The sequence below is a fragment of the Suncus etruscus genome, chromosome 5 (genome assembly GCF_024139225.1).
Source record: "Suncus etruscus isolate mSunEtr1 chromosome 5, mSunEtr1.pri.cur, whole genome shotgun sequence".
Lineage (NCBI taxonomy): Eukaryota > Metazoa > Chordata > Mammalia > Eulipotyphla > Soricidae > Suncus > Suncus etruscus.
In genome coordinates this window covers 142,898,647-142,970,735 of record NC_064852.1, presented here as the reverse complement: position 1 = coordinate 142,970,735, position 72,089 = coordinate 142,898,647, and the positions used below count along the sequence as shown (strand labels likewise).

The following is a 72,089-nucleotide window of genomic DNA, read 5'->3' as shown; positions in this document are numbered from 1 at the left end:
TAGCAATTACGAATTCTAAGAACAATTGAAAATTCACAACTATGTAGAAATAAACATCTAATTGGTGAAATAAGTCAAAATGAAGAACTTAGAAATGATCAGAATAAACACACACACACAAATGGGAATGCAGCACACCAAAATTTATGGGATCCAACAAAATAGTTTAAAGACCTTATTGTGCAAAAGCCTAAAAAATGCTCAGATAAATAAACTTCATACCTCAAGAAACTAGGAAAATAAAATATCAGAAATAAATAAAATAAAAAAATAGGAAAGATCAGGGCTGGAGCAATAGTACAGTGGTAGGGTGTTTGCCTTGCACATGGCCAATCTAGAACAGACCTTGGTTCAATTCCCCCACATCCCATGGCATCCCATATGGTGCCCTGAGTCAGAAGCGATTTCTGAGTGCATAGCTAGGAGTAACCCCTGAGTGTCACAGGGTTTGGCCCCCCCCCCAAAAAAAAGAGAAAATATTAAATAAAACATTTTTGGAAATGAACCAAGTAAAAGAGAGAAAGAACTTAAATGAATAAATTAAAAATTCCACGATAATAAAAATGATTCTAAATACAATTGGTCATAAAAGATAAAGTGAACTATTGTATGGCAACATATTACATAACCTAGATGATGTGGAAAGATTTCAAAATACCTACCAAAACTGAATCAGGAAGAAAAAAATCTGAACATATCAATAATGAGTCAAAGGAGAAAGAATCACCCATCAGTACAGAAAAGTCCTAGATCAGATTGTTACACTGAGGAAGTCTACCAAATCACTTAAATTAGAATTAATGATAATTCTTTCCAAGTTTCTTTGTTTTTTTCAATGTTAGGGTTCTAACCACATATGTTAAGCAAGTATGCTACTATTGACGTATAACAGTGGTGGGCAACCTTTTGTTTCAACTGAGCCAAATCTCGCCAAAACCACAATTGAAATTTATTCTGAGAGCCACATTTTTAAAACCGAAAATACATAGGATGGTACGCTGTTTTTAGTTTCAATAAGTTTTTATTGAGAATATTCTGCATGCAAGTATCCACATAGGTTGGGAGGATACAAATAACACAATAAAACAAAAACTTTAGAACTATATTATTTATTGATAACGTTAAATTTTGTAAAATTTGCCTTACAATGTAGAGAAAATTGCATCCTGACAATGACTGACAAAGTCACAAACACTAATGTGAACATTGGCCTTGGTTCTGATCAAAGCTGTGTGGGGGCGCGCACTGACAGAGGCTAGGAGCAGAGTCCTGACTCCTGGAGCGGCCTCCCAGCACACAGAAGAGCCGCATTAAAAAGTGTAAAGAGCCACATGTGGCTCTCGAGCCATGGCTTGCCGACCACTGACCTATAATAATACCCTCCTGTTATATCCAAAAATGGAAATGATGAAGTGCTACAAACTCTTCCTTTAAGATGAGAAAGTTGTCTTCTTGGAATAATATACTATGGTTTAAATGTTTAGGGAGACAGGTCAGAGAAAGTGATAGTACATGTGTACACTGCATGCACCATGCAATCCAGCACCCCATATGATCCCCTGAACTCCTAGTAATGGTCCTTGAACGCAGAACCCGAAGTAAGCCTTGAATAAGATGGGTATGGCTCGAAAACAAAACAAAACAAAAAGGTTTAAAGAGAGTAAAAAGCCAAAGCAAGATGGAAATATGAATCCTAATCTTCCATTCGTTCTCATTCATGTTGATGGCAAAGAGTTTAATGACAAAAATAGGACAAAGCACAAAAGATGGATGAAGGACGTTTCCTTTGCTGGGATTTCCAAGTTCATTCTCGTTTTCTGCTGAGCACTGCATTTTTCTGTTGCCTCATTTCTTATGGCAAAGTCTCAAAGGATGTGAAGGAGAGAGGAAACAAAAATCTTCCACCTGGAAGATGTCCCTCTGTTCAGGAGACAAAGAAAAGAGCAGTGATTTGGGGGAAGAGAAAATGGAGTCCAGAGGTTAAAGCAAAACTTTCTCTGTGGAAGGACAGAGTTGTTTGTAGTCACGGGAAGTCACACAGGAGAAAGAATGAGCTTGGCTCAGCGATCTGAGTCTACTTAGAGAAGTCTAGAGATGAGCAGTTTGGGCATGCTGAGTGCCTACTGCTACATGTAGTACTGCCTATGTAAAGCACTGTCTGCATGTAGTACCATGTGTGTGTCTAAATATAGGACCATGTGTATGTCTACATGTAGCACTATGTGTAAATCTACATATGTTTACACTATGTGTAAACCTACTATGTGATATGTGTATGTCTACATGTATTGTTACATGTAATTCTGCAAATACTAGTATGTATATGCCTACTTGTAGGACTGTGCATATGTCTACATATAATACGATGTGCAAATCTACATGTTGTGATATGTGTATGATCACATGTAGAACTATTTGTAAACCTACATGTACTACTATATGATATGTGATATGTCTACTTGTAATACTATGTGAAAGTCAACTTGTAGTAGTATGTATATATATTATATATACATATATTACATATAGAACTATGCAAATGTCTATATGTAGTACTTTCTACTTGTCTTACACCTGTTCTCTCATTCTCTCCTGTTGCACAGTAAGCTGTGCACTCTGAGGATCCCATTTGTACAGATGAAGAGAAGACATTGAAGACCAGAGAGGATTAGGAAGTTAACTTTCTAAACCACAGTACTGGTAATTGACGGAGGCATTTAACCCCATTCTCATTCAAATCTCAAGTTCATCCCTATAGCTCTTTATGGCAGGAAGAGAAACTGCCTTAGGATGATGGGTTGGGGGGGGAGTGAAGGATGTTCCTATATCAGCACAGGAAGGACCCTTGCCCATCTCCAAGGCCACAGTCCATTCTGGCAAGTCTGCAGAGGGACACACTGGAATAATCCACTCCCCTTAGTGAAGAGGAGGCTAAGAAAAGGTTGTCTTGAGTGTAAGGACAACGAATTGACCAATCAGTATTTGGATTTTGGTAATTCCCAGAGCCTATGATTTAGTTTTGTTACCTACACTGAAAAATTTATCTTTAGCTCAACAAAGTGCTTTTGTTCTCTGAAGAAACCGCTGAATATAACGATGGAACACAGCATGAGAATAATAAAGTGAGAAGGTTCATTTGCCTGTTGTTTTATTCCATTGCTGTTCAACTTACATGGAAAGGGAGGGATTTTGGATTATTTGCAATAAAGCACATTGCATAATGCAAGCCAGCGGGACGTTTCTCCTGGGGAAACACTTGTAAAAGTAGATTTAAATAATGTCTTCAAGGATTTTACTTCTAGGTTTTTAAATAGCTCATTGAAATAATGTTTTTTTGAGGGGGGGGACGGTTTGTGAAAATTATTATTAATATTGTTCAATAATACCCACATAAATTGCTTTCACTGATGGCTTAGCATTAGCTACATAAATGGTGTTCACAGATGTATAACCTACCATCTGCACTAAAATCTGAGCCTAGCACAGGAAATCTGGTGCATGATGTTTGGCTACTTTGAAGATGGTACTTTAATTATGATTGAGAGGATGGCCCACTGCCACTGATTTCATTCCAGGAATTGTGTGTAATGGATTTCTTTTTTCTTTTATATTTTTATTATAATTCTTTCCAGGTTTCATTAGAGCTACCAAGAGGTAGGAAGGAAAGGAAAATTTATCTCTAAATGCTAATCACTCTTAACTCCTGCATATGCATTCCTTCTTATAGTAAATGACCATTCTGCTTAATGGAATGATTAATTTAATAATAATTAATAATATAATTAATATAATATAATATAAACATTACATTATATTAATAATAAATTAATAATACATTAAATTAATAAATGAATAACATCCTTTTTTCTTTGTTTGTTTCATGTCTTTGCCTCTGCTAGTTCAGAATTTCACTTTGTAAAGATGGATGTTTGAGATGAAAATGCCCCATTCTATCACCATTTCATAGGGATTTCTGACACTTAAACTGTTTAGATGCATTTTGGGGGTTGGGTTATTTTTTTTTCTCCTCCTATTCCCAAGACCATATTTAGGTTGTGGGAAAGAGAACAATTGTTTTATGTAGCACTTTGACTATTTAGGTATCTTCACTCTGGAGTCTTTCTGACTTTTTCTTTGCTTCTTTTCTTTCTACATTGTCTATTTAATTTAATTTAATTTTACAGTCTGAGTTAAAGACTCTCACAGCCCTACATTTCTGCTGGATAGACAGAGAGATGGTCAACAATTCTTCAAACTCTGCATCAGGTTAGATTTGTATTTCTCAAACTTTATTTCTGACTGTGCCCCCTAGCAACCCTGTTTCTTTTTTTTCGACATCCCCTCCTCAACCAGTTGGTCCTCTTGTCTCTTGCTGTGGTTCCTTCCCCCTGTTTAAAAGATCTTTACCTGTGGACCCTTGACATAGCCTTGGCTGGAGTAATCTTTCCTCCAGCTCTGTCAGTCTCCCCTTTCCCTTCTTTAAAGGAAAGTCCCTTCCTATAAGTTTAATTTCTCTTCAAAGTTTTCATTTCCTGGGTTTGGATACTTGTTGAGTCAACTGTAAGATCTTGGTCAGAACACTTTCTTGTCTGAGTTTTCCTCATGCTACTTGGAGACCACATCTTGAATGAGGCCATCTCTGTGAGCTATGTCAGTGATGAAGTCTCCTGGCTATTATGTTCATAAATTAGAAGCCACATAAGACTCTTACTTCTTCTCATGTTGGCTTCTTCCACTAGGAATCGCCATTAGTGATTCTGTATCTCCACTAGGTGTTCATGATTTAGGGAGAGGCATGGGGGTCACTTGTGACAGTGCTCAGAAGCCACTCCTGATTATGGATCATATATAGTGCCAGGTTTCAAACCAGGGTCACAACCACAACCTCATGCTAGGAAAGTACTTTAACTTAATACCAGGTACTGTAGGTACTATAAGTATAGATAGGGCCTATAGATAACTTTGGTATTAGCCTCTTAATTGGGACTAAGGAAATAGTACAGAGATTAAGGGTCTTGTCTTGCCTCCAGATGACCCAAGTTCTAACCCAGCACTGCATATGGTCATCCAAACACTGCCAAGAGTAACCCCTGAGCACAGAGCGACGTGTAATTCCTGAGCACTGCTAGATATGATACAATAACCTTCAAAAGAGCAAAAAAATTAGTTGAAAATCAAGTTTATCACATTTAGCAAATTTCTGACTATTGCACTATGTAGTTTGATATTTGTATATATATATATATATATATATATATATATATATATATATTATGCTCACCATCCAAAATCAAGTTTTTGTTATGTCCTTCTAATTGACCCCCTTTTACTTATACTACACCCCTTCCTTCTCTTGTAGTCACCAATCTATTCTCAGAATCTCAGAGTTTATTTTGTTTTATTTATTTATTCTTGGTTCATTTATCTTCCACCTAGGAGTAAAATTCTAAGGTGCTTGTCTTGCTTTCAGTCTTTTCTCAGTTAAAATATCCTCTATATAAATAATATATCAGTGAATATCTATGCCGTATCTTCCTAACCCATTTAGTCATATAGTATCTTACCTAGATTGCTTCCATATATTGGCTTGTAATTTTGGGAACAAAGGGTGACAATATCATCTTAAATTAGAGCTTTTATATTTTTGAATAAACACTCAGAAGTGTAATAGTTGGGTCTTATGACCTTTGTTGGGGGTGTGGGTTCTGGCTGTATCTGGGGATTGACTCATGACTTAATCCTGGCTCAATGCTCAGGAATCTTGTGGTGTTGGGAATTGAACCAGGATTGGCTTTACTCCCTGTTCTATCTCTCCAACCCCAATGGAATTTTAATTTTTAGTATTTTAAGAACTCACCATATATTATTTATAACTGCATTTATTAGCCAGAATTATTTTCTCTTTTTCCTTCCTTCCTTCCTTCCTTCCTTCCTTCCTTCCTTCCTTCCTTCCTTCCTTCCTTCCTTCCTTCCTTCCTTCCTTCCTTCCTTCCTTCCTTCTTTCCTTCCTTCTTTCTTTCTTTCCTTCCTTCCTTCCTTCCTTCCCTCCCTCCCTCCCTCCCTCCCTCCCTCCCTCCCTCCCTCCTTCCTTCCTTCCTTCCTTCCTTTCTTCCTTCCTTCCTTCCTTCCTTCCTTCCTTCCTTCCTTCCTTCCTCCTTCCTTCCTTCCTTCCTTCCTTCCTTCCTTCCTTCCTTCCTTCCTTCCTCCTTCTTCCTTCCTTCCTTCCTTCTTTCTTTCTTTCTTTCTTTTCTTCTTTCTTTCTTTCTTTCTTTCTTTCTTTCTTTCTTTCTTTCTTTTCTTTCTTTCTTTTCTTCTTTCTTTCTTTCTTTCTTCTTTTCTTTCTTTCTTTCTTTCTTTCTTTCTTTTTTTCTTTCTTCTTTCTTTCTTTCTTTCTTTCTTTCTCTTTCTCTCTCTCTCTCTCTCTTTCTTTCTTTCTTTTCTTTCTTTCTTTCTTTCTTTCTTTCTCTTTCTTTCTTTTTCTTTCTTTCTTCTTTCTTTCTTTCTTTCTTTCTTTCTTTCTTTCTTTCTTTCTTTCTTTCTTTCTTTCTTTCTTTCTTTCTTTTCTTTCTTTCTTTCTTTCTTTCTTTCTTTCTTTCTTTCCTTTCTTTCTTTCTTCTTCTTTCTTCTTTCTTTCTTTCTTTCTTTCTTCTTTCTTTCTTTCTTTCTTTCTTTCTTTCTTTCTTCTCTTTCTTTCTTTCTTTCTTCTCTTTCTTTCTTTTTTCTTTCTTCTCTTTCTTTCTTTTTTCTTTCTTTCTTTTTCTTTCTTTCTCTTTCCTTCTTTGACTTTTGGGCCATACCTGTTGACTCTCAGGGATTACTCCGGACTCAGAAGTCATCCCTGACTTGGAGGAATCATATGGGAAGCCAGGGAACTGAACCGTGGTCCATCCTAGGTGCAGAAGCTTCTCAGCTTAATATATTCCTGTCTGTTTATCTCTGCTTCCACTTATTTGGAGAGTGCTGTTTCCTCCTTAAAGATGACTTTAGTCTCAATGTCATGGAGTGTTTTACCTACATGTTTTTCTATATACCCTATGGTTTTAGGTCTGATATCAAGGCCTTTAATCCATTTGGATTTGAACCTTATACATGTTGTTAGATGGAGGTCTGAGTTTGATTTTTTGCAAGTGGCTGACCAGTTGAGCCAACACCACTTGTTAAAGAGGCTTTTTGTGCTTCATTTTGGATTTCTTTTCCCTTTATTAAATATTAGTTCATTGTATGGGGAAGAATCTCTGAATACTCATATCTATTCCACTGACCTGAGGGTCTGTCTTTTTTCCGATACCATGCTGTTTTAATACCTATAGCTTTGTAATATGATTTACAGTTGGGGAAAGTGATGCCTCTGATATTCCTTTTCCCAATGGTTGCTCTAGCTATTACTGAGTGTTTGACATATATAAGTAAATCAACATAATACACCATATCAACAAAAAGAAAAATAAAAACCATATGATCTTATCAATAGATGCAGAGAAAACATTTGATAAGGTCAACACCTATTCCATATAAAAAAAAAACCTCTCATCAAGATGAGATTGGAAAGAACTTTTCTCAATATAGTCAAGGCCGTCTACCACAGCTAAAAACAAATATTATTCTCAATGGAGATAAACTAAAGCCTTTACTCTAAAATCTGGCACAAGACAAGGCTGCTCTCTCTCACCACTCCTATTCAACATAATATTGGAAGTATTTGTCCTAGTGATTATGCAAGAAAAAGATATCAAGGGCATCCAGTTGTGAAAGGAAGAATCAAGCTCTCACTGTTTGCCATGACATGATACTATATTTAGAAAACTCTAAAAACTCTATCAGAAAGCTTCTAGAAACAATAGATTCATATATCAAAGTGGCAAGCTACAAAATTAATATTCAAAAATCAATAGCCTTCTTGTATACCAATAATAAGAGAGAAAAAATGGACATTAAAAAACAATCTCATTCACATTTTTATCACATAAACTCAAATATCTTGGTGTCAACTTAACTAAAGGCGTAAAGGACCTATACAAAGAAAACTACAAAATCCTGCTTCAAGAAATAAAAGAGGACACACAGAAATGAGACTTACACCCTGCTCATGAATTGGTAGGATTAGCATAATTAAAATGGTAATATTCCCCAAAGCATTATACAGATTGCAGGCAATCCTTCTAAAGATACCCATGACATTCTTTAAAGAAGTAGATCAAACACTCCTGAAATTACTATGGAACAATAAACACCTTCAAAAAGCTAGAGCACATAGTTTTTAGATGGTCTCTTCCGCTGCACTCAGGCTTCAGCTCTTGGCGGCATTCACTCTATAAAACACATTTTTGTGGGGAAAAAGTATGTCTTATGGTATGAAAAATATGGTACTTTCCTGATGTCCTCTCAGATCTATCAATGTCAATGCTCTTCAGATCTCTCAGTGATGTTGCACTTCAGATATATCAATGATGAAGCACTTGATGTCTAGTCATGAGACTGGTATAGTCCAGTGTCACTGATGCCTGAGTGTTGCACTGACTGTATGCTCAAAAACATGGTAAATAGTTCCTTGATAAATGCCTTCAGTTTCCTGTTAATCCTGGAACAGACTGAAACAACGATTCTTATAATTCTGTTCTTATTTCAGAAGAATAGGAGATGAGAGTGGGGTATAGTGGGCAAAGACAGTTAACTAAGAACAAATCAAAAAGTCATAGCAGAAGAGAAAGTGATAGTGTTTGTGAAACAAGAATTGATAGAAAGAAATCAGGAGGTAGAGGAGGTTCAGTACTAGATAAAGTCTCAGGGAAAACATTTTAGAGTACACAATAGATTTTCCACTTTTCCATCTGTCATTGTTGTTGTCTGGGGTTTGCACAAAAGCCTGTTTGAGGTGCACACTTAACATGGGTCACACAACAGCTTGTCATGCTCAAAGAGTCAACTGGAAGTTGGGCTTACTTTTAGTCATGTGCTTATACACGTTCTTGCAGTTGTGATGCTCCTTAGCTCTGGTGTGCATGCACCAGTTGTATAAAGCACTCACGAGGGCTCAATTCCTCCCTGTTGCACTGGCATATCTTTGAGTGCTACTTCTGGGGGTTGCGCATCAGTTGCTCTGCTCACACACACTTGGCAGTAGTTTAGCTGGCCATCGTGGCACCGGTAATTGTGACACATTGTTTGTGGTACCAGTAATCATGTGGTACTGCTAAGTAGGAACTTAGGATCCACCACCCAAAAGACCACCAAGGAGAGAGCAGTAATGGAAATGTAAGGGAATTTAGTCCAGCATGCTGGGGTCTAAAATCTCCTAAGAAAGGAAGTCTCTGAGAATGGCTCATAGGAAAAATGGAAAGGATACCTAAGGCTCAGTCCAGGGGATTTCTGCCTCTGTATATTGATCTTTTAAAATTATTGGTCCTTAGTAAAAGGTTCAGCTAGGATTGGTTGTAGTTCAGATGTAGCATCAGACAAATGATTATGGCAGGCTTCAAGCCCAGTGAAGGGTGATCAGGCACTTCTCCAGATTCAGGATGTGGTGTCACCTGGCTGTCAGCTGCTGTTTAGCCTTATATGGATGTATTTCCTGACATTTATCCCTAGGGTCTGGTTCCAGGAATTGGATGTTCTCTTGATCTAGTCTTTGTATCTTAAAACTAGAACCTGTTATGGCTGCATTCAGACTCACAGCAAAGCCAGGTTTATAGCAGTTAACTTCCTCAAGCAAACAGTACAGAAGCCAAAGCAATGTTATTTCTAAAGGCACACCATATTCTACCCTCAACATTTAGGTTGCAGTTAATGCTAAATCTTAGATTCTAACAGTACTAGTAATGGCAGCAGAGCTCTTAAAAGCTATTAAGCATGACATTGTGTGTCATGTCATTGGGAATCAAACTCTCAACCTTACTCTTGCAAGGTGGAAACACTTAGTTCAACCTTAGGATGCTTAGCTGTCCTAAGTCACTGAGCAATCCCTTGTATCTTGGGGTGATGTCATTTCTTCTTTTAATCACATTGCACTCATTTACAATAGGATATCATTTTAGGAACACAGCATTGCCCTTTATAAACAGTATATACTTCAGCCACCTTTCACTAAGTGTCATCATACTGTGAAATTGAGCCTTAGGGAAAGTGATTTATCCCTCTCTATTTATATCTCTATGTAACATATATTTAAATTATTGAGTTAATGTGGTTATAATAGTGTTAACGTTTATGCTTTTCATATACACAAAGTTACTGCAAAGAAGTACATTTAAATAATTTGGGGGGGTAAGAGGTTTGGTCCACACATGGTAGTGATCATGAGTGACTCTTGGGACTATGTGATATAAGGCATCAAAACATGGTTGAACTCATGCCAGACAAATGCCTTAGCCCCTGTTCTATATCTCTGGTACCTGGAGGTGATATTTTAGTGTTCTTATGTATAAAGTTACTACAGGGATTTCCAAGCAGTACTCAAGGGACCAGCAGCCCATTCTTGATGATTGATACTCAACCAACCTAGCTGGACCAGTGAATTTTAGTGCTTCAGCCCAGTAGTTCAAGCACCCACCCAGCCAAACTTGGGAATCAGGTAGGCTATAAAACAGATGGAGCTCTGGAGGCTATGGGGTAACAGCAAGTAAGCCCTTCACAAACTTAAGCACTTGAAAATGCAAGGCATGCTCTCCTGATTACTTTAAGGTCACCTCAGGAAGGTGCTATTTAATTTGATGTCTGATTAAGAAAGCAATTGAGGGAGAATATGGTACAAGGGAAGGAAACTCAGGTACAAAGGTTCTAAGGCAGCAATGAGGGAAAGAACAAAAATAATACAGAGAAGGGCATGTACTGGACACAGGGTATTCAGAGTGGAGAGGTGGGAAGGAAGGAAGGCCAAAGCAGAATGGTCATGTCTCCCAGATTCACACTGTTAAAAACCTGGTCTTCTAGAAGATTCGATTAGTACTGTACATGCACTAAGATGTTTCCATTACCTTTTTTTTTTTTTTTTTTTGTGGTTTTTGGGTCACACCCGGCAGTGCTCAGGGGTTACTCCTGGCTCCATGCTCAGAAATTGCTCCTGGCAGGCACGGGGGACCATATGGGACGCCGGGATTCGAACCGATGACCTTCTGCATGAAAGGCAAACGCCTTACCTCCATGCTATCTCTCCGGCCCCAGATGTTTCCATTACCAAGAGACTTTTCTGCCTAGCTGCCCTCAGAGTTCAGAAATACAAGAGATTAAAAAGAATTCCCACCAGAAAAATATAAAACCTCATGGTACTCTGAGCTCTATCTTAGAGTTCTCCATCAAATATACCCCAGGTTCTCACCAAATCCCTAAAATCTCTTTTTAAAAAAGCATGTTCTGACCTCCTCTATTACAGCCAGTCACTTTCCTTCTCTGTCTGTGTCATCCATCTATCTAGACCCAGCAATATTTTGTGTCAAATTTCCCTTTGATAGTTTGAACTAGTCAGAATTAGGCATGGGTGTAGCTTATTTCTCAGATTCATTTTCCCTTGGGGTTTATCTCCTGAAAAAAGAAAAAAAAGTTCAACCAATGCCTCGATCCTATGCCTAGATGATACTATGCAGGTGTGGGATTTGTACCAATTTCTTAGTTGCCTTCGCAATGCACTAGTCTTCAGGGAGTCTGAAGCGCTGTGTTTGAGCCAACCTGTGTATTTGTAACAAGACCAGCGTACAGGGATGATCATAGTTATGGAGAAAGTCAATCTTAAAAGGAAAAGTTTTGAGGTCGATTTCAGGAATAAGAAGCTTAAAACACTTAAAATTAGAGATGATTGTGTAATCATGCGATTTGTTTTTTTCTCCTGCCTGCGTAAAAAACTGACAAGAGATGTTTTTGGTCATTGATTCAATTGAATTAATTCGTTCATTCCATCTTTTAAAATCTGGATCGAAGAGATCTTTCAAGAAACAATGTTACATGGTATAATTCACTATAATTTTAGAACTTTATAGTTATACGAATGCAGACGAGGCAGGGATTTGTAACAATACAGTTTTCTTTAGGAAAAGAAACTTGCCAAAAAGGCAAGAATTTTAGAATGCCTCAGTTTTCTGGGACTTTGAGACCAATGTGAGACACTGGGTAAGTGGACATTCTGGAAAATTCTGAAAATGTATTCAGTCATTGGTGTCGTGACTCTAAAATGTTGCAGACCTCGGTAGGTATAAAACACTTTGATGGTCTACCTTAGAGAAAATGGCTAGAACTCATTATAAAGGCTAAGAGCTGATGTATCTTTTATTTCCTTATGGTACTTGACATCAAGCCCTGGGCCTCCCCCACACAGGGCATGCTTTTGACTACTGAGCTACATTCCCGGCCATTGAATTTTTGTTTTTGTTTTTGTTTTTCGGCCACACCCGGTGACGCTCAGGGGTTACTCCTGGCTATGTGCTCAGAACTCGCTCCTGGCTTGGGGGACCATATGGGACGCTGGGGGATCGAACAGCCATCCGTCTTAGGCCAGCGCGCATAAGGCGGACGCCTTAAGGTTACCCCACTGCTCTTTGTTATAGAAAGTTTTCTTGTGATTTCAGACAAATCTAATTTACGCATTACCACATGACAACACTAGATGGCAGAAGTGAATAACAATAAAGAAATCCCCTATCAGGGCTAAAATCCACATTTTAAAATGAATTTCTCCTGCTTCCTCTCTTCACTTTTTTTCTTCTCTCATTCTTCTTCTTTTCCTTTTTTGCTCCCTCTCACAGTCCTCGAGTTTCGACTTACAATTTAAATAACCGATTCTCAGGAATCACACAAGCATCCTAAAGCACCAGATCTGAAAACCAGTCAGTCACAAGTACTTGTAATTCAAATGCTAAAGCACAAATTATCTTCTCTTAATGCAAAAGGTCTTTTCTAGCTGCTTTCATCTAGAGCTGGGGATAAAGCTTTCACAGGCTTTCAAAGCTCCTAAAGCCTCGGGTTACACAGCTCATCTCACTGTGGCAGCTGGGGTGGGGCTACAGGAGGCTCAAGCCTAACAGGACTAAATTGACAGAAGAAAAAGCATAAAGCCCTTTGGTACTAGTGGAAACCAATAAACCCTTTTACTTCTTTGTACCACTATTGCAGCCCATCTGATTATTTCCAGGTTTTTGTGGACAGCAAGTAATAACATGCCAAGCACCAGATGTCTTCTTGTTTACACTTACATTACTGCTGAACTCATCCTTAATGGGTTCAGCAGGAGTCCAACAATTGCTACCTTTGTAAACTGGACAGTAACCTCAACGCATACTATGAGCTGATTTGTTGCTTTGCCCCGCCTCTGAGCTATTTCTATCTCTGATTGGTTATCTACCTTCCTAGGCAGTATTTTTTTTTTTTTAGATTGGTATTTAGAGACAGTAAATAGTAAATGATCTATGTAAATGAGGGCTTGTGTAATGACTACTCAGATCACATACTCAAATGAGGAACCAATCAGAGTCTGTCTAGCCCCTTTCTTGCTCCTTCATCATCATCATCATCATCATCATCATCATCATCATCATCATCAAAGAAGTGACTTGGTAAAGAAAAAGGTCCAATGCTGAAGTTATAACAACAAGTAAACAAATTAATCTTCCTCACCCCCCCAAAAAAAACCAACTACACCCACCTTGACAAACACAATTAGCTCTACTTGCACTTAAGAATTCTCAGTTGAACGGGTTAATTTAGGCCTGCTGATCTTTTTCTTGGAGTCATTATTCTCTGCTCTGTAAATTTCCTTTCAAGAATTTATTATTCTATCCCCAAAGGCTTCTCAATTTGAGAACTCTTTTGGGTGCAGTGTCAGGAGCACTCCCCTCAATATTCGACCTGGTAGTGTAGGTCAGATGGTTTCATGCTCCTGTCTTGTGATGTGGTGCTTCAGGGGCCAGCAGTACTCAGGGGTCCATCCAGTACTTTTGGGACCATTCAGTACTCACTACATCATGCTGTGTTCTGGATTGAGTGCAGTGAACTTAGGGACTTGTTCATTCTCTAGAGGCTTTGAACTCTCTCTCTCTCTCTCTCTCTCTCTCTCTCTCTCTCTCTCTCCCACTCTCTCTCTCTCTCTCTCTCTCCCACTCTCTCTCTCTCTCTCTCTCTCTCTCTCTCTCTCCCCTAAGGCTTCTAGTTTGAAAACAAGGTTCTGGTTTCTTATGCACAAAATATGATTTTATTGTTACTGATCTTCATTCTTTCCATCACTGAGAGATAGGTTTCAGAATTTCTCAGTGATTAACAGTACTTCTTGGGGGCTCTGGAGGTTGCTCTTCAAGTGTAGGTAGGCTGGAGGCTCTGCAATATCTGTCATATTTTTCCAGAAATTAATTAGAAAAGAGTTGACTCATCGTTCCCTTCTCTCTTCCTCTTCTTTTCATGTGTTTCTCTCCCTCAGTCTCTAACACACACACACACACACACACACACACACACACACACACACACACACACACACACACACACACATTGTTGCATACACGCATAAAAAATGAGAAAAGGTATCACACTGAATTATGTTTTAAAATTAAACTTGGTCCAAATAAATGAAACACTAACAATCTCCTTTGTGTGTCATCATCTTAATTCAGTTTTCCCTGTCACAGAAGTTAACTCCTTGTTCTTATCTTATAGGTAGCTAAAAGCAGAATGGTCTGCAATGGATGGCAATTTTTGGGTTTTGGGAAAGAATGATATGGAAAAGAATGACATTAGTTTCAAAAATACTTAGAGGTTTCAGGATATAATTGTTAATTTCATCTCTTCTATATATAAATTACAAATTGGAACATTGTGCAAGAATGTGATTGCTTTAGCTGACTTGATTGCTAAATAATCTAACACTATCACTTAAGCAGTATTGGTTCTTAAAGCTCTGGGTAATGGATTACTCATTTGTAAGACCTAGGAAATTCATAATATTTACCTTACAATGTAGTTCTGATGGCGGAACAGAGATAACTGTTGTGTTAATTGTGCGTGCCTCATGGCAGTTGCTTAATGAATACAGATGTTAAATTTGGGGATAGTAATGACTGTATGGAATTTGGACAGTGAAGTTAACTAGAACTTGTTTTAAATTCTGTAAGTTGTTTCTTACAGGCTGCAAGATAATGGGTAAACGATTTCATTCGCATCTGGAAATAGGCAAATCTATTATTACATTGATTATTGGCTTACTCTACCAGCCACATGAAAATAATTCTGTAAGTGGAAGATTTTATTATTCATCTTGCTTTTCCGGTCTTTAAAATATTTACTTAAAAGAAATCATGATATGTTCTTTGCACCTTGTTGAGTACCAAGAGAATATTTTGAAGATCACTTTCTTTCAAGTGGTATGGGACTCTGTTGTGTGAGAGGGTTTGTAAGCAGGTGAATATATGATTATAAATGTGACTTAAGTCACTCACATATGTGAAGTAAACATAAATAAAAATAATCCCACTACCAATATCGACTTTCCACCACCAATATTCCCCTGGTACATTTCATACCATCCCACATTACCCCCCAACCTACCAGTACAATAGGTCCATTTTAAGTTTAGATTGTTAAAAGTTTGTTTCTTGATTAAATTGTTGTTGTCACTGTCTTGGTTATTTAGTTCTGTCCTTTTTTTTTAACACTACCAATACATCTGAGACTACTTGGTCCAGGGTCCCTATATTTTCATATTTGTGTTTCTCCTTTTCCACTTAGTTTCTTTCCTTCTCACTATATTCTGGAACCAACAGTGTTCAAGACAACTCCCATTTAGACCATTGGGTTTCTTCATACAGTTATTCTAAATACCACATATAAGTGATATCATTTTGAATATATCCTTATTCTTCTGGCATACTTTATTTAACATAATTACTTCCAGTTTCATCCATGTTACTGCAAATTGCATGACTGCATCATTCCTTATAGCTATTCCATTCTATATATGTACCGCATCTTCACTAGGTTGAATCCAAGTTTTAACTATTATACTGAGTGCTGCAATGAATAGCGGTGAGCATACATTATTTTTCTGTCCTGGAGTTAGATAACCAAAAGGGAGAATAATGATTCAATTTTGAATCAAAACTCAATTTTGAATTTACTGAGAAATCTCCATACTATTTTTCAGAGAAGTTGGACCAGGTAGCATTTCCACCAACAGAGGATGAAAATTCTTTTCTCCACATCCCTGCCAACAGAGATTGTTCCTAGTATTTTTGATATGTACCATCTTCACTGGTATAAGAGGATATCTTATTATTGTCTTGATTTGGATTTCTCTAATGATAAGTGATGATGGGCATTTTTTTCATGTGTCTGTTCACCATCTGTTGGTCTTTCTCAGAGAAATGTCTGTTCATTTCATCTCCCTATTTTTTGATGGGCTTTTTAGGTTTTGTGGAGTTAACCTTTGTGAATACTTTGCATATTCTAGATATCAAAACTTTATCTGATGTGTTGAGTGCAAAAAAATTCTCCCATTCATTTAGCTGTCTTCTAATTTTAGCCATGTTTCTTTTGCCATATAGAAACTTTTTAGTTTGAGGTTGTCCCATTTATTCAGGGTTGGTTCTATAGCCCTTGTCATTGGCATCTTATTATCAAAGCCTTTATTAAGGTCTAAGTCTTGGAGTTTTCTTCAAGAACATTCCTTCTCAATGTAAGAAGAACATTCATTCTGAATGAATGTTATGGATTTGGGTCTAATCTCAAGGTCTTTAATTCACTTTGAATTGACTTTTGTGTTAAAAGCTGTCTTTGTTCCATTTCAAATTCTGGGATCTTTTGCCAAAGAATAATTGTCCATATACTTGGGAGTTTGTCACTGGATATTCTATTTTGACCCATTGGTCTGAAAGTTTGTCTTTGTTCCAATACCATGCTGCTTTGATCACTATGACTTTGTAGTAAAGCTTAAAATTAGGTAATGAGATACCGCCCAGTTTTTTGTATGCCATTTTATTTTATTTTATATCTGAATGAATGGAAACATTTCCTCCATGCCTTTTAAAACTCAGCTGATGTTCTCATGGAAGTCTTTTCTGAAGTTATTTTTCATAGCTTGCTTTTCTGTTTCTACCAAAGAAATACTTGTTATATATAAATATGTAAACTAAAAATCTATCATGCACTAAGATTTCACATATAAATTAAGCAAGCTTATATGCACACTGTGCTAGAGAATATCCTAGACTGATGATTGCGGAGATATACATTGACAGAGACATAGTTCTTTCCTCAAGATAATTATGGCTTAGTGGGAAAGATGATAAAATTAGCCTGGTCATGCATTAAATATCTCTACACCATAGTGTCATAAAATCAAATATAACTTTTTTTGGTTTGATTTTTATTTATTTTTATTTTGTAAATGTAATTGTTATAGTTTGGATAATACAATAGTCTTAATGTTTGTGGTTTTAATGTACAGCTACCAACCCTCACCACCACCACCAAAGTACCTACGATTCTCCATCAATATTAGGTTCCATCCATCTAGCCATTCCTCCCAACCCCATTCCATTTACTTGGTATTCCAACTTTGTGTTTCAAGGCAAAAGGTTTGTCATCATTCAAAACTGTCCATTCCTTTTCTTTTATTTCTTGTATACCAAAGATGAATGAAATTATTCAGTAGTTGTCCTTCTCCCTCTGACTTACTTGCTTAAAATGATACCTTCCAGTTTCATCCAAATTAAACTACAAGAATCCATCTTTTCTAATAGTTGAGTAACACTCCATTGCATATGTATCCTTCGGCTTCTTTATCCATTCCTCTGTTGAACGTTTGGATTATTCCCATTATTTCCATATCTGGCTTCTTTACTAAGTGATAAAATGAAGATAGGTGAGGAGGCACAGCTTTCTTTTATCATGTGTTGTGTTATCATAGTGTTGGGAGTAGTACATGAAGAGCTCTTAACCTTGGTGAGAGAACCAGAGATTCTCAGAATTGGGCAACTTTATCATTAGAGCTCTTTTCTAGTGCCCTCATCCATAAGTCCTAAAGTATTTTTTATCCATGAGCAAGAAGGAAAGACCTCTGTACGGGATAACACTGATAAAACTTCAGAGGGCCATGTTAAATGAAATCTGGCAAAGACAGTTGTCACATGATCTCACTCTTATGTGACATCTAAAAAGCCAAAGACAAAGTTGCAAAAAGTAGAATGGTGGCTCAAAGGGGTTAAGGACAGTAGTGAATGAGCTATTGATCAAAGGTGATCACAAGATTGCAAGATGAACTAGTTCTGGAGATCTAATGCATAGTTACTTTGACTCTATTTTATACTTGCAAATTTCTTTGAGATTAGATTCTAAATGTTCTCATCACAATAGAGAACTAGAAATCACTTTTTAAGATAATGAATATATTAGCTAATACTGTTGTATAATTATTTTGCAGTATATGAGTATATCAAAGTTAAGGCCTATATGCATATTTCTCAGTTAAGCTAGCTGTAAATAGAAAAAAGTTAACAGTCTCTAAGGATACAGCATATTCATTTTGATTTCTATATTTTCCACAACATTGACACAAAATATAAGTTTTGTTTCAAAATTAAATATATTAGCACAATCTGTTTTATTTGAATGATATTTGTTCAAATGAGAATGTTCTGATTGTCTACAATCAATGTCTACAAAGCTCCATCATCCAAACAGAAGTGATTTTATTTTCATTTTTCACCTCCTGTCAACATAATGGCATTTCTAAAAAACAAAGACATAATTAGACAGAAACAGATTTTAATTATTTTTAAAGGAAAACAGTCTCACATTCACTAAGAAGCTTATAGATTCCCATCAATGTAAGTAATAAATTTATGTTCTGTATGTGTGTTTAGAGAGATATTTTTATTTAATAAGTAATTTTATTGAATAAAATTTTGTTAAGCACCAAACTCTCTCCAGTAGGCTCCTAAATCTTTACTCTAATAATTGAAACTCCCATTCTGTACTAGATGGACAGTGTGACATTTGATATTTAAAATTTTTTAAAATTTTATTTACTGGCTCTGTTCTCACTTTCCACAGGTACCAAACATAAAGTCCCTATTGTTTTCTTATTTTGTATATATATATGTATATATATGTATATATATATGTGTATATATATATATATATATATATATATATATATATACACCTCTGTAACCTCTAACCCTCTCCTCAATTGTTCTCTTTGTAAGACATGCATCTCCTTCTCTGTTTGGTTAGGCAAAGTCCATAAGAGATTTTTCAGAGTTCAAATTTATATCTGAACATCTCCATAACTTACAATATACCTGCAGACCAACAACTTTTACAGACTGCTTTGTGCCAGGAAATGAGTTACCATCCCAACAACCTTACCAGGTAAGCCTTTCTCTTTATATTAGGTGAAGAAACTTAATAAGATAGGGAGTTTAAATGACCTGCCTACTTCAGATAGTAAAATTATGAGTCAGTGTTTGAATCTTTTAATGAGCATAAAGTTGGTACCAGGAAAAATAATATATATATATGTATATATATATACATACATATATATTGACAGCATTTAGATGCACAGTCATTCCTCACCTCAAAGCTCATTGCTCAAATAAGAGTGCAGACACAATTTTATCATTACTTTTAATGATCAGCACCATAGTAAGAACCTTGTAAATTTGTGTAAATCAATTATAGAAATTTCCTGTATATTGATAATACACAGGGTATTGATAAAGGTATTTATTTTTTTATTGTTAGAATTTATTTAAGAGACAAAATTGATTAACATATTGAAGTAAACTAACATAACCTAATATAGTAACATAACATTACATAACATATAAAATAATTAATATAATATAATAATACATGTAAGTCAAATAATTTTTTTGATTAAAACACAATTTTTTTGTTCATAATGGCTTACATATCTTTCACAGTAGTATTTTAGTTACATATTAACATTGAATCAGGAAAATACCCATCACCAAATATGTCCTTCCCCCATCCCAGTTCCCTTTCTGCAACCCATATACCCCACCATCACCCCCCAGGCTGCTAACGTAGGTGGTCCCCTCTTTGTCTAGTTTACTATTAGTGATCATATATTTGTTTGGTCCTGGTACCCTCCCTTGTTTCCCCCTCTATTTAAGAGGCGGAGCTAGATAAATTGAGTTATGTGGTTTTGTTTGAAGGAAAGAAAAGCAATAGATTGGGGTGCAAAATAAGAAGAAAAAAAAAGAAGTCAAATACGCTGAAAATGGGCGGAATCCTTCTAGAAGCTTTCAACCTCAGTTTGAGAGAGGATGTGAAAAAGGTAATTGAAACACCACAACAATACAGAAAGAAATATTAAATTAAATATCCAGTGAGCACTACAGCAATAAAGACAAGAACCACACAATAGTCTCGGTTCTGAAATCAAATCATGCTGGAGTGCAAAAAGAAAGAGAAAGTAAGATAAATTAAAATAAATAAAATAAAATAATATTGGAGACATCAACTTCAATCTCTACACCATAATAGAGACGTCAAAAAAAATCGATCAATCGATAAATAAATCCGTGGAAAAATGATTGTTTTGTGCTTTTTTTTCTTTTCTTTTCCACCCTGCATAGGCACAGTAACTATTGGGGATATTGTAGAGGGAATTCCCTTGGCCTAGGAGATACAGGGTTTCTTCATTCCTGAACTATACTGTCATGGGATTAATTGTAGACTCCTTGCATGATCATTTACTCTCCCCTTGGTGCTTTTGTGGTGTGTGGAAGACTTCTGTATCTAGAGATCTTGGTGACTGTGCAGCTCAAGGAACGGAGCTTATGATAGAGTCTTTCTTTGTGGTTCTAGCAGTTATGCTTCTTCAGTGTCGTTTTAATCCATCTTCTGTAGTTGGTGGTCTTGGTCATTATGTTGCTCCTAGGATAGAGCCTGGGATAAGGTCTTTCGTTATGTTTCCTGAAGACCCGTTCAGTGCGGTTGTCTCAGTCAGACCTCTGGAATTGGAGATCTTGTTTGTTGAACAGATCGTAGACCAAAAGCTAGGCTAGAGCTTTCTGCTGCTGTTGTTGTTCTTGGTCCCTGGATGCATACTGTCCAGTCTTGGTTGTAACAACCAGTCACCTGTATATTGTGATCTTGGCTTTTGCACAGATCAAAGGGTGACATGTTTTCTGATTTTGTCTTATCGATGGCTGATGAGGAAGGAAAACTTGCTCTTAGATCAAGTTGTTCCCATTTCCTCATTGTCAGGTTATCAATTTAGAACTGGCGCATGTTGGTGTCAGAGCAGCCTTGTGAATGCCCTGGAGGGAATTTGGCTCCTGGAGCTGTTGTGGAGAATTCTGTAGTTTCTATGTCTGGGATTCAGGAGTCAAGGCTAGACGGTTGGTGTCTAGTTCCCTGGAGCCTAAGTTGTTTCCACATGACGTACGTTCAGGGTGGGAGATGTCCCTGTGTTGTGAACAAGTATGAGTTCTTATCCTTAGTAGATAAGAACTTGTTTTTACATGTAAAATTTCCCCTTTGTTTAATATGTCTTTGCAGGAGAAAGTGGTGCTACATTATATTGCTGGTGGATTTGGGGGTGGAGAGAAAAGAAAACAGACACCTGACAAAAACTAAGAATATATATGCTCACACATATCTACAAGAAAAAAAGTTTCTTAAAAAAATGATTAAATAGGGTCTGGAGAGATAGCACAACGGCGTTTGCCTTGCAAGCAGCCGATCCAGGACCAAAGATGGTTGGTTCGAATCCTGGTGTCCCATATGGTCCCCCGTGCCTGCCAGAAGCTATTTCTGAGCAGACAGCCAGGAGTAACCCCTGAGCAACACCGGGTGTGGCCCAAAAACAAAAACAAAAACAAAACAAAAAAGAAAGAAAGATTAAATAAAAGACGTAATTAAAGGAATAAAGTGGGGCCAGGAGAGATAACATGGTGACAAAGCGTCTGTCGTTCCTGTCATCCTCCATGGTCCCCCGTGCCCCCCCCCAGGGGCATTCTACAAGCATAGAGCCAGGAGCACCCTCCGAGTGCCGCCAGAAGTGACCCAAAAGAAGCAAGAACAAATCAAATCATATAACAAAAACTAAAACAAAAACAAAATGAACAAACAAAAGAAACTAACAAGAATAAAAAAAAAGGAAAAAAGAAAACAAAGAAAAAGGGAGAAAGTGATACAGGAGATCACTTTACATTTGGGGAGAAACAGGATAAGAAGTTGTGTTATATAGGTCTATACTTATGATGAAAGTATAGACTTCCCCATTGTCTTTTGAGATTTCCTTGTGAGGTGTGGGGTCTAGGCAGGGAGATCTTGGGTAGAGTTCTTGCAGTGGGGGTCCTTTGGAGCTAGTTCTGATATCAAGCCACAGTCCACATTAGGGAGAGGTGAATAGAAGGGCCACACTGCATGGGTCAGTCGGGGTGTTGGTTGTATATTCTTGCCGGGAACAAGATGAGAGTTTGAGTGGGTGTCTCTTCACTTGGGTAGTGGGTACTGGCTCGTTGGAGTAGGAAGTCAGTCTTGATGCCTACTGAATTAAGAACTGAGGGTGAAGAGTTATAGTGTGGTGGGGATATTGGGGGTGGGATTGAGGGGTGAAGGAATAGTCAGATTTCTGGAGGAGGGAGAGGGAATAGTATATGGGAGGGGTTATATAGGGTATAGGTATGGGTTGTTTGTGGTTTAGGTTTGTCCCTTAAGGAGGATTCCTATGTCTGTGTGCTCCTGCCCACATATAAACATATAGAAGCTAGCTTAGGTGTATATTAATGTAGAGAGGTGTGGAGGGCAAGAGGTGCGCTGAGTACTAAGTATAGTACTTGTAAGGAAAGGAAACTAATAGATCAACTTTTGGGTATGTATAGGTTTCATGTCTCGAGTACTGCCCATTGTGTTAGTGAGGTCTATCTATATAGGTGTTTACCCTTTTCAGTTTTGTCCACAGCACCCTATATGTCAGCTCTCCTTTACTATAGAGGGGATAACCATGTGGTTTTTATTTGACATAGATTGAATTGATGATAGTGAGAAGGAGAAGGTGGAAGAAGAGGGAGACAAGAAGAGGGAATAGGAAAAACAAAACAAACAAAACAAACCAACAATCAAACACCACCAACAACAAAAATACAAAGAAATGAGAAGAGCAAGGGCCTGTTAGTTTGGTTGAATGTGTTTGATGTTTAGACCCTGTGGTAGAAATCTGCAGGTCTCAGTTGTTGCTTTGGTGATCTGGCTGGTCATGTGCTTCAGGTCCTAAAAGAAGGCATAATCTAGAGATAAAGGAAATGTTAAAGAGTTTTATCCGGCTATTTTCATTATTCAAGCAGAGTATGGAACCTCATGTGACTGAGCACCAAGGTACCACCATAGGATGTTCACACTTTGTATCCAGGAACCCCTATGGACAGAAAAACTGAGAGGTTATTTTAAATGTGGTAAGGTTAAGGCATTCAAATATAATGTTTTGAAGTGTTTCCGTTGGATTCAGTAATTTCCCATCATAATCTTTACCTGTAATCCTGTATAAGATCCCTAGTAAATTATTATGGGCCTTTGTAGTAAAACGATAATTACATACCTGTTCTTTCTATGCTGCTGTTTCTGTTGTTGCTGGTTTCTTTATGATATAATATGTAGTCAGGCTTTGTGTTGTTTTTCTCCCCTTTCTTTTGGGCTCTACTCCCCAGTATATGGTGATTATTATTGAGGTTTCTATCCTGTTTCACCCAGTTATTTAATCGCGGGGTATTGGTTGTATATCTGGTGTATATTCTAGGTACTTCAGAATAATGCTATCATTCTGTGTTTATCTTTTGTTTTCTGGCATGCTTCATTTAACATAATATGTTCTAGGTCCATCCACGTTGCTGCAAAGTCTGTGATTGTATCATTTCTGACTGCATGTAGTATTCCATTGTGTATAGATACCACATCTTTTTTTTTTGTTTTTGTTTTTGGGCCACACCCGGTGACGCTCAGGGGTTACTCCTGACTATGCGCTCTGAAGTCTCTCCTGGCTTGGGGGACCATATGGGACACCGGGGGATCGAACCGCGGTCCATCCAAGGCTAGCGCAGGCAAGGCAGGCATCTTACCTCTAGTGTCACCGCCCGGCCCCAGATACCACGTCTTAATGATCCACTCGTCTGTTGTTGGACATCGAAGTTGGTTCCAAGACTTGGCTGTTATACTGAGTGCTGCGATAAATAGTGGGATGCACACATACTTTGGGATGAATGTTCTTCCGACTTGGGGGTAGATATCTAGGAGAGCGATTGCTGGGTCAAATGGGAGCTCAATTCTGAGTTCCTTGAGCACTCTCCAGACTGTTCTCCATAGGTGTTGGACTAGGGGGCATTCCCACCAGCTGTGTATGAGAGTCCCTTTCATACCATATCCCCGCCAACACAGATTGTTCCTATTATTTAACTAATTTTTTTCTAATGTTGCATTTGGTATAAAAGATTCCAAAGATTAGAAATCATGAAAACTTGTATATGGTATACCCTGAAGCAAATGTTTGAAGGGAAATTTTCTTCTATCACTGTCTTTGTGTTTCCATATTATCTTTTTGTTGTTGTTGTTTTTGGGTCACACCTGGTGGTGCTCCAGGGTTACTCCTGGCTCTGCACTCAGAAATTACTCCTGGCAGGCTCAGGTGCCATATGGGATGCTGGGATTCAAACTGGGGTCTGTCCTGTGTTGGCCACGTGCAAAGCAAAGTCCTTACCACTGAGTTATCACTCCAGCCACAGCCTCTCTATGTTATCTTTTTTTATTATTAATTTTTGTTATTGATTTAGAGTTTCTAGCATAGAAACAATCTCAACTTTAGTTTTCTTTTCAGAAGGGAGATTTGGATTTGGGGTGGAAGAAGTCACAACAGGCAGTGCTTTGAATGTATTCCTGTTTCAGACCTCAAGTTTCACCTGAGGTGCTATAATTGAGCCTCAGTTTCCTACATGTAAAATATGTGTTCCATCCCTTTGAGCTATATCCCACAATGAACTCTGTAAACTGTGATCCCTGAACACACAGTCAGGAGTAATTCCTGGGTATTGCTGATGTGGCTTATAAAACAAAAACCGGGCCTGGAGAGATAGCACAGCGGTGTTTGCCTTGCAAGCAGCCGATCCAGGACCAAAGGTGGTTGGTTCAAATCCCTGTGTCCCCCTGCCTGCCAGGAGCTATTTCTGAGCAGACAGCCAGGAGTTACCCCTGAGCAATGCCGGGTGTGGCTCAAAAACCAAACCAAACCAAACCAAAACAAAAAAACAAAAACAAAAACCAACATTTTAAAAAGGAGAGTCCTACATATAGAGAAAAAGTAACAAATACATAAAGAGTTGTGTGTCTATCTCTGAGATAGAATATAAAGACTGTATTTGTGATCAAATTAACAGTAGATCCTTGTGCTATAACATGGAAAATATATTGTGATTTTACTGATGAGAATGAATTCAATCAAAGTTTCCAGCTATACTAATGCCTAGCACAATTTTTTGCTCAGAGTAGACATTGGGTACATTTTTGTTGCTGAACAAATAAAGTGAAATGGAATCTCAGGGCATGTTTGCGGATTGATGCAAACTCAGAGCCTATTGTCTGAAGAACATTGGTTTAAATGAGGTGAGGGAGGCAAAACAAGAAATTAGACTGGATGAGTAATAACTGCCGAAAACTGAATATGGAGGCTTTAAAAAAATACTTCATTTGCAACAGAGTAAGGCACCCTACAAATCAAGATTTCTCTGCAGAGAATTAACAGGATTAACCAATATTAGAGCAGATGAATTCTGTGCCAGGATCAGAGAGAGAAAAAAAAAAACTGGATGCTTAATAGGAGAACAATTGCAAAGGTCTAATTGAGAAGCACCAAGAGTTAAAGTAGGTGAAACGGATATTTCTGGCTCTGTCACACTCAAACAGAATAAAGCTCCAAAGCTCTTGATCATATGAAAACTGCTTTTATGTATTAACTCATTCCTATTATGATTTTCTTGAACTGTTTTTGGAAGAGATCCTTTCCCAAATTCTGTGTCTATCAGGATTTGGAAAAAGAACTAGTTGATATTTTTTTGGTGCTTGGAAGGAGCTCATAGTCTAAGAAGAGAGACCCAAAGCAAAACGAAACAAAACAACAGCAGTCACACACACACACACACACACACACACAATTGGAGGGTTTTTTTTTTCCTTTCTTTTTCTGGAATGACAAGAATTTTCTTGGTTTGTGCTTAAGAACATTTAGTTATAAATCGGCTGACCAGATGGGGGAGGTTCTGAGAAATGTTTTCTATGTCAAGAGTTGGCTTTTAGTCAATGTAAGGGTATCTTTTAGATGTGATATTTACTTTCTCCAGCACCTTGGCTGCTCTTTAGTCAAGGATAAAGAAAGTATAACTGCTAACGATAAAAGAAAGTGTGGGATGGGAGCGGGGCAGTAAGAAGGAAGCAAGGAAGCTGCAAATCTTGCAACATACCTAATTGGCTAATTTCTAAAAACATCCTCAGGCTTCCACAAGCCTTTGTTTTCAGGACTGTATGTCCAGCAAAGGGGTGACAGATTCTCTTATTCAAAAAGAGAGCAAAGAATGAACCCTCCTAGCCTATTACTATCATTATTTCATTTTATGTGAACAGCTATTAGTGAAGAGGACTCAGACTTCTGAAGAGAAGGGAGAAATGCTCATTACTCACCAGCCTTTGATTTTTGTCAGCAGCATAGAACACTTGACAAGTAAAATGATTTGGCAGATGGAAAGTAGTTGATGTGTGCTATTTCCACCTCTTTCTCCCTGAAAGTCCAGAATGGTTCAGTTGCCAACAATATTTTAGAGCGTAAATGAGATTCATTGGGTGTTTTTTCCTGACTTCTTTCATGCACAAGATGGAGCTGAGTGTATGTTGTGTTGACTGTGTTGGAGAGGAGTGCTGAGGTTTGTGAAAATGTGTGACTGAATGTTAGGTACATAGTAGATGGTCATTTAGCATGTAATGGAAGTTACAGCATGTATTTATCATTCACATCCTCCTAGACTATATTGTCTTCTTCAGAAGACAAAAAGAAAACAATAACAAAGAAGACCTTGTAATAAAGCCAAACTGATTATGTGGAATTTCTGTTATTAAGAAAAACAATTTTCTAAAAAGATGTCATGTGACAATGATAGTTGAAAATAAGTGATATACATGCTATTTCTATAGTAACAATATTGAAAACCACAGTTTCTAAAAAGAAAGGAAGAGAGATAAAGAGAGAAGGAGATCATGAATGTTTGTTAAAGATGCAGGCAAGGAAAAGGGAGGGAAGAAAACTGAGGATATTGGTGGCAAAAAATGTGTACCTGGTGAAAAGTGTTACATCTTGTATGACTGAAACTGAATCATGAACAACTGTGTATCTCATGGTGATTAGTTAATTTATTTAAAAAAAAGAATGCATGTGAGTTATAGATGCTTGTGTGTGAATTTATATATACATATATTTAAATTTAATTAATTAGAAAAGAAGAGCATTAGCTAGAAGTGTTCTAATGTTTATTGCAGCTTATATTAGCAAACAAAATCTGAGTTTGTATATGCCTCAATCCCTGCAACCCTCTGTGGGTCCCACAAGTCTCACTTTGAGCACAGAGCCAAGGGTTAGCCTTGAACCAGCTGAGTGTGGTCTCCAAACAAAAAATAGTAATTTGTTTTTTTAGATCCCAAATTCATGGACATTAATATTACCACTCATTATTATTATTACCACTTTACATAAAGTCACACACATGTGTATATATATATATATATATATATATTTCACATCAATTTAGGTATTAGTTTTCATTAAGCTTTTGCTGCACTTAAAACTCTGTACTTATTTCATTTCATTCAGGCCAAAGCTTGAGCCCAAGTGTGCGGGGGTTCTATTGGTGGTGGTGGTGGTGGTGGTGGTGGTGGTGGTTTTATTGAGTTGCCTGGTTGAGTTATCATTCAAACATATATATTTTTTTAATTTTGGGCCATACCCAGTGGTGCTCTGGTGGGACACTTGGGGAGTGAACCTTGGTCCTTCCTAGTTCAGCACATGCAAGGCAAACAAATGCCTTACTGTTGAGCCATCGCTCCGGCCCCGCAATCGTGTTTTTTAATATTGATATGAACTGAACTAACTACTTGTGTGAAAAGTGAGTAATTATGATGATTTTATTTTTAAAAATTATAAATTCCATAAATTATAATGTGTTCTTAAATGTATTTGTTCTGCTAAATGTATTTTAAGACAGACTATTCATTAATCTTAAAGTCAGATCCACAATAGTTGATTAAATTTAATGAAATCTTAAACATATATGAAAAATAAGGACTTAATAACCATTTTCAGACCTTTGCAATTAGACCTTCATGCATGCACACACACAACACACACAAAGTCGAATAGCTAAAGCAATCATTGGGAAAAAGAATATGGGAGGAATTACTTTTCCCAACTTTAAACTGTACTACAAAGCAACAGTTATCAAAACAGCATGGTATTGGAATAAGGATAGGTCCTCAGATCAGTGGAATAGGCTTGAATACTCAGAAAATGTTCCCCAGAGATACAACCATCTAATTTTTGATAAAGGAGCAGGAAATCCTAAATGGAGCAGGGAAAGCCTCTTCAACAAGTGGTGTTGGCACAATTGGATAGCCACTTGCAAAAAATTAAACTTAGACCCCCAGCTAACATCATGTACAAAGGTAAAATCCAAATGGATTAAAGACCTCGATATCAGCCCCAAAACCATAAGATATATAGAACAGCACATAGGCAAAACACTCCAGGACATTACAGGCATCTTCAAGGAGGAAACTGCACTCTCCAAGCAAGTGAAAGCAGAGATTAACAGATGGGAATATATTAAGCTGAGAAGCTTCTGCACCTCAAAGGAAATAGTGCCCAGGATACAAGAGCCACCCACTGAGTGGGAGAAACTATTCACCCAATACCCATCAGATAAGGGGCTAATCTCCAAAATATACAAGGCACTGACAGAACTTTACAAGAAAAAAACATCTAACCCCATCAAAAAATGGGGAGAAGAAATGAACAGACACTTTGACAAAGAAGAAATACGCATGGCCAAAAGACACATGAAAAAATGTTCCACATCACTAATCATCAGGGAGATGCAAATCAAAACAACGATGAGATACCACCTCACACCCCAGAGAATGGCACACATCACAAAGAATGAGAATAAACAGTGTTGGCGGGGATGTGGAGAGAAAGGAACTCTTATCCACTGCTGGTGGGAATGCTGTCTAGTTCAACCTTTATGGAAAGCGATATGGAGATTCCTCCAAAAACTGGAAATCGAGCTCCCATACGATCCAGCTATACCACTCCTAGGAATATACCCTAGGAACACAAAAATACAATACAAAAACCCCTTCCTTACACCTATATTCATTGCAGCTCTATTTACCATAGCAAGACTCTGGAAACAACCAAGATGCCCTTCAACAGATGAATGGCTAAAGAAACTGTGGTACATATACACAATGGAATATTATGCAGCTGTCAGGAGAGATGAAGTCATGAAATTTTCCTATACATGGATGTACATGGAATCTATTATGCTGAGTGAAATAAGTCAGAGAGAGAGAGAAAAACGCAGAATGGTCTCACTCATCTATGGGTTTTAAGAAAAATGAAAGACACCCTTGTAATAATAATTTTCAGACACAAAAGAGAAAAGAGCTGGAAGTTCCAGCTCACCTCAGGAAGCTCACCACAAAGAGTGATGAGTTTAGTTAGAGAAATAACTACATTTTGAACTGTCCTAATATTGAGAATGTATGAGGGAAATGTAGAGCCTGTTTAGGGTACAGGCGGGGGTTGGGTGGGGAGGAGGGTGATTTGGGACTTGGGTGATGGGAATGTTGCACTGGTGATGGGTGGTGTTCCTTTTATGACTGAAACCCAAACACAATCATGTATGTAATCAAGGTGTTTAAATAAAAAAAAAATTAAAAAAAAAAAAAAAAAAATTATAAATTCCATAAATTATAATGTGTTCTTAAATGTATTTGTTCTGCTAAATGTATTTTAAGACAGACTATTCATTAATCTTAAAGTCAGATCCACAATAGTTGATTAAATTTAATGAAATCTTAAACATATATGAAAAATAAGGACTTAATAACCATTTTCAGACCTTTGCAATTAGACCTTCATGCATGCACACACACAACACACACAAAGTCCTTTAGATAAATGTCCCAAGAAATTAAATAAGAGAAACATTGAGTACCATATAAGCAATAATGGACTTCTAGATCACAACCTAATGTTTTTCCTTTTTGACTTATATGTATTTCTGAAGAATTCCAAGTAGGATTGAAGGCAGACCTAGTAGTCCCTCAGTTTATAGCTTTAACAAATTGAAAACCATCTGGGTATTTCCCTAAGAAATAAAAGAAAAAAGAGGAGCAATAAAGAACTAAATTTTACCTCCCTATTCAGTTCATAAAGGCCATAAGGCCGTAAAGACCATCTGCCTGAAATTCTGTTGATTTGGTATATAACTCGAAAAATCATGAGGCGAATCAGAAATCTGTGCCCAATTATACTCTGAGCCCTTAGCAGTGGGAATAAATATTCCTGATGGAATTAGTTTAAACTGGGTGGGGAGGATGTGCTTGTATTTTATTTATTTAGTCATGATTGCCTTCAGTCCCGCACCAGATCATGAAGACATAAGAACCTTAAGAAGAATTTAATTGGGGCTGGAGCTATGCCTTTCACATGGCCGATTTGGGACAGACTGGGTTCAATTTCAGGCAACTTATATGATCCCCTGAGCCTGCCAGGAGTGATTTCTGAGTGCAGAGCCAGGAGTAACAACTGAGCGCTGCTTGATGTGGCCCCAAAGCAACAACAAAGAAGAATTTAAGTGATATTTCTTATCAGTTGAGAGAAATGAGACACAGCAGAGATCTGGGACAAATCCATATGCTTCTTCATTCACTTTTGAGTGTGTTTATTCTCCAGTGAGGCGGACAAAGTAGACAAGACACTCATGTGAACTGAACTACTTTGAGGTTAAAAAAAATAATCACTGCCTGCAGTTTACAAGCATCAAGAGAAACTTCTGGGCCAGAGAGAATACAGTGGAAGGGCATCTGCCTTGCACACAGTCGATCCAGGACAGGCAGTGGTTTGAATCCCGGCATCCCATATGGTCCTGAGAGCCTACCAGGGGATATTTCTGAGCACAGAACCAGGAATAACCCCTGAGCATTGCCGGGTGTGATCCCCAAAACCAAAAACAGCAACAAACAAAACAAAAAAGAAATAATAAAAAAAAAAGACTTCCACTAAATGAATTCATAAGAGCTGAACATCTAAAAGTAAAAATAAAGATGTTGAGAGGATGTGATTAATAAAATGGTTCATGGAGCTCAAAGGAGTGAAACTTATTAAGGGAAATGTAAAATGCTGTGACTTGTTGTTATTATTCTTATTTATTATTATTATTTATTATTATTATTATTATTATTATTATTATTATTATTATTATTTGCTTTTGAGCCACTCTGGTGGTGCTCAGGGTTTATTCCTGACTCTGTTCAGGAATTACTCCCAGTGGTTTTTGAAAGACCATATGGGATTCTGAGGATTGAACCCAGATAGGCCACATGCAAGACAAATGCCCTATCTGCTGTGCTATCACTTAGGCCTCCAAATGCTGTGTCTTTATTTTAAAGAGAAGTTTAACTTTATTACAGATTGAAGGGATAGTGTGGTAATAATTGTGAAGACTTGTAGACTACATGTCAATTCTGGTAACATTTTTATGTTACATGAATTTGGACAAATTAATTACTTGACATTGCCTGCCTCCCTTTTGTTGTCTTAAAAATCAGAAAAATATGCTCTTAGGACAGAGGTGAGGATCATTAGCTCTTTGGTGGTGTTGTGAATCACCTTTGTACATAAAACATTGTACATCCAAGCTATAAACTGTAATACTATCAAAACTATATTACCTAAGCTGCCTAAGTTATAATTTATAAGTGGCTTTCATAGGATTATATTCATGAATATAAAACATGCTTAGGGCAGGGTGAGTGACAGTTTCTAAACTATATTCCAATGATCTTTCTTGGTTCATGTCCTTATATAAACTTCTTCTCTTGCTCTGAACTGGTTCTATTTATTTGCTTCCAACCAATACAATATAGGAAACCTAATGTATATGTAGCATGCAGGGAGTGCTATCTGTGATTAGGTCACAAAATACAGTGCCTTACATCCTGCTAACCTACTTCTCCTTTATTAGTTTTGATTAAATATTTAGTAAATTGTAGAGGAAATGAGGCCCTCTTTTCCACAGCTTGAGAGAAATTAAATACGGAGTTTTGAGTCAGCTTTTTCCCCAATTGAAGGGTGATATAATCAGGCTAAGGCCCTGAATTAAGGCTCAATCTCAACCATACCTGATTTCCTGACACAGGGCAACTGAGAGAATTTGAGAGTTGTTTTAAATCACTGCTTTAGGGGGAAATTTGTTATATAGCAATAGATAATTTATTACAAACAGTGTCTAACATGGAGTGGAATGGCTTATAGTAGATGGTGTTATTTCATTAGTAAATGGTGTTACCTAAGAGAGAGTTTGAGACAAGTATGAAAAGGAGATTGATGAGGGGCCTATGATTTTCACAAACTGAAGTAACAGTATAAACAAAGTCCTAGGAAAATTTTGAGTGTTGGAATAAAAATGGAAAGGGGAGAAATCAGAATGCCTGAGAGGATGGTTTGTGATTGGGGTCTGGGAGAAGCAGGATATTTTATTATCCAAAAATTTTTTGAATTTTAAAAATGGCGTGATAAGAAGTAGAAAAATCTGTTTATTTCTGCTACTGAGTAGAAAGTTAAATGTATGTGTGTTTGTGATGGTGTGATGTTTGTGGAGGCATGTTAGGACAACATACCAAATACAGTCACTTAGGGAATGGATGATAGTAGTTTGGTTTATAGTGGTTAGAGGTCATGATGAGAAATAGTTGAGAATATGGTGTAAAAATGGCAGCAACAGATGATCTGATAGGTTGTTTGTGAAGTTGTTGAAGTAGTGAAGTTGCTGTGTGAAGCACACAAGTAAGGGAAAATTCCACTATGACTGCAAGGTTTTTGATCTGAGAAATCTGGAAAAAGGTGTGTCATGTGTCTATTTGCAGAGATAGGGAAGAATATGGGTTTATGTGGATGAGCAGAACTTCCAAAGAAACATAATATATATTCAAGAGGAAAATAGACTGTTGATTATAAGAATATGTACCGTATGGAGGTCGGGATTGGAGATTACAAGTTTGGTATAATGAGAACATAAAAGATGTACATGAAACTGTGATGAATATAGACAGAGAAGAGGTCTAACACATGAGCTCAGAACCATGCCAAATTTTGTCTGTGGATAAGTGAAAGTTAGATAATTTGAATGAGGTAATATGAACAGCTTCTGAAAACCAAGAGTTCTGTCTTGTTAGAGCAAGTTAAGATTGCCATTCATATGTTCTCAAGTTTTCTAGAATCTATGTTTCTCAAACTTCCTACATTACCAATCACTAAAGGACCTTTTAAAAAATTACTTTATTTAAACACCATAGTTATAAGGTTGTTCATAATACAATTGCTTTTTTCACAATTGCAAAGTTCTTCATGATTAAGTTTTAGTCATATAATTAATATACAACACCATTCACCACATTTCCCACATTTCCCACCACCAATGTTCCATTTTTCCCTTCCACCCTCCCCTTTACCTGCCTCTGGGGTAGACATTATTCTTCTCTCACCTAAAGGGCATTTTCAAGCAAAGATTATTTGGCATGACTTCTCAGAGTTTCTAACTCAAAGTCTTGAATTCGTCCCAAGAATAAACATTTTGAACAAACTCTCAGGTGGTACTCAAGCTTGTTATCCAGGGAGCACAATTTGGAAACCATTGGTGTTAAGCAAGGTTCTCTAAACATGGTTCAAAACCTTAATAATCAGCTCATTCATACTTTCATTATTATTTATTCAACAATTTCTTATTCTTTTCCTCTGTGTGTGTATGTGTATATGTGTAAAGTGGGGGCAGATATAGCTGTGCTAAATGCTTGCTCCTGGTTCTGTTCTAAAGCATCACTCCCGAAGAGGCTTTAGGAACCATTTATCATGTTGGGAAGAAAAATCAGGTTGGCTGTGTGCAAGGCAAGTACCTTACATAATGCATCATGTCTCCAACCCAACAATTTATTCATCAAAAGAAAAGTTATGGACATTACAGCTATTTGCTAGATATGATGAATGGAAAAGGATTTAATATCATGTAGAGAACTTGAATGTAAACATTCTCTGCAGTGCAATATGGTAGCTTTGATACCATAGGAATGAACAAGTGAGGTGATAAGGTGGGATGGAATAGGGATCAGAGGAGGTTTTGGGTGAGGACTTTTGAAGAGCAGGTGATGTTTGAACTAAGAAAGGAAAAAGGGGAAGCCTTTCAGAAATTGATACAGGCAAATCCATGGAGGGTTTGAACAAACATGGAATATTCCTGAGGCATTGCAATAAACTAATTTAGTGGATTTTAAGGTTCAAAGGTCAATAAAAGGAAATGAGGTTAATATTAGCCTTTGTAACATTTGTGTTTGCTCTATTTTTGCCTCTTCTCTATATCTTATTAAGTTAATGATAAATATATGAGAAAATATATTTATTTGAATATGAATTCAACCATTAAACCTGTTCCAGAGATTTGAATAAATTAGCTAATTAAAATGATGTCCTTCAGACAGATAAAAAATATTACAAGCATACATTTATGGTTCCAATTATAGGAGTTATGCAGAATAGATCAATTCAAACAGACAGAAAGCAGAGTAGTGTTTCCAAGAAATTTTGGGGTGGAGGACAGTCAAGTGATGCATACTAGGGCCATGGTCTGCTTTCAGAGTAATGAAAATATTTTAGAATAATATAGAGGGAAAAGTTACATGTCAATGAACATATTGCATACCCACTGTTGACCTTAGGTAAGTTAATTTTATAAGATCAGTACCTCAACTAAAATACACGAACATGTTAATACATAGTTTCAATACAGTGTTTTAAAATAAATGTTGCATATGCTATCAAGAATCCCCTTTGGAACTGTCCAGATTTTCATGTATATTTGAATGCAAATATCAGACAATTTTCCTTACAGTATAAAGGTTGGTCCTCATTAACCTTGTTGATGCTAGAACAAAAAATTTTGACATATAAAACAGCAACTGACACACTGCTTTAGAAACTTAAATAACTTAAATGAAGGAATGAAGATAAAATTTAATTTTTTCCTGATGACATTTGCTTACTGCAAAGATTCATTGTTATTTTGAGGAATCAGGTTTTAAATTGACACTGCATTACTGTAGGTATCATTTTTTTTAGTGTGACTCAGAACCGCAAAAACAAAAACCAGTTCAATATTGTAAATGTATAAACTGATTAATGTCAGATTATGGCAGCGCAAAAGTTGCTTCTGGAGGAGAGCAATCTTTTTTTTCTCTTTTTCTGCTTAAGTGTTATTAGAAAAATAAAAAATTATAGTGTTTAAAATTTATGGAAAAACATACCCATACAGTTGCTTGCATATTCTCTTGCAGTTTAAAAAAAATAGTGTGCTTTAAAAAAGAATCTTATTTTTGCTCCTCAGAGGCCGAAAACTGAGTTTATCACACTCAGTCATAGCAAAGTAATCAGTTTGTGCAAGGCCTTTCTAATTTTATTTTATATTTCTCCCCTTTATCTTCATTCCTACTTTAATTTCACACCCACTTTGGGTGCATTGTTCTTTAATCTGTCTTCATTGAGATGCATACATGCACACATTTCTGAAAGATGTATAGTGTTATTCTGTTTATTTGTCCTTTTATTTTATATAAAAGGAATCACACAGATCTCATGAATCACAGCCTGTATTTTAAGGATGTTTTCGCCATAGCTCCTGCTTTTATGCTCTTTAACTCTCTAAATTTTTATTTTTTATACTCAGCATCTCCAGATACCACTCCCACAGGACAGTATTTCTGGTTCCTGTTTGTGATCCTTAAAGATCATTTATATTCTGTCTTAAAAGTTTTACTTAAAGATGGTTATTTATACATTCACAATTGCCACTTAGTTAACAGGTTTATAATAACATTAACATTCATAGTTTTCATGATAGACAGTTAGTATATCTTACAGTTCTCAAAGTCCCATTACCCTTCAAATGTCTTTATATCACTTCTACTTTTCTTCTTCATTTCTTTCTCCTCACACACCACCTCCTCTCTCTCTGCTTTGTAAAACTCAGTGCTACGATCCAAGGCCAAGCATTTGTCATCATCTAATACTGTCTGTTCGCTTCTTTAGTTCCTCTATATGCCACAGATAAGTGAGATCATCGAGTACTGGTCTCCCCTGTGACTTATTTCACTTAATAAAAGTGTTCGATTTAAGTCACTCTCTCAATATGACTTCTACTTCAGAATTTTCATATTTTTTCCTCCTATAAAACTCATGTCCCTTCTGTTGAAATTTGGGAAGTCGCTGGAAGATGCCCTGGTTGTAAAGAAAAATCTCTGAGTTTCCTCCATGACCCCTTACTATCCTTTTCCTCCTCACATCTGATTTGGTCTGAGGTACTTCAGGATCCACCTGATCACTCTCTTTAGTCTTGTAATTATTTTTCTTGAATAAGTCCAACTTGACCAGTTCTAAAACTTTAAGTATACACCAGAAACATCCTTCATGCTTGTCACACCATAGATTGCTTATCCCTGTTCCTATGATTTTTTTAACGCAGAATGTTTTAGTGGAGAAATATATATATATATATATATATATATATATATATATATATATATATATATATATATATATATGTGTGTGTGTGTGTGTGTGTGTGTGTGTGTGTGTGTTTATATATATGCGGACATTTTTGACAAGTCACTAGGTGAGACTGGTGGGTCAGGAGGCACATTTTGAATATTTCCTAGTGATACTAAAGGATTGAAGAAAAAAGTACGAATAATTAGATGTTGACCTACCTATGTGTACTGGTGTTTCTTCTTTTTTTCCCTATTCGCTGCAGGATACCTCAGTGCATGAATATTCTCTGCGGCATCTGTTTCATTCCGATTGGTACTCCCAATGGTATAGTGCCTAGACTTAATTGAGTTCACTGTGTGAGGCAAAATCTGACTGTGGCATTTACTTATATTTTCCTCATTAGTGTTATCAAGCATGGGTTCTTTGCCCATTTGGGGCCTATGTTTTATTTGACTAGTGAGTTCTTTGAATTCCTTATTTTCTCACATTCCGTAGATTGTCATTTTCTTTTGTTGATGGCTTCCTTTGTTGTGCAGTGTGTTTCAATTTAATGTAGTCCAAAATGTTTATTTTTGCTTTTGTTATCTTTGCTTTTGGTGTCATATTTAAAGTATTACCAATGTAAAAATCTTATATCTTTTATTTTAGGGGTTTTATGGTTTAAGAACTTATGTGTATGTCTTTAATCTATTTTAAACTCATTATGGATGGAGCTAGACAGGGATTTGGTTAAACATTTTTACATGTGTATTTCCATTTTTCCTAATAGTAGTTTTTAAAGAAACTAGCTTTTTCTCATTGTATCTTTGGCTATCTCTTGTCAAAAATTATAAATACTGTTGAAATTTTGATACAATTGCAACGAATCTGTGTGTTTCCTTGGGTGTAATTGGCATTGTCATAATTTTAATATTTTCAAGCCATGAGTATGAGATATCCAGGTAGGAGATATCTTTCCATTTGTGTATGTCATTTTTTGTTTCCTATGTGTTATACTTATATAAAAGTATAGATTTTTCCCTTGTTTACTTTATAAGAATTTAATTATTTTTTATATTACTCTAAAGAATATTTTTAATTTCTTTTTATTTTTACTTACTGGACATTAAATTCAGGACTCATGTTTGCAGCTTTTGTGATTTCCCACTGAGCTATATTCCCAGTTTATGAATGTGACTGTTTTCTTTATTTCTTTTTTAGATAGCTGATTATTAATATATAGAAATGCACTGGCGGGACCAGGCTCAAGCAGTAGGGTGTTTGCCTTGCATGCACTAACCTAGGACAGACCATGGTTTGATCCCCTGGCCTCCCATATGGTCCCCCAAGCAAGGAGCGATTTTTGAGCGCATAGCCAGGAGTAACCCCTGAGCGTCACTGGGTGTGGCCCCAAAACTAAAATCTAAAAAAAAAAAAAAGAAATGCAACTGGCTTTTGTATGTTGATTTTGTATCCTTCACTCTTTGGATGTCACTTACTAGCTTGATAAATGTACTTTGGATATAGTTGTTAAGGTATTTCATTTGTATAATTTTCCCATTTGCACAAATTTAAATTGTGAGAGCTACCAGTCTGGCTTTTGTAATACTTCTTTAAAGGCATGTACTAGAGCAAAGGCAAACTCAGCATCTTACGCTATACCATCTTATTTATCTTCTTAAAATGCAACATAGGATTTTTCCCTTTAGACACAGCACAATTTTCTCACAGTTTATCATCTCCCTCCAATGCCCTTGCTACTTATTCTATATAGTTATAAAACATAATGGAAGCATGATTACTAACTTTTGTTATAGTATCTTATCTGGGCAAACTATAGTTTGACTAATAAGAATGTGATGTTGAACTTTGAGATGCCAATGAGGTCATGGTATCAGATATACAACAGTAGTCATGGTATCAGATATACTAATTTTTTTCATCTATGAAAGTATAGAGGATATTTTTCTCCTTTTAAATTGTTATTTTCCAGTATTCTGAATGTGTTAAGGCAGCTTTCAGAAGTGCTTAATTTCTCTGAGAATATGACTCTTTGAGTCTGATTCATTTTCTGAGTGGGTGATGTTGTGCTCTAACCTTGTCACTGACAGGAAAGTTCAAATTTCATACTGTACAGAGAGAATCAGCCTGTCCCTGCATTCTCTGACTCAAGCTTTTGCCTTAGGATAATAGTTGCACACATACGTCCATCAACACACTGGCTCTTGTTGGTGTCAGTTTTTATTTGAATTGAAACTTCTTGGTCTTCTGTTCTTCCAGACTATTTTTAAATAATGGCAGCTCTTATTTAAAAGGTACAAGGTGTGCTCCTGAATAATCTTGTTCAAATTTCGTAAAGATGGTGATAGTATTTAGTACAATCAAAACAATAAAATGAAGGAAAAATAGATCTTATCAAACTTATTGGACCAAAATAAACACTCAGATAATATTTTAGTTTTTACATAAACATATAGTATTTTGATAAGCAACATCTGAAACAGATTAATGAATCCTCATGGTAGGAAATTGATCATCTTTGACTTAATAAAGGATGTTAGCAATCATTTAAGTTGACCTATTTACCAAAACTAGCTATACTGTGCCTAATGGGCTATCATTTTTTAAATTAAACACAAAGATTGCTACCTCATTAGAAGTATTTTATTTTTGGACACTGTAATTAAAAGTTTCTCTTTTAATTTTCCTTGATTGAAACCTGTATTTTATACATCTATTTAACGATATACCAATGTAGTTTTGAAACTTAAAAATTAGCCTATATTTCTCTTTATCATCACTCATCAGGGTGGTTTTCTTCCACAGAACCAACCTAGGATGGATCTCCTGCATTGCACATGGTCACCCAAGCATTTCTAGGAATGTACCCTAAGCAGGAGTAAGACCTGAACACTGCCAAGTATTGGATCCTATGCCCCCAATGTAGATATTTCTCCAAATCATTTCCTTTTGGTTTTTCCTCTCCCTCTTTTAAGATAAATAATAGTCCATGTGAGTTTTTAATTTTTTTCTCTTAAGATGATGAAGACTAGATCTCTAATCAACACAAAATACTTTCTCAGAGTTTTTCCGAGCATGTAGTTGACCAGGGTCTGATCCGTGGCACATCATACAATCCCCCTAGTGATTCCTGAGTGCAGAGCCAACAGGAAACTCTGAGCACCACTAGGTGTGGCAAAACAGAACAAAACATACCCAAAAAACCAACAGAGAAAGTATTTAAGTTTATTATATATCTAGTGGTATTTTTGTATTGTATTTTTAAGGTATTTTTGATTGTAGAACTTATGTAAAAGTATAGCATAATACATGTATTATTTATTATACATACTTATAATCTATATAAATATAATTAGTATCAGACTATTAGTGATTAACCCATAATATAGATATTATTAGTTTCATAAACCCAAACTATTCACATATACATATATGCATACATATACACATACATACACATGTATACATAAAATATATGTACAGTATATTACATATAAATATATTTACATATGTAAAATACATGCCTAAATATGTATATATCTGTATACATCAACATATAAATATGTATATGTACATATATTTTTTTGAAATTGTCTTCCTCTCAATAACTTATTCTATTTAAAATCCACCAATAGCTTTTAAAATAATTCTTCTTGTATATTCAATACAAGTATGGATTCGTGTAAACTACATTACTTAGTTTTGCCTATCAGGGCATTATATAAATACCATCATTTTTTAAATGTTTTTCTATGATTTGATGCTTTTATTTGAGACTATATTTATGAGATATCCACGTGAATATATGTTGGTGTTTTATTTATTTCACTCTTTTCTTTCTTTTACTGGGCGAGGGTGGGGGGGTATACCCGGTGGTGCTCAGGGATTCCTCCTGGCTCTACACTCAGAAATTGCTCCAGAGAGGCTTGGGGATCATGTGGGATACTGGAGATTGAACCCGGGTCTGTCCTGGGTCAGCAGCATGCAAGGCAAATGCCCTGCTGCTGTGTTATCACTCAGGCACCTTATTTCACACTTGTCTTAAGATATTTGCAGTTTTCAGTTTATTGTTGATATATAATTAGAATGTTTTCAGGTTTTACTTTATTTAAAAAAATGCTACTAGGAATAATTTTTATATGTCAACTAGTAAGAGATTTCTCACCATTTAAATCTAAAAGTGAAGGTCCTGGATTATAAAGTACACGAATGTTTAATTTCATGTCGGAATAATTTTCACATAAAAGCAACCATACATACATCGGGGCCGGTGAGGTGGTGCTAGAGGTAAGCGCTAGCCAAGGAAGGACCGCGGTTTGATCCCCCTGCGTCTCATATGGTCTCCCCAAGCCAGGGGCATTTCTGAGCGCTTAGCCAGGAGTAATCCCTGAGCATCAAACAGGTGTGGCCCCAAAAACCATAAATTTTCTTCTACTCAATATTGGTACAAAAATAGGTATTATTGGGCTGGAGTGGTAGCACAGCAGTAGGACGTTTGCATTGCATGAGGATAGACCTGGGTTCAATCCCATCATCCCATCTGGTTCCTCTGAGCACAGAGCCCAGAGTAACTCCTGAGTGCTGCTGAGTGTGGCCCACAAAGCAAAAACAAAACAAAACAAAGAAAGGTATTGTTAGACTTCAGGCATTTTCCAGTCTCAGGATACATTCTGTTGATTAATGTTATTTTAATATATTAGTAAATGTCACACCTAATGGAATTAAACATCTTTTCAAATGTTTATTGAGATTTTGAATCTCCTTTGCTTTTGAAATGTGTGCTAGATTATCATTTAACTTTCTGGTTCCTATGATTAAAGTGATTTTTTATATTAGTCATGACTGTACTTTAGGGAACCTCTGCAGAGATTTTCAGGAGCTTTAGGCTACCACCAGCAATATTTGACCTGGCACAGTTGGCTTGATTGTTCGTTACCAAGACAAGACCATTGTGTCCTGTTTGAGCCTAGTGGTACTAAGGGCCACCAAGGTTACAAACAAAAGTGCTGGGAGTGTCTTATAGTGCCAAGGATCAAAGTAGAGCCCTCACACATGAAAGGCATAAACTTCTTTGTGTTGTTTATTGATGCATACTCAGTTTGCTAAGGGATTACTCCATACTCAGCCCTCAGGGATCACTCCTGATAGAACTTGAGGATTTTTATGGGCTGCTAAGAACTGAACCTGAGTTAGATACATACAAGGACAAATATACAATCTGCTGTACTATCTATTCAGTCCCCTAACTTTTATTAGTAGCTTATTGTTTTTGAATATCACAGAAATCCTTTACTAATAATTTATTACCTCCCTCATTTAAGGTTTTCACTAATTCTTGCTTTTAATATAATTGAGTTTTCAAGTTATTTTGATTACTAGTTTTGAACTTGGAGTTCTTTGAAAGTTTTTTTTTTTATCTTGAGAACATGATAAAAATAATTATTTCTTGAAAGATTTATTAGTTTGCTTCTTATCTGCTATTGAATGGCAGAAAACATGTCATACACAGATAAATTAAAAAAATATTTCCATTTTCTTATCTTCAAAATTGGACATCTGGTAATTAGGAGAGAGATTGATTGTTTATCTACTTACTGTTTACTATATAAATACCAATTTTATAATTAAGGCCTGTTTCTGAGTTTCTTTTAATATGTTTACCTGCTTCAAAACAAACAAAAGCAAAAATATCTGATTCTTCTATTACCTGTTGTTGTCTTTCACAGTGCCAAATCATTAATGCAGAGTGCTAGGAAATGAAATATCCAAACCGTACAGAACATCTGCTTCCTCAAGGATTCCTTAAGACACCACTCAATCAGGTACACAAATCTTTCTGTCATACTAAGCGTCAGAATATGACTTGAGCCTTACAATTGAAGTGAATGTCTTTGTTTTAATCTTTTTATTCAAGTGATAATAAACACTGAACACTTATTATTATTTTTTTATTATTTTTATTATTGGTTTTGGGGTCAAACCTGATGGTGTTCAGGGGTTATTCCTGGGTAGGGGGATCATATGGGGTGCTGGTGATCAAACCTGGCAAGGCAAACATCCCATCTGCTTGCTATTGTTCTGGCCACTGAACACGTTTTAGAAGAGTAAAATTAACCTTTAATTTCTTGAGCACATTTCTCATGAGGATAAACATCAAGTTTGGGATGGTCTTCTGTTTTTTATCTAAGAAGTTATTAAATTGAAGGTCAAAATTATGCTTTCTTCTTAGAACTTTGTTTACTTGCTTTTGGACTTTCCATATCTCAGTGTTCAGGGACTATATGAAGCAAGTGGTGAAGGAAATCGAATGAGGGTTGACAGCATAGAAGAAATCACCTCAATCACTCTATATATCTCAGTCCCTTTTCTTAGAATTTTATAGTTTGAGCTGCTAAAAGTAAACTGTGATATATTTTAGTCAGTTTCTGTGTAGCTCTAAAGAGAAGATCTGGTTCATTCTTCTGTCTATATAACTCCATTTAGTTCCATTTCTAGTTACTGAAAAAATATAGTTTTCATATTGAATTGTCTCAGCTTACATTTTAAAATGAATTCATTTAAACACCATGGACACAGGGTTGTTTGTAATAAAGTTGGTTTTCATTCAGTTACACAAAGTTGTTCATGATTAAGTTTAGTCATATAATGTAGAACACCCTTTACCAGTGTACATTTCCCATTACTGATGTCCCCAGTTTCTTTCTCATCCTCCCTCATACTCTTTCCTCTGCCTACTTCGGTGGCAGATATTTTTCTTCTCACTCTCTTTTTCTCTATTTCTTTTTCCTCTTTCCCCCTTTTAGAAACTGCGAATTGCAATACTGTTATAAAGGAGTGTCATACCTATCACTTTATCTCCTTTTAGCACTCAGTTCTTGTCCAGAGTAACCATTTCCAACTATCATTGTCATAAAGGACTCTTCTTTGCCCCAATTGCACTCTCCTATTACTTGTGACAAGATTTTTACCATGGACTGGTTCTCCTGGCCCTCATCTCAATTGTCTATGGATATTGTTATCAAACTATCCTTTTATATCCCACAAATCTCAACTCACTTTTTAAAACTCATCTGACTATAAAAGTAGGGACTAACTACATTTCATTGATTTGTATAGTCTTTATCTGGCTTTTGTTACTAAATCATACTATCCTCGTATGTTGATGTAGGAAGTACTTATTCTCTCCTACTTTGTAAAGTAAGTTACTTTTCACTCTTTTTTTTAAATGTTTCATTGAATTTATGAATTTAGTAATTTAGTACTGGAGTCAAATTTTTGAAAAGTTTTACAATTATTAATGTTATATCTTTATAAATGTTCCTTTTCTGTAATCAGTTTTGTCAGTTTGTATTTTGTAAGAATATTTCTTTTATCCTCTTTTGTAATGTTTATTTAAGCATGGTGGTTACAAAAGTTTCATGATTGAGTTTTTATCATAGAATGTATACCACCTTTCACCATTTTTCCTGCCACCAATGTCCCCATTTACCTCTCCAACACCTTCCTTATTGCCTTTGGGGAAGGCAATTTACTTTTCTCTCTCTCTCTCTCTTTTCTTTTTAACACTGTGGTTTGTACTATTTTTAATGAAGGGGAACCTTGCATATCATTTTATTCCCTTTTAGCACTCAATTCTTGTCCAGAGTGATCACTTCCAAATATCATTGTCTCAGTGATCCCTTCTCTCTCTACCTTAACTGCATTCAATGCTTTTTGTGGCAAATATCCTGCCATGAATTTTTTTTTCTGGTCCTCACCTTCTATTATTGTCTTTGGATATTATACAATAGCTAATGTCTGGAAACAACCCAAGTATCCTAGAACCAATGAGTGGCTAGAAAAAATACTGTTATATCTACACAATGGAATACTATGCAGCTGTTAGGAAAAATGAAGTCAAGAAATTTGCTTATACATGGATAGATATAGAGATTATTATGCTGAGTGAAATGAATCAGAGGGAGAGAAATAGACAGAACAATATCATCTGTGGGATATAATAAAATAAAAGATAATATTGGTAATAATAATAATAAGATAATATGGTAATAATATCCATTATTTCTAATCTAATTCCAAGATGACAATGGACTACCTTTAATTTAGAAATTTTCAATTACTCCAGGTTACATAGGAGATGATTAAAGAAGTAATGCTTATTTTCAAAATTTATTTCTTAGGGATTTGGCGGGGAGGCTTATATTTTTTTAAAGATTTCTGATATTTTACAATGTCTTAGAGAGCCAATTCTTATGACTAGATTGTGTTGAGCAAAGACATGGAAAAAAATCACAATACCATATTTATGAAAAAAAACATATTTTAGTTAATTTTATTATTAATTAAATATCTTAAATTATTTAATTTTATATATTAAAGATATGTTCATATCTACACACATCTAAATATGCCTTTATTTCTACATTTATATCATCTATCTATCTATCTATCTATCTATCTATCTATCTATCTATCTATCTATCTATCTATCTATCTATCATCTATCATCTATCTATCATCTATCATCTATCTATCATCTATCTATCATCTATCTACCTACCTGCCTATCTATAACTCTCAGATCACAGAAATTCATTTTATCTAAGACTAGTCTCCTAAATGACTTAGGCCTATAAAATTTCTGATTCCATTAGAGTTCTCTCTGGATTACCCTTCTGAAGAAACAGTCTGTCAGCCTTCTGTGCAGTGTATATAACTGCTCCCAGTTATATTGAGTCAATCTAGGTGCTTCATAAATAGATTCCTGAAATTCTGAGAGTCTAGTGTGTGTTTTGTGAACTGGGGAGTCACAGAATAAGTAAAAGTAAATATTAGGGGGCTCCACTTGCTGGTAAACTCAGATGTAGGGTTTAGAAGAGTGTGTTTTCTTTAGATTCATCCTGGGGAGATGATTCAATGTGATTCCATTTATGAGTCAGCTTCTTGACTTCTGGGAACTTTAATCCAAGGGATATAAATCTCCAGTGAACATTTGTGATTGGTTTATGGTTTCATCAGGGATAACCATGCTGAACTATTCTCTCAGGATGGCTACCATATGAAATGTTGTTAATCATTCCCAGAGAAGTAAAGTTCTGGAAGTCAGCAAGTAAGTGGGATTGTCATTACTTTTGGAGTGTAATGTAGAAGTTGCTAACTCACTCTGGTTCAGAGAGTGGACCACTTCTGAGAATTATTCAGTCTGGAGATGTTTAACTGCAATATAATCATTCTATTTCAAGGTCATACATTTTTTTTTCTGTCCTTGTATCAGAGCCGGCAAACTTGGGCTGGGAAGATAACTTCAAAACTGTATAAAAGCTTAGTTTACACCTGAGTCCCTCTAGGTCTATCATCTTAGGAAACAGATTTTCCACCAGTGTTCAGGCAGAATCTGTTATCGAAAGCCAGTGAGTGTCATTGGAGAACAAATAAAGGGAGAACAGAGCAATACAAATGATCTGTCATTAGTGTTCCTGTCTTTCAACTGAAAGTTCATCTCCTGAAATATTCTAATAAATTCTGACTTAGTTTTGAAAGGGAATCAAATTTCTATTAGAAAATGTGTGTGCATATGTGTGTGTGCATATATTTCAATGTAACCTCGGACACCCTTTATCATATATTTGGTCAGTAGGTTCTCGTTTTCCCTTCAAATATTTTTAGTATTGAGAAAAGCCATTTATTATAATGATTCTTCAAGAATATCTTTCCAAGGATGTTCTGGTTTTGGCTTTTAGGTAACTTGGAGATTATCAAGGTTCTGCCAACTGCTGGTTCATCTACTGGGCCCAGTTTACTTTGTTATTTTCCTGCACAAATCCTTTGATTATTCTGTCTTCATTTCTCTTTCTCTTAAATTTTCAGATATGAGTAATAAATCATAGATACTTGGTTCTTAACTAGCTCTGTGGATAGTCTATATGTTTGATATGTCATGTCACTTGATATTTCAAGGTAATTTATTCTTATACCTCAATGAGAATATTGTTTAATTATGTTTCCTGTTATTTTATGCAAGCTGTACAAAAACGTGAATAATACATTATAGTAATTAAAGAGTTTCATTAAAATGATATAATGGTATAAAAGATCTTCGAGGGGAGAAATTCTAATCTTTTAAAATTGAAATGTATCATGCTTTAGATTTTGATGATACAATTTCAAAGTACACATTTGTTTCATAGTCTATTCTTTTTAAGAAATTATCTGTCAGTCTATATAAGTATTAATTTAATGAATTTAATTCTATCATGAATTTAGTTCTATCATGTAGATTGCATGAACAGTTAATTGGTGATAAAATATTTTGTTTGATTTAAATGTTCTCTTCCCCACCCTTCCCTTCTCAGAGATTTAGAATGAACCTTTTATTAATGTAGCATTTTGCTTTTGTTAAACATATTTAATTTTTTTGATAAATTTTTTTCATTGGTTACAGTATTATGGAATTGCATAGATTTTCTTTCTTTTCTTTCTTTCTTTTTTTTTTTTTTTGGTTGGTTTTTGGGTCACACCTGGCAGCACTCAGGGGCTACTCCTGGCTCTATGCTCAGAAATTGCTCCTGGCAGGCTCAAGGGACCATATGGGATGCCGGGATTTGAACCACTGACCTTCTGCATGAAAGGCAAATGTCTTACCTCCATGCTATCTCTCCAGCCCCTAGATTTTATTTCTTATCATATGTAGTTGTCAGCATTCTGGTGCCATCTCCTCAACATAAGAGTAATCATTCTTTTTTTCTCTCTTCCCCTTTTCCTTTGGTAACCACCATCATTTTTACTGTCTAGGAGTTTATTTCGTTGGTTAGACTTACTCTAGAAATAATTTAAATATATAAGGTGACTGGATAAAAATATGAACATAAGTGTTTCACAAACAAAAATACATTTTAAGCTTTTAATACTGCTGTAGAGGCTATAAAGTTTTCTATAGCCTTGAACATTGTGCATTATAATTTGTATTATAATATTATAATGTATTACTGTTTTAGTATGATTATGTTACTAGTTCTAGTTTTCTTTAATCTGCTTTTCTTTTTGTATGAGAAAGAAGATAATATTCTATTTAGTATTTCTTCTTTATAGTTTGCTTTGTATGGCTTCTGTTAATATCATATGATATATTTCTCATATCCCTTTACTATGAGTCCAAAGACAAATTATACTCAGAAATAAGAAATTTTGACTGGGAGAAAGTACCAGGGCTAAGGCATTTGCCTTGTGTGTGACCAACCTCTCTTCAATTCCCAGTACTGTATGTAGTCCCCTCAGTATATTGTCATCAGGATTAGTCCTTGAGTACAGAACCAAGATTAAGCAATGAACACTGCCATTACGGCCCAAATACTCCTGCCCCAGAATAATACATTATATATATTTGCATTAATATATTATTTTTGCATTAATATATCACATAAACACACTAACTATAATGACCTATTTATATTATAAATATTTAAAACTAGAATGTAGTTGAAGTCTCAAAAAAACTCAAAACCTTGATTAAATTTAAATTCTGTTATAGAATTCTTTTTTTACATGGAAGTTAATGGATATTTCAATGCTTAACTCTACTATTGGTACATGCATTTTAAGTAAAAAATTGAGTGATTTACTAATATCATCTTTCCATTAAAATGGTATTAGACATTGCCCTTTGGAATGATCCTCCTTTATTTAGTGTTATTTATTAAGCATTTATTTGGTCTAGATTGGTTTGGGGGATGAAATGGTGAGCAATGGTTGATTTTATTCTTTGAAAATGTTGTGGCTTGGTTTAGGAGGAAAGAAAAGTGACAGGCAATCATAATAGAGATTCTTTGGGAGGAAAAGACAAAGAAAATTGGAAGGAAAAATGCGGTAATTTCTTGAAACCCCAAAGAGGCCAGCACAGTGCAAAAGGAAAACATCCAGATGAATGTGAAGGAGTAGAATTGACTTCCTGGAAAACTGATGAGAAAAAGAATAGAGTTCTGAAGGATAAGCAGGATTTAACTGCTTCTGATAAAAGGGTCTTATACATTCACACCCTGTGGTGCTGGTTGTTATTGTTCGTGGTTTAAGTTCTTTCTATCAGCTGGTCCTAACAGATTATTTTATCTTTTCTCAGCAAGCACACTTCAGCATCGTGCATAAAGGCTCCAGTCCCATGGAGAGAGGCCAGGCAGAAGTCTTGAAGGCCAGACTCCTCTACCGGGATGTCTGCTTGGCAGCTCAGCATCTTGACTCTTTCCTTCAAAAGAGAAATGCCCACCAAGAGGTTTTCAAGCCTCATGTCCTAGCCCTCAGGGCTACATTTCACCAAGTCTGCATCAAACTCATGTTCCTGTACCCAGTGGGTTATGGGAGGAAAGCGGAAGAACTGCTGTGGAGGAAAATGTACGCAGATGTTGCAATGTTGTTCTTGAGGACCAAGAGAAAACACACGGGCACCTTCCAACCCTGGGAGGGCCCCTTGCGGGATCACCTGAATAGAGGCCTCGTGTTCTATGAACATCTCTTCCTGTTCCTCCAAAGCCACTATGGGTTGAGGTTACAAAGCTGTATTGACTGGCCTCACAGAGCCATCCACTTGATTGGTTGCAAGAAGCTAGGGCCTGCTTCAAAGGAGGAGGCATCCTGGGCACGCATGGCTTGTCATCGCTGCCTGCTTTACCTGGGAGACTTGTTCCGCTATCAGAATGAGTTCCTAGGTCTGGGCACCGTGGATTTGGCAGAAAAGTGTTATTATAGAGCCCTGTCAGTGGCCCCTCACATGGGAATGCCCTTCAACCAGCTGGGAGCTCTGGTAGGAAGTAAGTACTATGATGTGGAAGCGACATACTTCTACCAGCGTTGTCTCCACTCAGAGGTGCCTTTTAAAGGGGCAGCATGGAACCTCAAGCGACTGTATGAGCAGGCCCGAAAACGGTACGTCCATCTAAGGAGGTACCAGGGCAAGAAGTTGTCTCATCACCAGAGACAGTGTTGGGATAACAAAAGGCTGCTGGTTAGCTTTCTTTACCTTCAGAGTCTCTTGCAACCTCAGCAGAAATTCAGAGGCACTAGGTTGATGGCCCTTTGTCAGCTAGTTTTGGATGACTTCCATCTCTGTCTTTTCTACCGACCATGCCCATCTGACCAGATTCAGGCCTGCTCAGAGGGAAAACCCCCAAGTGGCTACTTATTTCTCCCTGACCTCCTCATCTTCCACATGGTGGTTCTTTGCCTCATGAGTGTGCACAGCCTGAGGAAAACCGGCTCAAGGCAGCACAGGCCAGCTGTTATCTTCACTTTGAAGCTCTTCTCACATGTAATTCAGCATGTCAACACAAGAATCCTGGCTGAATTTCAGAAAGGCAGGCTAACTCCCTCTGTGGTGACCAGTCCCAGTGATAGAAGTCAGGAGCAAAAGATTATGCTGCAGGTCAACTTAGCCTCCTGTGATGGGCCCCTCAGCAAATTTCAGAAGAGCCCCAGGTTGTCCTCTGCTTCCTGTGAGGGTTACCCTTCAGAAGCCATCTTTGGTAGCTTCTGTGACTCAGATGAGACAGATGAAGATGAAAATATGTCTGTAAGTTCTCAAGTCCCCTCAGAAATTAGCAATGGCACTTCTTATTCAGATACAACAGATGAGGAAGAGAATGGTGGCGGAAATCTAGAAGCAGTGCAGAAAAGTGAAGCTAATTCCCAAAGCAGACACACCCAGGCACAGGGTAAGTCAAGGACACACAGGTCTCCTTGGAGTCTCCTTGATTTCTTGAAAACAACTTTCTTTACCAACCTCCCAAATTCTCTGAGCCAAAAGTTTCAAGGAAAACATGGCTTATCTTTGTCTGATGTTGACAGAGGAGGCCTCCTGATGCCTTTGCCTGATCCTAACCCTGACTTGGGTGATACCACAGATCTAGAGGACAATGCCAAAGATACTCCAGAGACAGAATATCCTCCTGGGTACTCCCTGTGGCAGGACACCACCACCCACCAGCCTCAAATCCTACACCAGAAATTGCAGATCCTCTCTGCAGAGGGCTTGCTGCCCACCATTAAGGTGATGCTGAGTTGGCTTCAAACCAACCATGGCCTCCTCAGCTCATGCTGGCTTGGTCCACTCAGCCTGTGGGATCATCTGTCTGTGTTGCTGAACTTGCTTCCCTCAGTGGTAGACCTTCAGAAACCAGGCCTGGGACTGTCACCTCATCTTCAGAATTTTTTGCAGAGTTGCCAAGGCCCTACCATGCCCAGATTCCCACCACTCCCTGAGGACCTTGCCTGGTGCCAATATCCTAAGCTACCATTTTCCTGGGAGAGAGTGACTGTTGAGCAGGACCCACTGCCTCTCAGCTCCCAGGATGAAGCTGCTGTGCGCATCTGTTTCCTCAGGAGCTTTGGTCACTTTATTGCTACCCTCCCTGGAGGTTTCCTGAGGTTTGACTTGAAGTTGGGGCTCTTTGTGAGCATGGCACCTGGCAGAGCAGAAAATCCCTCTCAGCAGCTCCTAGAGAGAATGCCAAGGATCAGGGTTTCCAAAGACATGGTACAGTTATGGCTGCAGCTTAAAAGGCTGCATGTAGAGAAGAGCATTGTGGGATTCCAAGTCCAGTCAGCTTTGACACCTTACCTGTTCCCTGACGCTCGGGCCCTTTGTAAGCATCTTCCAGTCATCCAGAAACTGGTTACCTGTGGGAAGTTCTATCTGATCATTCCCAAGTTTGTGGTTGACATATTGTATTTCCTAAAAAAGGAAGATCACAGAGCCCTGGCAGCCATCACTTTCTTAGAGGATGAGCTTAAGAGAGGAAACCAAGCCATTTTGTGCCAGTCCTTTGTAGCCCAGAGGTTTGTGAGGCCCAGAATGACCATCCCAGACTCTGATGCCTGGGACCTCTATAATGTTCTTGATTTCTGCAAAGGTCTGTTGAATTCATCTAGCCTGGAGACAAAGAGTCCCCGAAGCATGGTCACCATCATCACCGGTATTTGTTTGGACAATCCTAGGAATTTTTCATATCCTCTACAGATGGTACTAGGGACAGCCACTGAAGCTGGTGTGGAAATCAAGAATGTGCGGCACTTCCACAGGGAGTGGAAGGCAATCAGCTGACATGGTCCTCTTTTCTTTCTACTCCTTCAGCACTTGAAGATCTATCTCTACATAGTCCCTTTGCTTGTATGCACTGAATATAGACGCTGTGTCAGCACATAGCTACCAGTGAATAGAGGTGTTGTATGTTGGTTTCCGGATGCCTTCATGCATCCTACTTGATCATCTTGGCTTAATATTATGTTCTCTAGCTGATAAAATATCTCAAGATTACTATCTCAGTGCTTAGTATCCTCTTGATAAAGCAGCAATTTGAAGAACAATTTTCAATTCCAGCAGAGTGAAACTCAGTTGCTTAGCTTTGTTTTATGACATGAGACTTTGCTTCAGTGCTGTTTTATTGTGATGGGATCGTGCCTGTCAACCCTCTGTAGAAAATCAATAAATATACAGATAAAATTTGTGACAGGGAGTGAAAAACCTGTTTGTTCTACTCGTGCCTTCTGCTTATTTTATGTTATATTTAGGCTGGTACTCAGCACACCAGGGGCCAAGGGCACTATGATATTCTCTCATTTGTTTCTTCTAACCAACCATGATAGCAGTGGCCTCAATAATTAGCAGATTTGGTTTGCTTTAGAGAATTCTGGAATAGGTATATCATGCTACATTATTGGTATTTTAGCCTACATCTGCTCAAATTATCCAATTTGGCTACCATGACCTGGTAGTTTATTTTCTTCCTCACTGACATCCAGATATATTTTGGGACATTTTTTGCCAGTGTTCTACTTGGAGGAGAAAATATACTTCACAAGAAAGCTTTTTTCCTGCCATTAATAGAACCCAAATATACAACCAACCTGCCAATACTGGACCTCAGTTAAAACCAACAGTTTCACTCAGATTGGTATATTCTGAAAGCATTTATAGTAACTGCCTCCTGTCCATTGATTCCCAGTGTTCTACTCCTTGGAAAAATGAATTTTTCTAGGCAAAATTTGATTTGATATCCATCAAGAGACTAAGTTCTGGCTGGACACACTGGTTATTAACTTGCCCTCAGGTTCAATTGTTTCCCAGAGAAGCAGAGAAATTCCATCTTGAGTGTTTTGCTTTGTTCTTCTTACTTTTCATCTGTCCTAAACTGAGACTTGGTGTTTTCATTTACTTCTGATTAGGTCTCTCCCTTGATGCTTCAGAAGTAAATGATTTAATTATTTATTCTTAGTTTGAAGACTTAGAGACCACATCTAACAGGGTTGGGGCTGCTCTCTTTTATGCTCAGGACCATGTTGCTTCAAATATTGAACCTACACTTCCTGCATATAATGATGCTTAAAGTTCTTCAAGACATCTTCACGGCTTTTAAAAGTAAGCACTTTGGCATTTAATTATTTCTGTTAAAAATTTTATCTAGCCAAAAAGAGAAAATAAAAAAAGATAAATACCCATAGGTTCCTTAACCACATGAAAAGTCAATACTTCTGTTGTTTTGAGTTATAACCTAGGTTGTTTCCTCCACATAATTTCTTTTACTTTTTTCATTTTCTTTTTGGTTTTTGGGCCACATTCAGCAGTATTCAGGGGTTACTTCTGCCAGGAATTGAACCCAGGCCTGTCCTGGGTCATCTGCACGCAAGGCAAACACCCTACCACTGTGCTATCTCTCCGGTCTCCCTCCACATAATTTCCTCTGTTGTGATTATATTCTACAAATATCTTTTCATTATTCTGCCATGAAATCACCAATCTGTCATATAGTTTTGCATTGTCCTCTTTGTTCCTATTTTAGCAACAATAGCTATTCCCATCATAGTTTGCTTATACATTAACTGCTTTCCCAAAATTTTTAGCATTAACCTATTCATAATTATGTGATAATAATATTTGTATCTGTTGAAATTGATTTCCTCAGCTTAGATAGCCAAATTGATTGAATTAATTAAAAGGTAAATAAATATATGTGCATATTTTATATTGCATTATATTTATATGAATACAAGACGGTACATACTCATAATTTTTAAAGAGCCATTGCCAAGTGACTTTCCAAGAAAGTAGTTAATTTTCAATGAGAATCATATTTTATACACTTTTATATTCTATATTTTACATGGAGTATATTGTGGTCATTTTCTTATATAACCATCTTTTTTTTTCTTGCCCCTTTATCAGAGAATAATTGGTTGTATACCTATTGGTCAGTCTCTGAATATTCAAGTCTATTCCATTGATATGAGGGTCTGTCTTTGTTCCAATACCATGTTTTTTTATAATATTATCTTTATTTAAGCACCTTGATTACAAACATGATTGTACTTGGGCTTTAGTCAAAAAAGAACACCTTTCACCAGTGCTACATTTCCATCACCAATGTCCCCAATCTCCCTCTTCCCCTCATTTCTGCCTGTATTTGAGACAGGCATTCTACTTCTTTCACTCATTAATATTGTCACCAAAGTTATCAGTGTAGTCATTTCTCTCATTGCACTCACCACTCTTTATAGTGAGCTTCAATATATTAACATCTTTTTGAGTTTAAAAACAATGACCATTGTCTGAGTATAGTATAGCATGTTAACCATAGTCCTATTTTTCTATTTTTTTCTTATTATAAATGATGTAGAAATTTTTTCTACATAAATTTGATTATTAGAATAAATTGCTAGAAGTAGAATTACTTAGGTAAAGCATTATGGCCTTTAAGGCCATAAAAGCATTACAGCCCTTAATGATACTGAAAATGAGACAGAAAAATAATGATAATGATTCTAAATTACCAGCAAAAAGGCTATAGGAATTCCTTCTAAGAGTAGCAAGGTACATACTTCATTATATTCAATTTAGACACTTTTAATTTTTTTTACTTGCCAATTTGATAAGTGAAATTCAGCACATTTATTAACACTAGGAGATTAAAATTAATAGCTTAGTGACTGCATTATAAATTTTAATTTTCCTCATGTCTCTTCATTTTAAAATATATTTTTTCTCAACTCTGTATACCTTGCAACTCACCTAAAACGAAAGAGTGAAAATGTAATTTGAATCTGTATACAATCACTTAACTCTAATAGCTGACAGTCCCTGTGCGCTTTACTTTGTTTGCCAGTACAGTGCTCACCTACCAGTACAGTAATAGAGGAGAAAAGTGATCAGACTGAATGTTTGAGGGAAGAGGACGAGAATTAACTCAAAACAGATTGAGAAGTAAAAGTAAGAAAATAAGGATGAAGTAGTTTAAAAATGCTCACAGAATTGTTTTTGTTTTATTTGGGGGGATGAGGAGGGGGGAGCTACTTGATTATTTTCACATGCGAAAATCAGTGGCACAAGCAATAGTAAAATGCTTTGCATACGCTAACCTAGGATAGACCGCGATTCGATCCTCCGTCGTCCCATATGGTTCCCCATATGCTCTGTACCTGACAGGAGTGATTTCTGAGAGCCGAGCCAGGAGTAACCCCTGAAAAAAAAAAAAAAAGTAAATCAATGGGGTTTTATGCCTGGACGACTTGGAGGGAATCTCCAGACTGCACTTCCAGAATGCTGGTTTCCAAATGAAGAGAATGAAGGAGGGCAGGAAAGCCTCAGGCAGGACTTACTGTCATTGTTAGGGGCATGGTCCTTGTGTCTCAATGAGATTTGGTTCTTTCAACTTCATGACCTGACTTACTCGACTGCTTTTTACTCCAAAACAGAGAAAGATGCATGATTTATAGTGCATGCAAGACATGCGCTAGTCTTTATTCTTGTTCACAGACAGAAAAAAGTAACCCCTGAGAAGGTTGCTTGTTATTTTCTTTGATATTTTCTGACTTTCTTATGTAGAAACTTTGAAGCTACATCTCTTGGCCAGGACTTGATAAAACACTGAGATGCACTGGGGATTGCTTACCTTGAAGATATCCTTGCTACAAATTGATGACACAGGTCACACATGTCTCTTGTGTGAGTTGTTGACTCTTAGAATCTATACAATAAAATTGGCTTTCTCTGGAAAAGCTATATGGCAAAGAGAAATGCACTCAGGGGAGATTTGAGAAAGGTACCATTCTGTGTCGCCTACACTGTCCTCTCTTGTCTCTCACCTGAGCCATCTTGTATCTGGGGACAGATGACTTTTCACCATTATCTAGGTTCTCATATGAGGGAAAAGTTAGTGAAGAAGAGAGAGCCATGATGGAGGTTCAGTTGTGACTTGAGAGGATATTTCTTCAAAAAGAATCTACTTTCAAAAGAAAGACACTGAATTATTATACTAAACAAGTTTTTGTTTATTTTTAGAGGAGTAGGTTGGAAGTAAGTTTTGCCCAGATAATAACAACTAGAGCAAGTTATATCTTCTTTAAATATGAGTTCTGAATTTCAACTGTGTTATATATTCTTCTTTAGTTGACAGTAGTCATATTTAATTTAGTTAATTTAAATAAATAGTCCAATTTTGACTGTGATAACCATGTTTTTCTGAATTTAACACACATATCTTCATCCGACTTCTCTGTATACCTATTAGAGTTTTCATGTATCTGAACTCTAACATGACCGGAAATTATATAAATACATACATGCATATATAGCACATACATAGCTATATCTATGTCAGTAGTCATTTCAAAGCATCAGCTTATGTGATTGTAGGGTTTAAACTTGGTAAGACAGGCTAGCGATCTGGAAACTACTAGCATGACTAATTTCAGAGCAGAATTTCTTCTTAAGGAAGTTATTGTTTAAAGGTCTTATGCTCTTTTAATCAGCAGAATGATACTGTCTTATTATTGAATTAATCATTTGTACTTATAATTGACTCTAGCTATTTACCTCCAGGAAAATGGTAGAGTTTCATTTATATACTAGACTCTAAACAAATAAATAAAACTAACCATTATACATAACATATTTCAAAAACCACATGTCTATCAGAATGTATCACTATTTACAATTTTCTTATTAGTTCTAGATAATATGTTTGCTGCTACAACACATAAAAAAATAAGACAAACTTATTTTCCTTGAAGAGTACACATCAGTGCTAGATTAGAAACTGATGTTGAATCAAGTGCTTTATAATCATTTTAGTATGAACATGAACTGTTATGATATTAGAGAGGGGATAATGACAAATCAAAAGGAATTTTTTAAAATGACATTTACAGTAGTTAGATCTATTTAAAATACTTTTAATCTACTTTCAATCCATTGAACATTTTATAATTCAAGTCTTCTTCAGCATGACCTGGAAAATTTCTATACTCTTCAAACTGATTTTTTCTAACATTCACTTTAAGGTTTTTTTTGTTTCTTTCTTTCTTTGTTTGTTTGTTTCTTAGCTTTTGGGCCACACTTGGTGACACTCAGTGGTTACTCTGGGCTATCCGCTGAGAAATAGCACCTGGCTTGGGGGACCATATGGGACGTCAGAGATCAAACCGAGGGACGTCCAGGATTGGCTGCATGCAAGGCAAATGCCCTACTGCTGCGTTCTTGCTCTGGCCCCCACTTTAAGTTTTGTCTTATTGCCACCGTGCCACAAAAATCATAGTGCTCTTATATACCTAATTCTATCTGAAATGTCTCACCAATTGATCCATAGCACACAGGCAAAATTCCATAACAGGTGTAAAAAAAATATCAGGACAGATGACTTAATTTTATTCTTTCTAGATTCATTAGGCATTTCCTTTTCTTCTCACACTTTATTCTCCAGCAATTGAAAATAATTTCAAATAACTTGAATTTCTGTGAATCTACATTTTTCATTCACATTCATTTTAACAGACACTATTTTTTTCAGGAGTTCTTTTGTTTCTCATTTGATGGGCAAGATTTTATTTATTTTTTCTAGACTCTAATTATTCCTTCCTTTGTTCCTTCTTTTGTTAGTTCCTTCCTTTTCTTCCCTCCATCCTCCCTCCATTCCATTCTACTTCTCTCCTTCCTCTCCTTCACCCTCCCTTCTTTCCTCCCCCCTTAACTCCTTCCTCCCTTCCTCCCACCCTTCTTGCTTTCCTTGATCCCCCTTTCCTGTCTCCCTCCCCCATTCCTCCCTTTCCCCTCCTTTCCTGCCTTCCTCCCACTCTCCCTCCCCTAGTTCTTTCATCTCTTCCTCAATCTCAACTGATATTATATTTCTCCATCAAATACTAAGAACTCTTTAACCCTGGACCTTTACGACTGAACCATCTTAACTTCTCCCCCTGCAATCATGATTAAGATGCTTCTCATGGTGATGGGAATGCTGCACTGGTGAAGGGGGTGTTCTTTACGTGACTAAAACCCAACTACAATCATATTTGTAATCAAGGTGTTTAAATAAAGATGGTATGTTGCTGCAAGCTTTAGAGCACTTTTTAAAAAGTGGGGGGGGGGGAGTTCACTGTCTCTCAAACTGTTGGAGGACCAGACTTTAGTTTACAAAAATCTATGAACAATAGTGGCCCATTAGGAATGTAGTTTGAGGATTCTTGCTTTAGAGGAACTATTTTGTGTTTGCTGTTGCTGTTGTTCACTGACCTTTGAAATTCAGCCATGCTCTCATCTTTCTCTCAAAACATCAGACATCATTTCCAATGAATGTGTCTGCCTAAAGTTACTATGAAATACAAATGAATCTTAATGTGGCAGGTGGAATTACTTGTCTTTTTCAAATCGTTAATAATTTAACTCATCTATTTCAAATACTTTGTGTACATTTGGCTGTTGGATCTCTGAATTAGGAAAATACTAGAGTAAGTCCTCTTAAGACTGTGTCTCTTAATAATATTCCAGACCTGTTAGCATGTCCTGAATTTTCAGTAAGTTCCATTACATTTTGCTGCAAACAGACCTGTGATTTTTTCTTGCATGTATCCAATGCAGCATTTTCTTTTCTTGTGTATGTCCAATGTAATGACATTTTTCCTATGTCACTTTAGTTAGTGTTGAAAATAAGCTTTCAGCAACTAGGTCTGCCTCACTCACTTTCAAAGTGATGAAAATGATGATCTTTGCAGTTCTATGATTTGATCTCACAGCATTATCATTCAGATCAAATGAGTCAATATGTGTAAAGCACTTTTCAGGATGCCAGGCACAGGGTGACATCAACATAACTATGAGTTATGCCTCCCCCGATGATAATTCTAACTAGGAACTCTGTGTGGGATATTCAACAGCAAAGCCAAATGGAAATGATCTGGCATAGAATTTCTGGGTAAACATTTAACCTCAGGGCATCTGTTGTATAAAGACACTCCTGCCTCTGACTTGAACTAAAATGAAATGACTTGAAATTATTGAATATTGTTGAATGCTCAAGCCAGAAGGATTCCTACATTCAAGGAGCATCACCTCTTTGAAGTTAAATCTAAAGTGAAGATACGGAGAAAGGTTTGTGACTGTCCATAGTGTAGGAGTAGTGAAGTAGGAAACTCCACTTTGCTATATTCACAGAAAAACATTATTCACAATCTTTTTCCTCTTTAGTTCCTGAATGGAACAGATTTATCTTATGAACCAAGAGGAAATGATATTTTTTACATAAGTGGAAAATGTGAATTACAGCTCTACAATCTATGTTATGAAAAATTCAGGAGCAAATACAGTTTTTTACTGAACTCTTTAGCTAATATTTTTCATTACTTATTAACGAAATAGAAAAATATCACATTGGATGTGTTTACTTGTAACTGACTGACTCTTACAAATTAATAGGGGACCCTATTTAGGTACTCTGAGACCCTGGTGTCAGGAACAAAAGTTGGCATCAGTGTCAGAGCAGATGTGAAATCACTTCCTCCTCTCTAGTTTGGCACAAACTGTTGGCATAATCACTATCCTACTCTAACACTCAATTTTTGGCCCATTGCCTTAAAATATAACATTCAGAATGAAATTTGAGTTTAGAAATCCTATTGCAAAGGGAAGGATACTTGTATTTGGTTGACTAAAGAATTGGAGAGTACCAGTCAGTTTGGTCAGAAGCACAATGATATCGTTCTGTTTTTGTACGCAAGTCCATCTGTTTTCTACATTAGCCTGTTTATAGATAGTAGACATCATGGATCTAATGTTTGTTCTGTGAAACCAATCTCAATTTTATCTCCTCTTCTAACGTGGTCTTTCATGGTGTGTGTGTGTGTGCGTGCGTGTGTGTGTGTGTGTGTGTGTGTGTGTGTGTGTGTGTGTGTGTGTTTATTCTGAGTCTTCCAGAAAAGTCTAAGCAAGTAGCAAATGCTGAAAGGTATTATCCTGATGTTTATCCATGTGAATGGTTTATGCATCTATGTACTCATATCTACTCAGATGGAACATCATTTTCTTCTGTCTGAGATGACTTCTAGTTTTCAATTTTAATTATCTATAGTCATTTTTAGATATGTCCATTAATGATTCTTTTAAGAGAGTAAGGAGCATCAATTCAATAGTAAGCCATCCAAATCTAAGCAATGTTTTAGAGCAGTGGCAGAAAGTTGCATAAAAGTAAAAAATAATGAGTTGCAACCAAGACTTCAACAATCTCAAAGTTCAGTTTAATTTCAAGGAGGCCTAGCATAATGCTAATGTATTCACCATTTAATACATGATGTTATGCCCTCTCACTATTATGATTGAAGGTGGCTTAAATAATATAGACATCTACAAATGGTCATTAATTTTTCCCCATAAGAATAATCAGTGTGGAACCTAGAGAGGAATGCCATTGGGTTTTGACAGACACTTGTCCTAGAAGAAATGCTCTTCTTTCCACCTTCTTACTGGGTTTCTCCCATGACATGAACTCAGGGCTCTCAAATGATATCAGATTTTTAAGTTGTACAAAGTGAACATCACTTACTTTTTATTTCTCTAAAAATACCTCATCAAATAAAAATCTTCTAATAGCAGTCTGGGATGACAAGCAGGATGAGGCATGAGGAACCTAATAAAAATTTAAAGTGATCTCCATTTTCTGTTGGCTTGGGGAAGACTTTTGTAGCAGTGACACAACCCACAGAAAAGACTGAAGAAAAGACATGTGGAAAGCAACAAGAATTTTCTGGTCCTCCAAAGTTCAGCCTTTTCTCAAATTCACAGTATTACATCTGGAAACAATTTTTTGTTGTTTTTAAAGTACTGGGGATGAAACATACAGTATCTCACATATAAAGCAAAAGCTCATGCTCTACTGTTTTCCCTTTCAGTAAATGATGTCTTAAAGCTGACAAATTCACAAACAATAAGTCAGAGATTCAAATTCACTTTCATATGACAATTGATTTTTTACTATAAATTGGCATCATATATAAAATTATAAAAACTTTTGCCTGCATTAGATACTGTAGATTAGCGTATTTATCTATGTGTTCCAGATTTTCTTTGCTCTATGTTCTAATCTTAAAAAGTACTGACATTATACTCAGAAGGGAGCTTACTCAACACCATATCTTGTGACAAAGAAAATATATTTCCTTTGGTAGGTGATCCCAGAAAACATGAGAAGATAAGAGGAAAATAAAAGAAGGAAAAGGATAAAAGTGGAAAAAAATAGAGTATAGTTAAATAAGTTATTAGTGAATTTTGGTGCTTCGATTCTTTTGAGCAACTTTGAGATGTCAAATAGAATATATTTGAGTGTTTTCTCAAAGACAGGGAAATGTGAAATGTATTAACTTATATTTTAATTAAAAATTTACTGTAGGGGCTGGAGCAGTGGCACAAGCCATAATGCATTTGCCTTGCACGCGCTAGCCTAAGATGGACCACGGTTCAATTCCCTGGGGTCTCATATGGTCTCCCAAGCCAGGAGCGATTTCTGAGAGCATAGCCAGGAGTAACCCCTGAGTGTCACCGGATGTGGTAAAAAAAAATTTACTTTATTTATATAAAGAAAATGCATCATGGAGTTGACATAGCTCACATTAACACATTTATTTCCAGATTAGTTATTTAAAAATAGAAAGAAAAGATAAAAATGAAAAGGGAAGAGAAGAAAGTTTAAAAAAAAGGAAGAAAAATAAAAGGTACAATAGTAAGAAAATTTGTGAAAATTATTGTATTTCCCATGAAGTCATTAATACAACGGCAAAAGGTTTAGTAAGTTCTTGTTGATGTTAACTGCCCATTCTGTTAAATTGGTGTGTTCCTATAATGATGACAATGTCAAACAGATGAAGTTATCTAGGAATTCAAAGCCCGATTCCTGATACTGTGGCTCTTAGGAATGAGTTCTCAGCTGTCAGGCTGAGAAGAAGGAAGATATGGAGGTGGAAGAAAAAGGTGCCTCTACTAATTCTAAAAAGCCTTGGTGATATTATCCCAAATACCAGCATGAAGTTTGGTCAGATTGGTGTCCCCAAAAGAAATCAAAGAATTGTGATGAGACAGGGCCATTGGGAAAATGGTGATTCTGGGTGATGGAAACAGGAGGCATGGCTTCAGCAGGATAGGGTCTTGGCCCAGGATGGGATCTCCCCTTTCTGCTGAATGTCTGGTGTATCCATAATCTTTCATGGCTTGGTTTACATCTCATTTGAGAAGAGTAAACCTATGGAGCTGACCCAGTTCGAACATGGTGATGACCTATTTATTAACTTCTTTTACTCACTGATTTTATATTATCTGACACTTTGAGCTACAGGGAATAAAAATCAAATGAATACATTGTAGAATATATTCAGATTATTTATTCTTAATATATTCATAACAAGTGATATGTAATGGCTCTACCCTCATGTTCCATAGACATGACCTCCAAACACCGTCTCGCTGGGTATTAGGTCTCCTAAAAGGGCTTTTTAGAGAGGCACCCACAACTCAATTTATAGCCTTATATTCTTGCCTCATGTTAAAATTTATCTTTTCTGTTATACAATATATATATGTATATATATATATCACAGGTCAGTAAGGCTTGGAAGCCTTATTTTGTCCCAACATCAACTTTCAAGTACAGCATCTTTTAAAGTGATCTCAATGAGAGTCTTCGAGTATGACTTATCCTGAGGGAAATGGATAAAAAATGCTCCCTATTTGTGAATATGTGAAGCTAAACACACTGTTAACGTAAATTCACTGGTAGAATGGCCATTGGATGGGCATTTCCATTTTTGAAGAAAGAAACAGAAGGACACGTAAAGTTATTTAATTAATGAACAAGAATTGTTAGTCTACGGGGCATTAAAGCACACGTATCCTAAGTAAGCCAACCAAAACTCATGCCTCTAGTATCTCAAGGCTAAGAAATAAAACCCTGAAACCAGGGATAGACAGAGGCATGTATTTTAACCCCACTGGACTCCTAGCACTACATGATCCATGGCCATGTTTAGAAGACCCTGGAAGTCCCTGAACATTACCTTCCTAATCATAGTGGGCATAGAAGGGCCAGAGCAGCATGGTGTCCTTGAGTTTTAGCATTCGACTGAACATCTGCTTGGCTGAGAATCCTTTTGGGAGAACCCGGAGCACCCTGAGTACCTTGGAAAACCCTTACCAAAAAAAAAAAAAAAAAAAAAAAAAGACCTTAAAGGACAGTCAATCCTCAGCAACCCATAAGACTTTCTCGAGTTCGGCAACTTGCTCTAACTAGCCAATTAAATAATATTCTTATTTTGCTTTCATCCTTATTTATAAATTTCTTTTCTTAGCTCCAATCTTTGGGCCACTATTTTATTTTGGTAATGGTGGTGGTGGTTATGGTGAGGGTTGGATTATATCCTAAAGTGCACAGAGGTCACTACTGGGGGTTGCTCAGGAAACCACCTGCAGTGTTGGGTATCAAACCAGGGTCAGCTGCATGCAAGGCAAATGCTTTAAACTCTGCCCTATTTCTCCCAGGCCTTTGGACATTCTTAAAAACTTTCAGTGTGACATTGTGCAATTCAAATTGATTTATATTAAGTAAACATAAATAATTTCATGTGCTTTAGGTTATCTCTTTCTAGTAAAAGGTGAGAGCTCCTTGAGGCCAGAGAGATAGTACAGCAGGTACACAGTTTGTTTTGTAAAAGGGTGACCCAGATTCAAAAACTGGTCCCTCACATAGTCCCTTGAGTCCTCCAGGGGTGATCCCTGAGCTCAGAACCAGGTGGAAGCTCTGAGAACTACCAGATGCAGTCCAAAATAAAAAAAAATAAAAGAATAAAAAGAGGCATATTCTAAATAAGCTTAAAGCCTAATAGCAGGGGTGGTGAACAAGTTCAACACAAAGAGCTAAAATTTGAGAGCCACACCACGCAGTGACCTGCCAAAACAGACAAACACTCACACTAAAGCATCTAATTTTAACAATAATATATTCAACACATATTGCATTTTGCCATTTTGAGTGAGGGTCAAAATCCTGCAGTGATGGTGAGGGTGTGCTGCTCAGAACTAACGGCCAGATGTGACCCAACATGTGACACACGGGTCCCCTGCTCGCTGGCCCATGCAGTTGTTTCCGAGGGATGGGAGACGGGACTCTGCGCTCAGAGATCTCTCCTCAGAGGTCTCTCTTCAGAAGCAGCAGAACAAAATCCAAACTTGGCAAAGAGCCACAGTATACAAGAATGATAAGAGGCAAAGAGCCACATTCCTTTCGGCCGGGAGCCGCATGCGGCTCCAGAGCCGCATGTTCGCCACCCATGTATAATCACTCATGAGGCAATAAAGATATAGGAAAGAGGATCTGAACACAGATATGGCCAGAGGATGATGTCTGCTGAAATACAGGGGCTCTTTTAGGCTTACTAGGTAGGGAACTAAAATTATTGCATGGCATCAAAGATTGAGGACAAAAGTGAACTCTGGCTTCACAAGAAAACAAGCCTATATAATCAGGACCTGAGGGTTCTAGACTCATTTGCTGTAGGCAATATTTGAGAGATTGATAATGATGATCTCACAAAAATTTACTTTTCCCATAGGCCACTCTATGGGCTAGCCAGTTCTTTTGGGCACCTTCATAATTTTCTCCATTATTTTCATGATTTACCTCTTGGCTTTCTTGCTCATATAGGTAAGGACAAGAAAGAGTTCCTGGGGATTTAGTATGAGGCCAGTGCATAAGATGAAAACATCAGAGAAACATAGAGATTGGAAGTCTGAAGCAGGGTAGAATATTTTTTTCTCATAGACTAAGGGGCAGGAATAAGGGGTTAAAGAGTGAATTTCACCTCAAGTGCAGACTATTTGGGTGTTGTGGCTGGGTCTGAGAGAAAACTCCCGCATGCAGTGCTGCTTGAGAATTGGCTGTTTCTTTGGAGTCTCAGCATTGCAGAACATAAGCCTGTGGCTTGTGACACATGTTGTCTGTGACACATGTTGGGGTGGGCGGGGGCTGTCAACAGTTTTGAGCTGCTCAGGACAGTGGAGATGAGTTTCTGAGAACCTCAGTAGAGGGGACCAGGGTTCTTGCTGAGGAAGTACAAGGATTAAGACCTTGTTCTAGGATTTTTCCTGTCAGAGCCCTGCTAGCACCAAGGGTCTCTGAGGAGAATCAAAATGGTTTTAGTTTCTTTGTAAGTAATTCAGGAAGAGACCTGACCCAAGTTCACTGAAGTGGTCCTGTGATGCTCAGGTGAGGCTTCTCTGAGTAGCCCAAAGCCCCCATCTTACTCTTCCTTTTCTTCTCAGCAATGGAGCTAAGCACTGAGGGGTAAGGAGCCTATTTCTGAGCCCTTTAATGGGGACCCTCCTCTCCTACCATCAAGTCTCAGGCCATGAACTCTGAGGATGTCAGTATAGACAGCAACCCCAGAGAACCCAGGGCCCGGAGAGGAGCAAAGGGTGGGAGGAAAGGCAGATCCTGGGGGACTTTGGGGAGTCCTGCTGACCCATCTCTGGCCATGAAGCGCGGGCTGGGCGGTGGCCGCTACCCTCCAGTGGGGCATGGGCAAATGTAACTTGTGCCTCGACTTAGCCACATTCCCTGAGAGTAGATAATGGGTCCCCCGAGGGAACTGTGTCCTTGGGGCTCCCTGGGTGAATTTGGGACCTTGGAGATGGTTGGACAGGCCTTTGCCCAGAAGCGGGAGCCTCTGTGATTGTGTTGATTTGGGGGAAACTGGGGCCTCAGAGCTGGCCGGGGCCACCCAGGACCCCCGAGGAGAAGCTCTGCTGTCACCCCTTGATGTACACCGTCATCATTGTAGGGAGGATGATTTGTTTTTCTAGAGGAGGGAAGAACAAAACATGGAGGCAGCTGATGAGAGGGTAACTATTCTCTTTCTCTATACCAAGTCAGGCCGTCTCCATGTCTTGTATGGGAGGGGGAGCCATGGAGAAGGGTGCAGAGACCCCAGAGTGGTTGGCAATTGGGGCAGTGTGACCTCATGGACCCTAGTCTGGGAGGGGGATGGGAGTGGGATTTCTGGGTCCCCCCTGCTAGCCTGGCCCTGGGGACTTTTCCTTCCCCCACCAGGGACATCCCTGTGTTCTTTATGCTCAGACGCAGCGCAGGCCCTTTGGCTGCTGCCACCATGGGCAGGATGCCACCCAAAATGGGCAGGGCAGCCGCGTCTCCTGCGGCCAGGCCGGCTCACCCAGGCGGCCCTGAGTGTTCCCTTTCAGGCCCAGAGGCGTCCCTTCTGGAAGATCTTAGTCAAAGACCTCCCGGTGCCAAAGAGCTTCTTGGACATCAAGCTAAGGAAAGGGCTCCCCTCTCCGCCTGGCCTGCCCCCCATCGCCGACTAACGACTGCACACTCACTCGGATTCAGGACAACAGACATCCACCAACTCCAGACGACACACCTCCGTGCACTCCTGATGACACACCATCACAAACTCTAGACGACACACCGCCAAGCACTCCTGATGACACACCGCCAGGGACTCCTGACCTCACACCTCCATGCACGCGCCCTCAACAGACCTACTCTGTTTTTTTTACGGAGGCCTCAACAAAGTTGAAGAACATCCCTCTTGTAAGACAGAAGTTCCCAGAGGGCAGGCTCTGAGACTCCTCAGGGCCAGGGCCACCCCACCACTCGGTCACCAACCCCACACCCTGATGGTTGAGGCCAGTCCAGGTCTCTGAAAAAGACCTTGATCAATTGTCTGCGCAGGTGTTGCTGCGGATGTCTCAAAAAGCACCCGTGTTGACTTTGAGACACCTGACAAGTCATTGAATTTGAGACACTGACAAGTCATGATCAATAAAAAACAAATTGTTTTTTTTATTTTTAATTGTGCTGGCTTGCCTGTCACTGTGTGTGGGGGACAGGGAAGATGGGAGATGAAACAGCTCAGAGAGCCACTACACCTGGTGCCAAATACCTGGTGCCTGAGGAAGTTTGGGGTGATATCAGTCTTTAGCAAAAGGTGATGCAGTCATCCTGCCCATCTGCCAATGTACTAGAGCCTTTGTTGGAAAAGAACCAAGGGTGTAGATACATCCAGGATGCAGAAAGTGGGACCTGATCAAGATGAAATTGGAGATCGGGGGTGCACATGGGGATGTCTGTGAATGTCTGAGTGTGGAGGGAGAACACAGAGAAACACCTTTGTAGAGGAAGAAAATGCTGGGACCCCTGGAAAGACCCCATGAGAAATGAGGCCCATTCTGGGATTGTCCCATGATGAGACAGCTTCGGAGAAGGGGAGGAACACTGAGAGGATGGCCACTGCACCCCCAGGATTCCTAAAACTGAGAGGAGGAAGCAATGCCTCCTGGGAGAGTGAAAAGTATGGGGGGCAGGGTCGGAAGGATGTACTGCCTATGACCCCAGTGTATGTTGTCGTCCACCTACTCTGTCCCCCACAGCTGGTGCAGGCCCAACTCCTGTATGCTGATCAGTGCCCCCACATTATCCTGCTGCCCTTGGGGAGTGTCTGTGGTCTGTGAGAACGAAGATGCTCTGCAGGGATGTGACCAGAAATAGCCTCTCCTTTATGGAAAAGGTATAGGGAGCATTCTTAATAGTCACACTGAGAATACACAAGAGAATCCCCTCTTTGTATAAACAATTGGATGACATTTTCTAGAGGGACTTGAATTTTTTCAGAGGTCATTTCTGAGCGACTATTCCTAAAACAAGAAAGCAGGCAGCGACTGGCTCAAAGGGCCACAGCACATGTTCTCTATGTCAGAGTCCAATGTTCGGTCTGAGAAATGGGGAACCAGACACCTTTGAGTGTCTGCAGTTTTTCAACTGGTCCTCAAGTTCCCCTAAAAGTAAGAATAACAAAACCCAACACAGAAGCTCACTCCAGACTCTCTCATCCCCAGAATTTTAGTTCCTTGACCATATTTATGTCCCAGACCTGACCAGGAAGGAGATTTAGGTCCATCATGTGGTCTCAGTGTTTTTACCTTTATTTCAGGGCACTGCCCTCCACCTGCCAGTTTACTCTAGAGCTCCTTTCCCCTAGAATAACACAGCATCATCCTGACTATGAAGATCTCATGTCCTAACCTTCCAGCATAAGATCAAACCTAGTTTGATCACCAGAAACATATTGATCCCCTGAGCATAGAGCTAGATGTAGCTCCTGAATTCTACCAGCTGTGGCCCAAAATAAGCAACAAATAATATCCTCATGTACTTAGAAATACCCTATGACTGTTAAAAAAATACCCTATGATAAAATATCATGACACACATATTATATGATACTATACTGATATATTCTGGCATAGTTTTAGGCAAATTCAACAATCTATTCTTTTTCCCCTATGCATTTTAATATCACTATCAGTCAGAATTAATTATTATAAACTTTATTACCCAGAAAGTATAGAATTAAAATTTATATCAAGAACAGAAGTCCACAAAAGTTCTGAATACAACATTAAACAATATATTTCTTTCCCATAAATGTTAAATATTATGATAAAAGTATTTCAGAGAAACATTTACAGCATTAGATCTGATTTTTTAATGAGGCTTAAAGGGGTGTTCTCGAAGTGAAAGCAGGCAGCCTTCCCCACCCAGCACCTCCACACACTCTTAGTGCCAGGAGCCCCCACAGCTACACCCACATCCTACAGCAGCTGCCAGATATACAGAGGCCCAGTTTCACAGATTCACCACTAATCTCAAAAGAAATGTAATCAGGGTGGGAGCAATATAGTACAGGGAGTTGGGCATTTGCCTTGCACACAGCAGACCAGGGTTTGATCCCTGGATTCCATACGGTCCTTTGAGCTCCACCAGGAATAATTCCTGAGCACCACCAGTTGTGGCCCAAACCCAACCCCCAAGTGATGTAAGAGAGTGATATAAGCCAAGACAAGTCACTAAAAATCATCAGCTCCTCCTACAGACCCTGGAGCTCCATGCAGCATCTCCAAATTCCACAATACTGCCAGCCTAGTAAAAGCAATAGCATATAAAACTCAATAAACAAAAATAATAACAGAGAAGGCTCCATTAGCAACTCACAGCTTAGTAAACCCTCAGACAATGACTTTATTTGTGAGTTAAAACATTTTCACAAGTTTTCTTTTACTGAAGCATTTTTCAATAATTGCATTAGCTGTTTGTAACAAGCAATATAAAGGACTTTGTTGTTGTTCCTGCTAAGATGGCAGGTTTCAAGAGGGACAAGAGTAGAGGGAAGGTTACAATGGTGATGAGCTTGGTGTTGGAATATTAAATGCCAGAAACAGCTGTATTATAAACAACTTAGTAAATCATGGTGTTTAAATAAATTTTAAAAGTAAAAAGAGGGACAAGACTGAGAATGCAGTGGGTAGGACAGTTTTTTTTGCTTGGGCCAACCTGGGATGGTGAGGAAGGACAATTTGCTCTTAGATCAAGTTGTTCCTATTTCCTCATTGTCAAGGTATCATTTTAGAACTGGCACATGTTGGTGTAAGAGCAGCATTATGGATGCCCTGGAAGGGATTTGGTTCCTGGAGCTGTTGTGCAGAACTCTGTCATTTCTATGTCTGGGATCCAGGAGTCAAGGCTGGATGGTCGGTGCCTAATTCCCTGGGGTCTAAGTTGGTTCCACATGACATATGTTCAAGGTGGAAGATGCCTCTGTGTTGTTAAAATGTATGAGTTCATATCCCTAGTAAATAAGAGCTTGTTTTATACATAAGATTTCCCCTTTTTTAAATATGCTTTTGCAGGAAGAAGTAATGCTACATTATATTGCTGGTGGATTTGGGGGTGGAGAGAGAAGAAAACAAACACGACAAAAACTAAAATTATAAATGCTCACATATATCTAAAGAAAAAAGATTTTTTTAATTAAATAAAAGTAATTAAAGGAACAAAGTGGGGCCGAGAGATGGCATGGAGGTAAGGCATCTTCCCTTTATGCAGAAGGATGGTGGCTCGAATCCCAGCATCCCACATAGTCTCCCATGCCTGCCAAGGGCGACCTCTGAGCATAGAGCCAGGAGCAACCCCCGAGCGCTGCCAGGTGTGACCCAAAAAAGCAAAAACAAAACAAAACAAAAGCAAAAACAAAAAACAACAACAAAAAGAAAAAAGAACAAAGTGATGCAGGAGATTACATTTGGGGAAAAACAGGTTAAGAGGTAGTGTTATATAGGTCTTATACTTATGATGAAAGTATAGGCTTCCCCATTGTCTTTTGAAATTTCCTTGTGGGGTTTGGGCTCCAGGGCGCCTTTTCATCACACACTCTGGCCTTCCTGAGATTGACAAAAAATTTGTGGCAGGGAGGTCTTGGGTAGAGTTCTTGCAGTGGGGATCCTTTCGGAACTAGGTGGGGATTTCTGATTTCTGATTTCTATCAAGCTACAGTCCACTTTCAGGAGAGGTGATTATGAGGGCCACACTGCATGAGTCAGTCGGGGTGTTGGTTGTATTTTCTTGTCGGGAACGAGGTGTGGGTTTGAATGGGTGCCTGGATAAAACTCTTTAACATACCCTTTATCTCTAGGTTATGTCCTCTTTTAGGATCTGAAGCACATGACCAGTCAGACCACCAAAGCAGCAACCATGACCTACAGGGCCTATGCATCAAACACGTTCAAGCAAACTAACATGCTCTTTTATCCTCTCTTCTCATAACTTCGTTTGTTGTTGTTGTTTGTTTGTTTATTTTGTTGTTTTTTTTTATCTCTTCTTGTTTCCCTCTTCTACCTTCTCCTCTTCAGTATCATCAATTCAATCCATGTCAAATAAAAACCACACGGTTACCTCCTCTATAGGAAAGGAGAGATGATATATAGGGTGCTGCAGAAAATGCTGCAAAGGGTAAACCCCTATATAGATAAACCTCACTAACACAATGGTTTGTACTCAAGACATGAAACCTATACATATCCAAAAGTTGATCTATTAGTTTCTTTACCTTACATGTACTATACTTACCTCTCTTTCTGTACTCAGCGTATCTCTTGCTCTCCCAACCTCTTTTCATTAATATATACCTAAGCTAACTTCTATATGTTTATATGTGGGCAGGAGCACACAGAGATAGGAATCCTCCTTGAGAGACAAACCTAAATTATAAACAACCCAATCTATAGCCTATATAGCCCCTCCCATGTACTATCCCTTCTCCCCCCTTCAGAAATCCGACTATCCCTTCACCCCTCAATCCCATCCCCGATATACCACCATATTAAAACTCTTCACCCTCAGTTCTTAATCCATTAGGCATCAAGACCGATCTCCTAACCCAACGAACCAGTATCCAGCAACCAAGTGAAGAGCCAAAATATGTTTTTTGAAAGGTCGATAAAATCAATATATTTGTGACACAACACAAAGCAGCAGAAATTAGTCAAGTTATGAATATCTGAGAAAATGGGATTGAAACTGATACTTCCTCTTCCTCAAACAGATGATTTTAAGGATCATTAGGTCACAAAGACTACAGCACTCATGAGACACAAACACAAAGTTTTATCTTTGTTTTATCTGACAAGGTATACTTCATTAATTTGCATATACTCAACCACCCTTGCATCATGGGAAAAAGTCCTACTTGGTAGTAATAAAAGATTCTCTTAGTGTGCTATTGGATTCTATTTGGACAGACTGTTTTGAAGATTTGTTTTTATGTAAATTAGAAGTATCAGTCTGTAGTAGTTTTATAATATCAGTTAAAATTGCCTCTTTCATTTATAATTCTATCACTTTTTTATACTTTTTTCTAGTAAATGTGATATGGGTTTTAATTTGATTTATTCTTTTGCAAATCAACTCTAGGTTACACAAAAAAAATTTTTTTTTTGTTTTTGGTTCACACACGGCATTACTCTGGGGTTACTCCTGCTCAATGCTCAGAAATTGCTCCTGGCAGGCTTAGGGGACCCTATGGGATGCCAGGATTCAATCAC

General features: G+C 37.5%; 1 protein-coding gene across 1 annotated transcript; it reads left to right on the top strand.

The window, feature by feature from the left end:
• The first annotated feature begins 15,107 nt into the window (after window positions 1-15,107).
• Window positions 15,108-52,035, top strand: LOC126008715 (nonsense-mediated mRNA decay factor SMG5-like). The gene is made up of 3 exons (XM_049772941.1): window positions 15,108-15,200; window positions 19,204-19,341; window positions 48,963-52,035. The coding sequence occupies exons 1-3, from the start codon at window positions 15,108-15,110 to the stop codon at window positions 51,933-51,935; spliced, it is 3,204 nt and encodes a 1,067-aa protein (XP_049628898.1). The 3' UTR covers window positions 51,936-52,035.
• The last annotated feature ends 20,054 nt before the right edge of the window (window positions 52,036-72,089 follow it).

Excerpts from the sequence above, each read along its gene's own strand:
- LOC126008715 (XM_049772941.1), top strand. The coding sequence starts at position 15,108 with ATGGGTAAACGATTTCATTCGCATCTGGAAATAGGCAAATCTATTATT. Across the intron at positions 15,201-19,203 it reads AGCCACATGAAAATAATTCT|GCAAAGTCCATAAGAGATTT; the intron begins GTAAGTGGAAGA and ends CTGTTTGGTTAG. Across the intron at positions 19,342-48,962 it reads CATCCCAACAACCTTACCAG|CAAGCACACTTCAGCATCGT; the intron begins GTAAGCCTTTCT and ends ATCTTTTCTCAG.